Source organism: Dermacentor silvarum, chromosome 3 (genome assembly GCF_013339745.2).
Source record: "Dermacentor silvarum isolate Dsil-2018 chromosome 3, BIME_Dsil_1.4, whole genome shotgun sequence".
Lineage (NCBI taxonomy): Eukaryota > Metazoa > Arthropoda > Arachnida > Ixodida > Ixodidae > Dermacentor > Dermacentor silvarum.
This window is the reverse complement of record NC_051156.1, coordinates 174760100-174821047: the sequence shown is the minus strand read 5'-3', so window position 1 is coordinate 174821047 and position 60948 is coordinate 174760100. Positions and strand designations below refer to the sequence as shown.

The 60948-nt window shown below is 47.1% G+C and overlaps 2 protein-coding genes and 1 non-coding gene across 4 annotated transcripts; 2 read left to right on the top strand and 1 right to left on the bottom strand.

Annotated features, from left to right (window-relative positions):
- Window positions 1–731: 731 nt before the first annotated feature.
- LOC119446121 (uncharacterized) lies at window positions 732–19349 on the bottom strand. Of its 2 annotated transcripts, none has more exons than XM_049663923.1 (4): window positions 19150–19349; window positions 16272–16460; window positions 6400–6896; window positions 732–2890 (listed from the first exon to the last, which is right to left on the bottom strand). In XM_049663923.1, the coding sequence occupies exons 3-4, from the start codon at window positions 6853–6855 to the stop codon at window positions 1835–1837; spliced, it is 1512 nt and encodes a 503-aa protein (XP_049519880.1). In that variant the 5' UTR covers window positions 6856–6896; window positions 16272–16460; window positions 19150–19349; the 3' UTR covers window positions 732–1834. The 2 variants fall into 2 exon arrangements, with proteins under 2 accessions (XP_049519880.1, XP_049519879.1); XM_049663922.1 differs by having other exon boundaries at window positions 6400–7446; window positions 19150–19348.
- Trnam-cau (transfer RNA methionine (anticodon CAU)) lies at window positions 13838–13910 on the top strand. Its single transcript has one exon. It is a non-coding gene; the product is annotated as a tRNA-Met (tRNA).
- An 18754-nt stretch (window positions 19350–38103) lies between the features above and the next one.
- On the top strand, window positions 38104–49124 carry LOC125944570 (uncharacterized). Its single transcript, XM_049665066.1, has 2 exons — window positions 38104–38487; window positions 48561–49124. Exons 1-2 carry the CDS (start codon window positions 38332–38334, stop codon window positions 48717–48719), a joined length of 315 nt encoding a protein of 104 aa, XP_049521023.1. The 5' UTR covers window positions 38104–38331; the 3' UTR covers window positions 48720–49124.
- The last annotated feature ends 11824 nt before the right edge of the window (window positions 49125–60948 follow it).

Genomic DNA, 60948 nt, shown 5'->3' with positions numbered 1-60948 from the left:
CCCTGGATAACGCCCTCACGACCTGACCGCGACGTCATCTAGGGAGGCCGATGCTTACATTAATCTGCCCCTCTTTAAACTGACCCCCCTCCCCCCCCTTTTCTTTTTTGGAATGAAGGATGACCGTGGTGTCATCAACTGCGTCTCCGTTTCCTGAAACCTGTGATCTCTCGGTCTTCCCGCATGACGTCATGGCTTAGTATACGCAGGCCTTCTGTGATGCGGGTATTAACTCACAATGCTGTGGGGCCACAGGTGTCGTCAAGGAATACACATCATAAATAGTACGACACTGCTGTGAGTGTTACGTGATTCAAATCAAATTTAGGACGAAGACGGTTGATCGACGGAAGACGGAGATGCGTTTTTTTTTTCACTTCCTACGACTGCATGGCCTCAAAAATGTGACTAAACGAATTAAATGGCTCTGTGGAGAACCGATCGAACGTCATACGAAATGCTTAGAAATTTCAGTTGACTATACAAAAGAAGAAGCAGACTACTACGCATATAGTTGAAAGTGTGGGTACTGTATATTGGGGTCGGCCAATAAACTAATCACCTTTGTGAATACATCAGGCGCAACCTTACTATTATGTTCGTTTGCGTGTACAAATTGTACCGATCCATGCTGTGCACGGGCGCGTTGTGTGCATGTGCGTGCGTAAGTGTGCATGCGATCTTGACCGTCTACCTGTTCATTAAAATGACGAGACTTCACACAGAATATGCACTGGCCAGAACCACTTTATTACACACTTAAGAACAAACTATGCGGCGCTACCTTCGCATATTTTCTTTATTACCACACCACACAGGACCTCACGCTATACCGATAAAAGTTAAGTAATCGTACGGATTTGAAGGCAGTGGTTTCTACCCTTCGTCGCAAGCCATATAATCAATTGCAATTAACATATACATACGTAAGCATTGACAAGATCATGCCTTTCATTGAGCAATTGCCCACTATAAGTCGATAAAATTTTACCTCGGCCACCAGTAAACTGGCTTCAGAAGAATAACTATCACTGCCCGCCAATGCGTATAGACAAGGTTATCACTGCAACATAGAGCTCGGGTACTCTGTAACAAGTCCGTACGTTAGGCGACGAAGAAAGTAGTTACGCTGAATTTTAATTAGCTATTCAGTGCCTGGCACAATTGGCCATTACCAGAAGCATATTAGAACGCGCATCAGTGATTCTTGCCGTGTGCGATAACGCATACTAATAACATTGGCTAAAGTTGATGACCCACAACAACAGAAACCCCAGCGAGAATAGCTACGAGCTGTCTAGATTGCAAAGTATTGCAAAACATTTTGTGAACAGTCTGCGCAACGTCACCCTCTTGCCACATGGACAAAGGTGACGCTTGTATAGAATACGATCCTGACGGCCAAAGCAGCGACCATAGCATGAGGCAACCAGTAGGGAGAGAGAAGACAACGCACCCTGTAAATTTAGTTTGCATGCTCAGATCCAGCTGGTTTCGCACAAGGTATCATCACTATATGTCGCCAGCGCAGTTCAAAGCACGCGCCTCGCGCGCTCTTGACAAGTGTCGACCTCTGTATGTGACAAGCAACACCTCCGCGGTGGTCTCCAGAGTAGTCGCCAGCAACGCCAAAGGACACGACGGCCAGCCGTCAAGCCATGTCAGCATGAAAAGTTACAATTTAGTGCATAGATTCCTGGCTTCCGATGACTTCGTAAAAACGAGAGCACGCGTTCGCTGTGCCGATATCGCTTCGATTTGTAGTCGTGCAGAAGAAACGGTCAACTTGAATTTGACGGTGACCCGCTAACACGCATGTTCAAGAGTCACATCCTCAGCCGAGTAGGAAGGCAGCCAAGGCAGTCACGAGGCACAAGAGCAGTAACGTGGTCAATGACGTCGCGCGCGAAGCGGCCGCCGACGATGAAATGCGGACGTCGTATACCACGGCGGCGCCCGGAGACTCGAGCACGAGCGAATTTGGAGGCACAGCCGCCATCGCCGTCGGTGATGACGTCTGCGGCGACGGTGATGACGACGACAACGGCCACTTGCGAGTCACCAGAGGCTTTCCCGAGCGCAACATGTTGCTCTTCTTGTCGTGGTCTTCTTCATCGAAAGAAGCGGTGGTAGGCAGACAAGGAGAGGCCCACACCTGCGCCGTTATGTTGGGGCCGTTTGTCAGCGTCACATAGAAGCAGCCTCCATTGATCTGTATATTGTCCGTGTCCTGTCCCCAGGCCAACGATAAGCTTCCCACACGGGTCAGATCGACCTTGGCTTCCACAAGGTCCCACTTCTTTGGCAGCACGAGCCTGGCTCCCGGTCCGGCTAACACGACCGCCCGCTTGCCCGCCAGCGCCCTCTGTTGGCAGGAGTAGCCGACGCCCAGTGACCATTCCGGTAGCGGACCATCATCGACGTGTCGGTTGTGCTGCGCGGAGGGCGGTATGGCGGCCTTAGCGCGTTCAAAGTCCTGTTTCTGGTCGGACGGCAGGTCGTAGTACACAGCTGACAACGGCAGAAGGTTCCGTAGCTTGACCAGTGCTTTCGTGCTCCATGGGTCGCGCGGCGAAGACCAGACAGTGAGCGTCGAGCCAGGGATGACGTCCAGGAGCCACAGCAGCTGCGGTGTCGACGCGGCCAGCATGGAGGCTCGCACGGGAAACGTGACATGCGGAACGCGGTACGGACCGCAGACCAGGAGCCGCGCCATGGCCTCGACGTGGGCCCAGGTGTAAGACGTCATAGGACGCGTGGTCCAGCCGAGCGACAGGGTGGCCTGCGGGAAGCGGCTGGTGCACAGCTGCAGGAAGTGCTGGGCATCCACGTCAGGCTTGCCACCCGGTCCTTCGACGATGTCGGCGTTCAGCCACAGGTCACGCAAGTTCTGCGAAGGAAAGTGGCATTCATTTGACATTCCTCTCTTTAAAATTCATTCGATATAAAGCCCTAGAGGTGCTTTACGGTGAAGTCGTTAGGATACTCATAGACAGACTGAACTTAGGGCCTTACATTTTTGCCGAATATTGTCCCGCCCCGCAGGCGGGACAATATCGGCAATATCTAAAGATAACAGGTTATATCAGATTGGGTAGACTTGTTAATGACGTTTCTCTATAGGCAGTCTATGCACTTTCTACAGACCATGGAACGTGTTTATCATGGAACATCAGACTATATGTATACTTCAAGTCTAAACCACCCTATAGCTTCTTTACATTAATTTTACAAAACAATGTCAGCCACCCACAGTGTCTTATGGGCCACGACATCCTAATTCGGTGCTGCCCGTTGGTTTTCAGGACGCGACTGCCACTTTCTGATGAATTAAGGTACGTTTAATTTTAGTGCGACAGTAGCTAATACCTCGAATTTGGGTTTTTACGTGCATTTCATTGGGCTGACGTTGTCATGCCTTCTTCGTTAGGCCACCTCCCCAGCTTCAGCTTTCTTCCACGCCTTGGTGCGACGAAAATCATATTTTAGCGCACCGCTGCCGGGATTCAAGCTCATGCCCATGCGGCTATGCCCAGTTGGGAGATGGACGCGCTATCGAGCAGTTTTAGCGATTGGCGATTTGTGCAGAGCTTTCCGCCTCACGGCCACGCGAAGCAATGCAGCTTCTTTGCATGTATACTTCGGAGGCCTCAACGAGCACTACAGTAGCGATCGAGGGCGACGTTATGTCAATCACAAACAAGTATATGCTCTTGAATAAAGATGACACAGCAGAGACACTGTCCGTCCTTCGGTCCTCGTCTTTTGCGCTGTGCAGTCATGTCGATATTAAATCACCAACTCGCCCAAGCTTCCACTTTAGAGATGGCGGTGTTCGCTATAGAGCATGCTGCTGTCGCAACAGATTAGGTCAGAGCCAGATAAATCAATGACATCTGCTGATTTCTACCAAAGCCCTGCGCCTATGCTGGGATTCCGGCGCAATTTAACGAATCCCAGGCGGACAAATTAATCCATACCATTGCACCGTTGTGTCCGTCATAGCCCGCGGGCTGGTACTTCGTCATTTGTCATTCTCGCCGTGGTGTTATCATTGTGGTAAAATGGAGTGCTAATAATGTTATATTTTGCAACGCCCCTATAGCCGTGCGTGAGTAGGCTATTATATACAGCGGCATCGTAGCAGGTTGCGACAGGTGATCCACCAACGCGACCCGCGTCCACGCTATGTTGTACGCAGATGACAATTAGAGGCAGTCGATAGGGCGTTGTTTCAATTCTGAAACCTTACATACGTAAGCATTTCAACTCATCGGCCCTTGCTGTTTGAGACGCTCATCGTCAAGTCAAATCTTGTCCTCATAGGCAACATATGACGCAAGTGCAAATTACGGAATAGTTAAATGTGCGTTCATATCATTGCGTGTGTGCTACTTCTTTGTGGTGAAAAATTATTATGGCAAGTTTCATAGTGGTCCCACCAATTGTTTAACAATGATGAGGCGCAACAATGAACTCGGGCCGAATTGGGAAAGAAGCGCTTCTATTAGTCGGTGCGCAATAGTATTTTTTTTTTCGTATGCACGAAAAAAAAAAAAAACCGCTACATAGAAATGGCTTCAAAACAGTGAAAAATGATGCTTCTGATCGAAAAAGAGAAAATGCAGTGGTAAAGTGGGGGTTATTTTTTTTCAGTGTTTTCTGCAACGCCTGCATTAACATAGAGGTCGTGAGGAGATAGGGGGCAGAAATTAATAAGCTACAAATGTTTTTGAAATAACTACATAGACCCTTACGTTTTATACGTACGATCCTACGATAATATTCCATACACCTTGCTCAGAGTGCGTCACTGTTGTGCCAAACGTGGTTAGGTTACTTAATTGTGGCACCAAACCTGCAAGCAAGCTGCCGCTCATCGGTGTACGCATAAAATAATTGGTTGTGTTAGTTTTCCACGGGTTACGTGCGCTCGTTTTATTGTCTTCACAACGTATGTTTGAGTATAGTACATAAAACGACAGTGAGCGAGTGGTAGTGCAAGTTCGTTTTGCATATTACCGTGACAGAGCATTTATATTAATCAGTGGGGAAGAACAACGCCCTAAATGGTCTCAATAAGCCCATATACCTACATCGTTCCTGTTAAAGGTACGGGTACGCCATCAATACGATTGCCGAATTCCCAAGGCACGCTTAATAGCGCTCACAGAAATCACACAGATGGCCATGCTCAGACTTTTTTTTTTTTTTTTTTACAGACAGAATTCTACACTTTTTCTTTTTTCTGTCGATAAAAGCGCATAATGTCTGTGTGTCAGTTCGAATGTCATGGTGCTAAAGAGAATAATAATCGGGCACACAACATAACTAGTTCATACGTGAACAACTCAAGCTATAGACAGGTGGAGATTAGCGGTGCTCCAACTCTGCAAGTGCAGAGCAATAGCACTCGGCTTGAATACACGCTCGCTAAAACCACTCGACACACTCATTTTGCATGTGGCAGCCACGTGTTGCGAATCGACGGGCGGAATGGTGGAACACGAGAGTATAAGTGATCGCTGGTTCAGCGCATGTCACTTTTGGAGTGCTTCGGCAGATACATCGGCGATGCTCCTTTGCGTGGGCTCTGACGCTTTGAGATAACATTGTTATGCTATCGGTTATCCTCATCCCTGCTCTCCGTGGCGACGGGCTGCGCCGCTAAGTTGTCACCTTCTCTGAGCTTTTCACTCGGAAGAGAAAGCGTTCTTGCAGCTTAATCATGACTGCGCTCACTGATGTCTACCTGTCCACCACGTATGTAAAATCAGGAAAGAAAGAAAAAAAAAACGAAATAAATGAATAAATAAAGAAGGAAAGAAAGAAAGAAAGAGCTCGGAGAGTCACGCGGCGGGATATTTTTATATTATCAATTTATAGCGATAGTGAGCTCAATCACACACTGTCATCAACGCAGGCCTAAACCTAAACCTTTAAACACACCCGCCACGCGCGTTGCACCATGTCTCTACACGAATAGTCATAACTTATTGCCGCATCTATATGCACCTGGCCGTACGGCAAATCTAGCCCTACGACAAAAGAGAGTCATGCCGTATCACCGTACTGTTGATACGCACAAACACTGCAGAACTAAAGCACTCAAACGACTGCGCTAAATATAAAGATAAGACAACAAGGCATCGGCCACTTTCAGCTGAAATACGAAAACGCCCTCCCTCGTATTCACAGGCAATCCTACGAAACTTAATTTGTATTCAATATTATGTCATGTAATGTACTATTATGTTACATTTCCTACGCCTGGCGCTGTGTCATATGTGGGAGTCATATGCGCACTGTCAGCCATTCATTTGCCTTATCGCATGCTCTGCAAGACAAATCATCGCGTACAAATGGACTCGTCCGAATGAACTCAAAACAGAGACGCACCTCCAGGGGCGCGTTCTCCATGTCCAAGAAGGCGCTCTCCAGCACCTCGCTCGCCTTGAAGTCCAGCTTGAGCGTCACGTTGCGTGGCGTGCCGCACACGATGCGCAGGAACTCGCGCAGGCTCAGGTCCCACGAGCGCACGGGCGGGTGCGCCATCACGGCCATGCCGTCCGCCTGGCTCACGTCCGCCTCCACGTACGGCGCCGCGCGGCCGCTCAGCGCCTGCTCCAGCTTCCAGCGGCTGTTGGTGCCGTGCGACCACTCGATGAGCGACACGTCTTCTCCTCTCGCGCGGACGGCCCCGAACGCTGCCGCGACTCCGTGGGACGACGCCGCGCCGTAGAGCACCAACAGCGTCAGCGCGAAGAAGGCGAAACGAGACGACAATCCGGAAGCGATCCGAACCAGCGGTCCACCCGGTACCGCCGAAATCGTCCTCTGGGTCAGCAGCGCCATGGTTGGTGTCGTTCCTCGTCAGTCACCACAACGAGGTCGCCCTGTCGATACAAGCACGGCCGGCTTTCGTTCGATGCTCGCCCTTCGATGACGCGCGCACGGCTCACAGGAAGCGCGGGATGGGTCGGGGGCTCGCACTCGCGGTTATCGCTGCAGCAGAGGAGGCCACGCCGGCGCAAGGCCAATATGGAAGGGGAGTGGTGGCTTCGCGACGCCCTCTCGCTTGTCGACCGTCACACTACACAACGCGGCGACGCGCAGGCGCTTCTGGTCGCCGCCCCGTGATCGCGCCGTGGCGCGCAGCGGTCCGCGCTAAATTGCCGCGCTGATGCCACTTTCCGTGACCCACATACACATGTCAATTCTTGGCGCCGTCGTTGGCGCTACACGCGTGCTCGTGTATAGTGTATGTACCACGGCGCGCGCGCAGTCGTCCCACTCCAATGACGGCGCCTCGCTTCCTTTGCGCCGCCGCGCGCGCTTCGTCCTTCTTCGGTCGAAGCGCCGGATGCGTCGCAGAACGTCTTGGAGATCTATGCGCTCGCGGTGCCTTGATCGGGTTCGAAGGCGCGTCCGCTAAGGGCTAGCCGTCTGTCGATAGAAAGAGACAGAAAGTAAGGGGTGGGGAAGGGACGTGCGGATTTCCCGACTGAGGACTTCGCCTTGACCAACGGGTGGCCTGGGTGTACATGTGTGCTTTGCTGGCAGCACAGTATGCCGCACCGCAGTACTATTCCGCACTTCTGATCTAGAGCAACTGACGTAATCTGACTGTCGCGAAAGTTAGCTTGTGCTCCGTACGCCGTGTAACTTTCGGATACCACATTTAACGCAGTTATCCTAGACGGTACGTCATAACCGAAGTGTTGCCACGGGGGCTAGCGTTGAAATCCTTTAACTGCAAGAAAAAAAGCAAAGGACAGCGCGATGATTAATATTTGATGGCGCGGCAGAAACGCACGTGTGTTGCGACAGCTAAATATTTCTTGAAAGAGGATAATCGTAATCTTAGACAGGTAAATGTCAGGAAATTCCTGGATGTTGTAGCTCTGGCGGGTCTTTGCAACGAACAGATGATTTAGCGCAGATGCTGCTTGGCGAATATTGTAATAAATGTTTTCAGGCTTTACCGTCCTTGCAAGCTTTCACGAAATATGCATGTACACGTCGGATTGATCTCATTTGCACCAATCTATAACATAAACACCAAAGCGAACAGAGGAGCAATTAAAAAAATTAAAGAAAAAGTAAACCAAAAAACTAAATAAGTCTAAGTGGCAACAGAACGAAAAGTGACACACGTTTCCAACGTGTGATACGCGAGGTAGGTTTAAAGTAGACCAATCGTGTGATGTCTTAGTGAGTGATGGTATTTGACACAGGCCATCCAGCACTAATAATCAAGGGGGTTCAGAATATATTAAAAAAAAAACGGAAATATCGTCAACTAGATGGATGGATGTACACGTCCAGCAGAAATAAAAAAAACTTCGTCAGTGTGGAAGACAATTTAATGTATTCACTATTCGAGATAAAAGAATACACAAGTCACGCTTCTGGCCGGTTATCTATAGGTGTTATCCCCAATGCAGAATCTTTTTTTTTCTTTCTGCATGTGCCTTGAATGCAATGCAGCCGTACGCGCACCAGATTGTAAGTCAGAGCTCTTTCATATCAGCGTAGAGTCGTTACAACAGCCCCACCTTCAACGTGCAGACGTGTCAGCGGAAACGATGCCCAGCAAGCGACGGCGTAACAGCCGAATGGCAGTTGCAAGAGCTGCCTTCGTTAAAAAGTACCCCGCAGTGAGCCGACCACAACCTTTCTTTCTCACCGGAACTTTGCACAATTACTCTACCCTACAGCTCATCACTTGAAACAGCTCTGTTACAAATAAAGGAGCGAAGTGAGAGTGTTCTAAACGTTTTCCGGGCGTCGTTTCTTGTCTCGCTTCCGCTTCGCACCGTTACCTTATACTAACGACGTTAAACCAGCAACAGGCTTTTTGCCTTCGTGCCTACTCCGATCACTTCCAAAACGGCACGAAGAGAAAGAAATGAAGAAAAAACAAAGATGGATGTCGATGGCCAAGAAAAAAAAATATATATATATAACGTTCTTGGAGAAAGAAGTTGGAAGCGCTGTCTGCCTATACACAAGTGGAAGAGCACAAAACAAGGAGAGTTCCCGCCGACTCGCCAGGCGCGGTAAATTCCCCGTCAACGCGTGTTCGCGTCCGCTCAATGCAACAGCAGTTCCGTGCCCGCAGGTCTCTTGACGAGCACCTGGAAGGTGTCCAAGGGCGCCGGCAGCGGTTCCCTGACGTCGCAGGCGTAAAGCCGTGACGACCCGTTGCCCGAAACCACGGCTCCCAGCAGCAACCTGCCGTCCGGATGGAGCGGGCGGCTGCGGCCCACCAGTGCACCTCCGACGGTCACATCAGCGACTTCGAGCGACGACGTCGGCGACCCGGAGAGGTCGTCGCTGGCGTTGCCCTTCGCGCTTCCGCCGCCGAAGTCCACCCACTCGAAAACCACGCCTCGGGACTCGACGAGGAACTCAAATATGAGGGCCACCTGTGTATACACCGGACGAATTGACCGGTAGCCGAGAAATGCTGCGTAATTCGAGAATTAAGGCACACTAAAAATGACCTTTTGTTGCTGTGTATATTAACTGCGGAGGAATGGGAAGTTAAGCTACATCAGAGCCGGCTATCCGAACACACGTATAAGAAATTGAAGCTACCACTGTCGTATTATTATTATTATTATATTATTATTATTATTATTATTATTATTATTATTATTATTATTATTATTATTATTATTATTATTTGATTTGAAAACATATGTACACTTGACAGGAAAGGGAAAGTGAGGAGCAGGCTGGTAACTGCAACCGGAAGGGGCAAACCGCCTGCCTATCGTATATTCATTCCACACACCGCTGCAGCACACAGTCTCCAGAAATAAAAGAAGTGTCAACGAGACACACCCACAAAAAAAAAAAAAAAAATGCTATCCAGAAGACGCGTCGTATATGCACTTGCGTTATTTCCCACACACACACACACAAAAAAAAGACGAAATAAAAATTCTGAGGTGTTACGTGCCGAAACACCGATGTGGTATGAGGCACGCCGTATATAGTAGGACGCACCTCGTGCTTAGCAGCGCTACGCCATAGCCAGTACGATAATGACACATACGAATGTCATATTGTCGTAGTATTCAAAATCAATGATGTCCCGGTGAGTTGGTGCGGAACCTTCAAGGAGGAGTCTCGACTTGTATTTTCAATCTGGTTACATTTTGTGTTCACACACACACACACACACACACACACACACACACACACACACGCACACACACACACACACACACACACACACACACACACACACACACACACACACACACACACACACGCGCGCGCGCGCACGCACGCACGCACGCACGCACGCACGCACGCACAAACACACACACACACACACACACACACACACACACACACACACACACACACACACACACGCACGCACGCACGCACGCAAAAAGTGGGCGAGAAGTTTAACCATATTAGTAAATTGCACTTCTGGGCGATAACAAAACGGCCATTCGCACCGTGAGAAAAGACTTGATAAGCCAGAAATACCGCAACAAAGCGAGACAGAAACCGCGGCCACAGAGGGGATAAGACAAGCACAATCGCTAGCTTCCCGAGAAAGTTTTATTACTGAGAACGTTAAGTTATTTGTACAAGGCAGAAGTCTTGTATCGAACCCATATCACAAGGGCACCAGAAGGTGACAGTCTCCGAGCATACTGAAATAAAATAAATAAATAAATGCAAGTAACGAACCAGAATCTCCGCGTCAGCCATAACCTAGTTGTACGTGCAATGACTATATAGATACCGCAATTCTTTGGTTGGCAAAGCAATTGATGGCAAGCTTGCGCATGAGCGGTCACCCTTAGCTATTTCAGCAGCTTCGGCTATGGTTCGCCGGTCAGCGTTCTCGTGCAGAACAGCACATTTTTTTTAAACCCTGGTTTACAACCACATCTTTTACAATACGCCGCCACGTGTCCCTGCAGTCCCTCACGGATAATGTAGTTACGTCCACGGAGCCGGGCATTCTGACAACGCCCTATTTGTACTGCGTATCTGTGGCCGCACGACAGAAGTTGGAAGTTAGTGCTTGTACTATTTAGCTCTTTGGTGTCTATGACATCTATAGGACTTTGACCGTGACATGATGCTGATGTGAGCCTTTCTGCCAAATGAATGACAATTAAGTTTTGTAGCGTTAGCTACACTGGCCTAGCCAAGCCCGTTTCGCGAGGCACATCAAGAGCCGTGCTGCGCATGCGCAAGGATCAGTGATGTCACACGGCTTGCGCACCGGAGCCACCGGAGCCGGCACCTCTCGCGCACTCCGCCTCCGCCGCGCGCGACTCACCGCCGCCGGTCTGCGCATTCCAGAGGAGTGACGTCGTAGCCGTGGTAGACGCACTTAAAGTAGACGCACTGGCGCCGGCGCTCGCTCGCTGTGGAGTCGCCGTCTGACACGCGCTGGAGCCACTGCGCTTGTGACTGGCGTTTGCCAGTGTGGTATAGCCACGGAGAAGGAGAGCGCAAATGCTGCTCAACAGCGCAGCGCAAATGCTGCTCAACAGCGCAGAAGAACGGAGAAGCTTGACTCATCGGATCCCGAAGTAGTTGCCTGGCAATTAGCGGTTGAGCGTAGGAGACACCCAGGAAAGCTAAGAATAATCAGCTGAACCTTTGCTAACGCTACGTATATCCTGGCATAGCCGAGCTAAGCCACTGCAACTTTTTAAAGAATGATTTACCAAAGTAAACTCATTTAGTGTACCTTTACAAGGGACACTGAAGAGGAAAATTACTTTAGGCTTGTTTTCGCAAATTACGTATACGCCTCTACAATAGCGAAACGGCCACTCAATTACCGAGACGGGACAGTAAGTTGGGTATTATAAAGGCCAGGAAAGATGTGCGTCATTGATTTTGAGAGCCTGTACTCGTGTCTAGTGAATTACCTGTCGATATAAAAAAGGGCTATACAATGCACACTAAAAGAAACTAAAGACTGAACTTAGGCAGTTTCGAGAAAGTTTCCTGCGCCCAAATGCGAGTGATTGCTTAAGAATCTACGACGTCACCGCGACGGACGAGCACTGAGGTATCGGCGTGAATTTATAAAAACTTAATAATAATAATAATAATAATAATAATAATAATAATAATAATAATAATAATAATAATAATAATAATAATAATAATAATAAGAAGAAGAAGAAGAAGAAGAAGAAAAATAATAGTTATTTTTACTATAGGTTTTTACTAATAGTATTTTGCTATTATAGTTTGGAGGGAGGCCGCTGGCGGCGACCGATCCTGTCAGTGCCATGAGCCGCCAGTCTGCACGTGCAACACACTTAATTTTTTTTTTTTTAGTCCTTCCGTGCAGCGATTTACAACACGAAATGCGCAGCATAGCTGCCTGACCAGCGCGGTTACTAATACACGTAGAGGTACGGTAATATGAAGGGTAAGGCCTTACAAAAGAACTATAGAACCCTCACAAAACCGCCTTTTTGTTCATGGCAATGCATCAAAATACAAAATGAAGAACGAGCTCTCAGACATTTAAAAAAGGAAATCTGGTCTATATATTGTTATGCAGTAAAAAAAATAATAATAAGACGGGACACAGAAGATTTACACAAGAGCCTGCCTGGACTGTCCCGCTAAATTCGGGATGGTTGGCGGCCCTAGTATCAAGGTGTCGGGTTTGAACCTTGTCATACCTACTCGCTATGCTATACGAACAACTTCGAGTTGAGCGTTGAGGCTGCATTCGTTCTGTGAGCATCAACTGGTGTTTTTAGCACTTTTGTCAGCGCAAGCATTATATTGCACGCTTCCAGACGTTCATCTCCTCTTGTCGTCAGTATAGAAGCGTGAAAAAGAATACAGAAAGAAACAAATAAAGAAAGGCAGAAAACAAGGGGATAAAATAGCGTAAGCGAATATGCCGTTTTTACAAACCAAAGGCTCCCGAACATTAATTTGGCAAAAAATCAACAACTGCCGGAATCAACTTATTAATTAAATCCCTTGGCAGCTGCCAGCTCCAGCTGTTCAATAATGCAGTTCCGTAGTTGTACAGACGCTTTTGCAATTGCCCAGCTTGGTCATGCCCGGTGGTGTTAGCTTGTCCGCATGAGAGACAAATAGGGTGTTCTCTTACACAATTTTTAATTTAACAACTGCTTGAGCCACTCCCAGTAATGTGTACATGCGAGCGGTGGCGCTGCTGTCAGTGTTGGTGCAACCAAAAGCAATTAAGAAAAAAGAAAGAAAAGGTGGCTGCACGGCCCTTTTGAATGAGCTTGTGATCGCACTAATGAAAAAGAATGAATATTGGCACGAGCTTTGTCTGATGAGAAGATTACTTGGGCGACAAGTGTATGTATTTATTTTCTCCAAGTTTGTCCGATTATTGTTACTTATGTAGGAACAAAGCACTCGGCACAGAGTCTCCACGGACAAAATCGCGAAGAAACGACGCTACTTGCTGTGTGTGTTGGTGTAATCCAACCACCAAGCCCGGAATGAGGCCTTGTTGTGTGACCCACTCTTTTCCTTTGTAGTTCAAAGAAACGTGAGATGAGTGTAACTAACGAAATAGCACTGCTTACCTCCGCGAAAATGCGGCAACAGCCAACTGCACTTTCACTTGCTTTTGCTAGCCACTGTACTTTTGCTGCAACCTGACGCTTTCTACCTTTCGAACAGCGTATTAAGCGGTGCTTGTACGCCCTCCGTAGTAGCTCGAAAGAGGCTGAAAATGCTCACCGAAATGGCTCGCGTGATGAAAAACTAAACTCTCTCCAGCAGAAGCCAGCGTCTAAACGGTATAAATACATCTATATCGAACCGGCGAGCATCCGCCTCGGTAGCGCAGTAGGCAGCGCGTCAGTCTCATAATCTGAAGGTCGTGAGTTCGATCCTCACCCGGGGCAAGGCGGTGTATTTTTTTTTCTTTTTTAAAATGTTTTTTTTTTTTGCTTTTTCAGCTACACCAACAAAAACATTGTGCATTTCGGCACAAACCAGTCCACAGCGCCTTTGCTAATCGTAGCACGATTCAAGCATAACAACTCGATTTCAGCTTCGGTGTCAAAGTTCGTTGGTTCTACAATTATTGTAGTATCAAAAAGTCATTACCACTGCCGTTCGATGAAAACGCACAGCCGTGTTTTTTGGTCAAGCGACCGTGTTACTACGAGCCGGTTTTGTTTTAATGGGCATAGTACCCCTCGAAGTCTGTTGTACTCAAGTACAAATCATTTCTAATAACAGGGGAAAATACATTTAATAACCGCGCTGCGTTGTGCCATGACAGACTCGCTGCAGTAAAAGAGGTCAGAAAGTGATACGCCAGCACGGAGTTTTTATTAAACACCGTGCAGCATCATAACACTGCAACGAAGTTCAGAGTCTGCGTCAGCTCTTGCATGGGCTTCGAGATTGCAGCGCTACCACTAAGCGTGGCGCCACAATCTCAAAGGCCATACTTTTAGCGCGCTGCCACCTGGTAGCTCGTTCTCAGACAGGCGTAACGCGCTGCGCATCAAGCTTTTCATATGCACGGAATAAAAACTGAATTCCCTCTCTCTAATTAAATTAGTCTTGTCAAGAGCCAATCAAGCGCCAACCCCAAAACAGCCGTTAGCATCAGCTTGACAGGGCATTTTATTTATACGCATACGCAAATTATATGCATGTTTAATTTGTTTATACGAGTGAGCGGGCACCGAAAGAGACTGGTGAAGTCATGGCCACCGTTTCTTGTATGCCACCATTCTCGCTTTCTAACACCAAAAATGAAGGGAGGCTAAACTTCATTTTCCCATGTACGAAAGTGAAGAACTAAAATTTGGAGGACGCTTAAGCTTCGCCTTTAAGAGGGGAACACGATAGCGTTATCGCACTCCGTTCACATCACATTTTTCTTTCAGTGGGCTTCACTGAAACACAGAAGGTGGGAAAGACAGCTTACAAAGACCAAGCTTACACCGATCGCCTTAAAGTCGGCTTGTAATAGAACTTCATTTCTTTTTTTTTTTCTTTTTTTTTTTTTGTTCTGGTGCATGATGGCATGATCGCCAGTATCGTGCGTGCGCTCAAGAGAAAAAAAAAAAAAAAAAAACGAAAAAAAAAAAAACGAAAGGTACGTGCGGCAGTTTTGTGGATCTTTCGTATGATTCTTGTATTGTATTTCAAGAAATGATTTCTACATTCATTTTGCATGGCGTTACAGCTCACTCACATTATAGTGAACGTACGTATGTGAATAAATGAATAAAGTTGAAAGATAATGTACAATCATTCTGTGTTCTTAGTCTGACGAAAGTTGATTTTAAAGTACCACAAAAACAGACATGTTTCTGTAATGACGATGAAGTTACATATTTTTTTTTCTGAAAAAAGTACGTCGCATTCTGCTTGTTACAGTATCATAAGCATTTATCCGCAATATCGGAAAGGAAAATTTCATTACAACTGAAAATCTACGCTTCTAATATATGCAAAAATATTCTCTAAACATAGCGAAAATACCAATAGCACGGTTATTAAATAATGCATATATCGTTTTTTTTTAAAGCCAGATAACTTTTAGAATATGCATAACACAGGTTACACGTTTGTGCGAACCGGTAAGCCGTTGAAATGAACCGGTTCATTTCAGTGAGCTGAGCCGTTCTGAGCCGCTCACTGAAGTGAGCCGTTTTGCCCACCTCTAGTCGGGGTGGTTGGGGATGATTTTCTTCGCCACGAACGCCAGCATCGACGCCGGATTTTCTGCGGCACTGGGCCCTTAACGCTATCGCGTCAAAAATAGATTACTGCGTGTGATGCGCCAGTCACACGGTATTAAGCGCCACCCTTCATTTTGATACGCTGCAACAACAATTGGAGGACGCTTAAGCTTCGCCTTTAGGAGTAGAACGCGATAGCGTTATTGGGACCCGTTCGCATAGCATCGTTCGCATTCCGCAAGTAGGCTTCATTCACTGCAACACTGAACGTCGGAAAGCCAGCTTACAAAGACCAAGCCTTAAACCGATTCCCTTAACGTCGGCTTCACTTTTAGACAGAAATGCATTGCTGGGAAGACGTTTTTCCAGGGGCAATATAAGCTTTTGAAATATAACGATTTTTTTTCGCGAACTTTGGGTCCTTCGCTCATAAGCGAAACTTCTGATAAACGGAACTACATTTTATCCCTCCGAGTTCCGCTTAAGCGGAGTCTACTTTTCTTTATTTTAATTTAAATAAACTACCAATTACTACTTACTACTACTCCATTGTGCGCATACCTGTCCTCCAGGCAGCACGCAGCCCACAGCAACGACCTTGCAGGGCGAGAAGCGGCCGTCGAAGAATGCCCTCCCTACGAGGGTAGGAGTACCACCTTCCAGTCCGCCGAACACTGCGCCCTCGGTCGAGTTGCACCGGTCCTGGCACTGGTGCCAGCGCTCCACGGGGTACCCCGGCGTGTTGCGTACCTGTGATCGTCAGGTCACAACATCGGGCGCCGCTGAATGAGCCACATCTGCGGCTATGAAAGGTTTAGGCTGTCCGTGAACGTATTACAACTTATAATACTGAGTGCCAGAACACCGAGAGGCACTGGTGGTGCCATCTTGGGACGCTGTCCTCAACTAGAGATAAAAAAAAATAGTTGCAACGATCATTTTCTCCTACCTACCTGCTGGTACAAAGGCGTCGGCGTGCAACAATCATTAATATAGTCAAGAGTTCGACGAAAGCTCGTCTGGTCAGGCAGCATGTTGGGTTAATGAAAAATTGCATTGTGAACAAGGAACCTGTACAGGCTCCGAAACGTCAAAACATTTTTTTTTACTTGGTCAGTGACCGTAATTTTCATTAACCCAATCATTAATATAGGCAGAGTGAGTTCTTACTTTCCCATTTTACGAGAACTATGATGCAACATCAAAAAACGTTTCCAAGTTGTCGATATTGAAGAAAGCGCCACAAGAGCCGTAAACATTTTACCATTTTCGGATTATCGGGTTACCGCAGCCGTCATGAAGGGAGAAAAAAAAAAAAACTGAGGAGGACCTCCTACCCTGTCCGCGAGCTAGAAAATTGTGGAGCAAGTCACGTGGCATTTTTCGTTGTGGCGGCCATGCTGTCGGGGCACAATGGCGGTTTCGTTATGGTGGTGGTATGTGCTGTACACGTGCGTGCTGTTCCGTAGATCTCGTGCCGTGGTAAATGTGTCGTATGTGTAGATTTGCGCTAGTCTCCGTGTTTTGTGCGGCCGTGGTAGCTTGAGCGGGCTCTCCCGGCTGTTGTTGTGGCCAGGTGGGACTGGAAGAAGTAGAACGCGTAAAACGAGCGCGCATACGACGCTGTACACAACGTACCGCGCCACGGACTTAGGCCAATGTGGGAGCACTGCCGTCTTCGGTGCATTCATGCTAACGTGCTCTCACAGACTGTAACCGCAGTGCTTCAGAATGAATGTACGGTAAACTCCTTGCAGGTCAGTGACAGTGCACTGTTTCTGCTTTGACAGCGGACGATGCAATTGTGGCCCGCGATAGAGCCATGCGGAAGGGTGAGAAAGAAGCAGCTGCTGTGAATAACAAAGGGACGAAGGAACACATGCGCACCGCAGACGGTGCGTCGAGCGGCCAGTCGCGCGGCAATTTTGCGTGTATTCGCGGGCTTCTTTCACGCTCGGACAAACACATTTAAGTAGCACGTATTGAGCAACAGAAAGCTATATCGGGAGTTTCTCATGTTTCTCTACAAATTTCTCATTGAGATGTAATGCAGTGATTTGGGCTTGTTGGTATGACATCGTGAGGCTTATAGCGCATGAAAAAGACAAGGACGAAGGAATCTATTGCCCTTTCCCGCAAAGAGTCAGCTTACCTGCGTAATGGTGTGTAAGGTATTTTCGTAATGTATGATGATGTATGCGAAAAAGTTGTATATATGTGTGGGTCCTTTTCTCGAAATAAATATTGTTGCAAGTTAGCGCCTGTGTGTGTCACCTCTTCCTTCGTCCTTGTCTTTTTCATGCGCTATAAGCCTCACGTTTCTCATTCAGACCATTCATGTAATTGTAATGTTTGAGAAGTTGATTATTTATTCAGAATAATTATGTAATTAGGCGGATTGCAAAAAAATATTCTGAGTATCTCCAAGCGACGGCAAACAACATTACCTTGGTTCTGTCCAGCTACGTGGCATTTGCATATTTTTAAATCTTGGTGCATGATAGTTATGTATATACTGTATACAGGGTACGTGTTTCATTTTAGCTGCACCAAATTTTTAAAAATTGCCTGTGGCAGATAACACAATTATAGTCCTTGATCTAAACTACTCGATGAGGCGGCCATTACTTCCACGAGAAATCAAAAAGCCTAATTGAATAATTAACGTAAATACGCTAATTAACTTTTCAATTAATTATTTTGAGGCACATCTTTCAATCTAGCAATTATTGCCGTTGAGTGAATTCGCAAGGCGTATCCACTTGAAACGAATTCTCAGGACAGAACCAGCTTTCGAGATATTAATTTTCGAAGTGTCCGACGAAATGGCATGGGCGTTCCAGTTACTTGTGTGCTTCAGTGCATAAAACAGCGTTTTCCTCAAAAAGTTTAACTGGAACGCCCATGCATTTCGTCGGACACTTCGAAAATTCATATCTCGGAACTGATTCAGTCCTGAGAAGTCGTTCCAAGTTGATACGCCTTGCGAACTCAGCGGCTATAACTCCTCAATTGAAAGATGTGCCGCAAAATAATTAATTAAAACGTTAATTAGCGTAATCATATTAATTATTCAATTAGGCGTTTTGATTTCTCGTAGAAGTAATGGCCGCCTCATCGAGTAGTTTAGATCAAGGATTATAATTGGGCTATCAGCCACAGGCAATGTTTAAAAATTTGGTGCTGCTAAAATGAAACACCCTGTATAGTGCAACTAACGGTGGTCGGCTCCTGAACCAAGATTTTGCACTGAGGTGAACGTGGTTCGTAAGCCATGGATACCGGACCTCAAAGAGGTGCGACGTGCTGCTGACGCATTTCTGTCACATTCAACACTAAATCGCCACATAATTTTTTTTCTCTTTTTCTTTTTGTGCGTCATTCGCGTAAGAGAATCAATGAATAAAAATGAACGAACCAAGCCGTCCATCAATCCTACCTGTCTTCCCAAGCTTTCCGTCACGTTTCAGAGAGGGCGTCCCGCTGTCGTGCGCGTAGTACGTGTGCACTGTACTATGACATACACTCTGTAACAGTGTACTATGACGTCACTCTATCTGCGGAGAACGCCGCCGCATGCCTCTACTGCCCACAGCTGCTACCGACGTGTACGTTCTTCCACGTCAGCGCACCTGTGTACTTTCTAAGACTCCGGAGCACAGGATTACGAAGAATGTGGAAAAAAAAGAGAGACATTGCCCTGCCTTGGATTGGCAGCGAGCAGTGCAATCGCCGACATTTGGTCATGCCTCCTTTCTCAACTGCGAAACTAGCCTCAAAGCATTCGCTGTGGTTTTTGCGGCCCTCTCAGCAGTTTTTTTCTTCCTGGTTACATCCAGCCCGCGTATGGACGGGAAGGTCAGCCCCGCCTCTACGAAGCCGGTTTGAGGAGGATAGCTTCGACATGAGCATACGCCTTCGTTGGCTGGCGCAACTACGCGAAAGTGGTTTTAAGGGTTTCAAAACGTTTCAGCGCCAAGGTGGCGTTAAGTTTGTTTATCTGCGCGGCCTAGGAAGGAACTTCCGCAGGAAGCAAGTTGATGCTGAGTCAGGCGTGTCTGCTTAGTTTACATATATGCAGATGTTTTGAAAGCGTGAAGAGAACTAACCTCGCTTTCGTTCAGGCATTAGCAATAAAATAAATGTTTAGAAAGGAACGTAATCATAAAAACGCGTCTTCTGCCAACGCGGTCACGGTTTTCCTTTTCAACGACATGCAAATTGCACGTGTGTTAATTGTAGCTTTTCTCTCTCTCTCTTCGTGAGTATACACTGTCGAGGTGACAGGTATCGATGAGAAGAAGAATTTAAAAGCTACGGTCGTCGCGTCGTCGCGCGACTGGTGGCATTGTAATCAGTGATGGCTGCTATATAACATGGTGTGTAGCGCAAACGGGGCTCGCAATAGGACAGAAAACGCGAAGACGCGACTCTACATCGTGCTACACATTACGTAACGCAATACCGACGAGACAATCACTGCATATTCAGGCATATATCGATACACGGATATCGATACATTTCGTTTGTGTTTGGCTCCGATTGCACTAAGTATTGCTGGATGCCGCTTCGCCACTCGCCGAACCGGGCGCAGGTGAAGCCAGCGGAAGTGCGCTATCGCATGGCGGCTTGTCCCGGAAGCAGGGTGTCTGCGGCACTCAACTGGTGCGTGCGGTCAGGTGTCATTGCTGCCGTAACAATATTTCTTCGTGGATTTACTGAGTTTGAGGGGTTGTTGTTGTCTCTACGTGTCCGGTTAGATGCTTTTACGATAATTTAGTTAGTAAGGGAATGGTTACAAGTTTATATGGCTGATAAAAGCAAATCCTAAATACTTCCTTCGATCACCCCGAGAGTACGCGACATAGTCCCGGGGATTAGGGTACATCGATACCAAAACGGCGGCGCTGCTATCGCTGCACCCGATAACGGGAATCAAAGCCATCCTCCCACAACGACGTGCTAGCGGCGCCCTTTCTATGTTTTCGCTCTTGGCGCCGAATCTTTTCTTCCCGTGCCGCACCGGTCCTGGAGTTTGTACTTGGTCAATACTGGGGTCTTGCAGCACATCGCTCAGATAGATTTCGAGGGTAGATAACACGCAAGACTACGCGAGGGGCAGGTGACGCGCCCCTATAGCTCGCTAGGCCCGAAGCCATGGTGGTCGGTGCTACTGTGAGTATATACGAGACACCACAAATTTCTGGTGACCTTCCTGTGTATTCTGTCGTACGATAGTATACAGGACCATTATATCAGCAGCAGCATGTGCTGCCACCACCAGGAGCACCTACACAACGTACGAGAACGCTACCATTAAATCGTATGCTTCTGCACTAACATACTCTATTTTATGTACTATGCTCATATGGGCACGCTATACTCACTCGTTATTCGAGAAGATATGCCATGTCCAGAAATTTTGGACATTCCGAAAAATGATGTATACGAAGGCCGCACTTATTTCAACAACTTTCAGTTAGCAACTTCGAGAGAGTTTGTCTTTTTATTAACATGCGTATTTACGGCGCATAGTCGTGACGTCCTTGCATGCTGTGTTACAGCAGAAATTCGGTCAGCATTAAAATACTGCTATAATGCACAAGGAAAGTTAGGAATAAGTGCCGTAATCAAGCATCTCAGTAGAAGGGCACATACTGTAGACGTTGCTAACTAAATGTTGTTGAAATTTGGGCGGCCTTTCGAAACATCTCTTTTATAAATGCTGCCCGTTGAGTTATACGCTGGTGCATTGCAGTGAAATTCGACAAATGGCCGCGAGGGCGATGTCCAAAATTCCTGGGTATGTCCTATACAGGAGCATGCAACAACATTTATGATAAACAATCTTTCAAGAGCCTTGTTGTTGGGCGAGTATTGGGGTTATGACGGTATTAAAGTGGCACCAGTTAAAGCAGCTGCGGACTTATTATGCGATATGATTTGTGACATAACAAACCTCATGTTTTTACAGGCAAGTTTGTTAATAGCAGGAAAATTGCTGAGATAATTGTCTCGCATAAAGGTTGCGACACTGATTGCATCACTAATTATCGACGGATATTTATATTTGCCCTTTTTTATTGAAAAAAGCCTTATATTCTAGAATAACTGCAAAAGCATAACCTTATATCCATGAGTCACTATGCCTTTCAAATGGGCAATTTCAGTGAATCTGCTTTACTGGAAATACTTGATAAAATTGTTGCCAATATAGAAAATCACCATTCAATTAAACACGGCATACCTTTCTTTAAGTTACCCGTTTATGGAATCAGAGGCGTTGCGTTATAAATACTGCGTAGCTATCTGTTACACCACTCCCAATTTGTGGAAATTAACAAAATAAAATCAGATTTAGCAGGGGGTTCTATTCAGGATTTATACCTTTTCTCGATATTAGGGTTCAATTTTAGGCCCTGTAACGATTCACTATGAGGCCATGCCCTGAACACATACAACCGTGCAACACGGCGTGCCTAATGATCTGGCTTGTCAACATGAACAGACGTATCCGTCACGTGGGTCCGAGGAATGTGCGAATCCCACCGCTGCCACCAGTTTTACGTCGCCTCGTCTTCCCTGCCGGACCCTCTCCGATGGTCTACCTGGTTCGAGCTCCAAGCAAACGTTGTTGAAGGTTTATCAAACCCCGGCCCGTAACAGCCCTATACCCTTTCTCGGCGTTACATCAATGACATCGTTGCAATACCAGAAGCACTCGATATTGTAGTATATGCCGATGATACAAATGTTGTTCTCCTCTGAAGACCCTGTTCTAATTCTTCTTTTAAATAACAGGTTAAATTTCCTCTGAGTGAGGTTATCGGATTATGAAATAAAACTAAAATTAAAAAAAAATTGAAGTACGAGTATATCGATTTTGCTCCTATTAACAAGCCAGTTAAGCTTGCATCTTTTTTATCATTTCAATCGCCACCACTTGAAAGGATTTCCCAGTACAAGTTTCGCTGGAAAGGAGTGCAAGAAGAAGCTAAGACCCAACCCACCACCTTACCAAGTGAGACAACAACAACTTAAGAAGGCAAAAGTCCGAGACAGCCATTGGAATTTAAGCAGCGATGACGAATTCCCCAAGCTAGAGAACCCGTCCACAAGCTCGGGCAGTGCACCGCGACTCCATGCCGGCCGAAGCAAGTCTAGGTCTAGGTCTAGGTCTGTCGTACCATCGAGGTCCAAGTCTTGCACGAGATCCCGAACGCGCTCCGTTCAACGAGTCAACTATGCTGCTGCGGCACGGGGTTACTCTCACAACACGAGCGCTTCGGATTTCTCGACTGCAGACACCGCGGCGCTCAGGGCTCTGGAGAACATTGTTCGAAATCAGCAGAAGGCGCTGCAAAGCCTTCGCGACCAGATCCAAAGCCAAGGCGCCGTCATCGACAAGCTCACACAACTATGCCAAGAACGAGAAGAAATTATACACAAGCAGAATGACAACATCGAGAAGCTCACTCAATTATGCCAAGAACAGCAACTAACTAAACAACAAGCCAAGAACCTCACGAAACAAGAAGTTGAAGCTGTCGTGGAGAAGAAGATTGTACACGTCATCGAAACGAAACTCGAGGCTCTAATTGAATCGAAGCTCACAGTGATAGTTGAGTCCAAGCTCGAAGCAATCTTACAAGCGAAATTGCAGCCAATTCATACTCAAATCGGCAACAAGTTCACGACACTCAGCCACACCATGGACACACATACAGCCCAAATCAATGAGATGAAATCCCAGCTCACTAATTTCATAGCCCATGTCAAGAACAACTACATGAGCCACGCGGAACTTGAGGAAGGGCACGGAAGGAAGAAACGACGGCCACACAGCAAGACGCCTTCCCGTTCGAACTCTCTTGAACGGGAGCACGTTAACGCACCTGGGGCTCCTGTGGATGGCAAACTCTAACTGCAAAACTCCCATTTCGCAATCGACTTTCCGCATCTGGCACTGGAACTGTAGATCCTACAGACCCCGCTTAGCAAATCTACAAGAATATCTAAAGACAAATCAACCAGACATCATCGCCCTCCAAGAGACCAACACCAAAAAAGTTAGGCTTCCAGGATACAACACCCTCACCATAACCACAAGAACCGCCATACTTCTCAAGAAGACAATTACGGCCCAAGAACACAGGATAGAAGACACCACGATTGAGAACACTATAGTGGAAATCATACCCGACCGCAAGTCGCATCAAAGCCTCTACGTGGCTAACGTATACAGCCCACCGCGAGACCAGCTCGCGGACTACGATCACTTCATCCGCGAACTCCGAAAACGCACAAGAGGACACCGGCTCGTAGTCGTAGGGGACTTTAACGCCCCGCACACGGCCTGGGGCTATGCCACCACTACGAAGAAAGGCGCGAGAGTCCACGACGCCGCTCAGCAACACGGCCTCACGTTGTGGAACGATTCGCTCCAGGCTACGAGAGTCGGAAACAGCGTCTCAAGAGACACCAACCCCGACCTTACCTTTACGCGGGATGTGAAGAACGCGATCTGGACCTGTCTCCCAGACACTCTTGGTAGTGACCACCACATCGTCCAACTCGACATCGAGCACGCACGTCGACCGGCCAGGACTGGCACGGCAAGAATAACGGAATGGAATGGCTTCAGAACCGAGCTCGACGATCAAACTACCATATCGGACATCGACGCCTGGCTCAAACAGATCCTGGATACCGCCGAACGGTTCACAAAAATCATCCAACTTGATGACGATCACCCCGCCATAGACACTCACCTACTCCACCTCTGGGAGGCCAGAAGGGCCCTACTCAAGAGATGGAAGAGGCAGAAACTCAACACGCAACTCAAGAAAAGAATCGCCCTATTGACAGAACAGTCGCAGGAGTATGCTGAACAGCTAGCGAGACACAACTGGCGCGCCTTCTGCGATAAGCTTCAGGGCACGCTCAGTACCAAGAAAACGTGGCACCTGCTGCGCGCTCTCCTCGACGAAGGTCCCACCAAGACGCAGCAACGGCAACACATCCGTCGATTAGCACACAACTACGACGGCTCGGAGGAAGACCTACTTCGCGAACTATGCAACAAGCTCCGCGGTCCCTCCCAACCAGCGACAACCCCGCCACTCAAAGAATATGAAGGCAGACCCAACGCTGACTTGGACCGGCCCTTCACACCAGCAGAGCTCCAAGCAGCCATCTCCAAGCTCACGAGAAACACGAGCCCAGGCAAGGACAGAATAGTGAACAAGCACCTACGACAGCTGCCCCAACAGGCCTTGACGGCTCTCCTCCGGTATTACAACGAGTGCTGGGACAAAGGAGAGCTGCCGGCCGCGTGGAAGCACTCGGAAGTGCTCATGATACCAAAGCCCAACAAGCCCACAGCTCTCGAGAACCTGAGACCAATCTCTCTCACTTCGTGCGTTGGTAAGCTGTTTGAGCATATGGTCCACGACCGGCTCACATCGCACCTCGAAGACAATGGGCACTATCCAGACACTATGTTCGGCTTCCGCCAGCTTCTTTCTACGCAAGACGTCTTTCTTCTCCTAAAGGATGACCTCATTGACCACCTCAGCAAGAATAACAAGTCGTGCGTCCTTGCCATCGACGTGAAGGGCGCATTTGACAATGTCAGCCACAAAGCGATACTACAAAACCTCGAGGAGACCGCCTGCGGTTCAAAGACCTACGGCTATGTCCGTAACTTCCTCACCGGCCGGACGGCCACGGTGGGGATATCCAACTTACGCAGTAAGGAATTCAAGCTGCCGAACAGGGGAACGCCGCAAGGCTCCGTCGTGTCGCCCCTCCTATTCAACGTGGCACTCCTCAAGCTCCCCCGGCTTCTCGAAAACATCCCAGGCCTGCGTCACGCCTTCTACGCGGACGACATCACGCTCTGGACGCGAGGAACGAGCACCGGAGAGCAAGAACGTTGCCTTCAAGAAGCGGTTGATGTTATCGAGCACTACCTTGACAGCTGCGGCCTCCACTGCGCACCTGAGAAATCGGAGCTACTCGTACTCAAGGCACGCACGAGGGGTAGACCTCCCACCTACGAAGCTCCAGACCCATGCGTCACGCTCAACGGGATCCAAATACCGAAGGTCGCCTCGCTTCGAGTACTCGGCTTGCACCTCCACCGAGATGGATCAGGAGTCGCCACGCTCCCACGGCTCCAACGCACAATATCCCAACTCACACACCTCGTAAGGAGAGTAGCTAATCGACGCAGTGGTCTCAAGGAGCAAGACACCCTGAGAGTCGTTCAAGCTCTACTGACAAGCAGAATAACGTACGCAACCCCGTACCTGGCTCTCAAGAATTGCGAAGTCGACAAGCTCAATGTCATCATCCGCAAAGCTACGAAGCTCGCCATGGGTCTACCACCTGTGGCATCTACCACCCGACTTCTTAAAATGGGTGCTCATAACACCTGGCAAGAGCTGGTGGAAGCCCAGAAAACCAACCAACTCGAGAGGCTGAAGCTCACGCCGACGGGCAGATCGGTCCTTGCGCGCCTCAGCTACGCAGAACGCTACATCTCCGACGCGGACCGCAAGGTCAAGATACCGCCATGCTTAAGAGAATCCCTGAGCATCGGCAAACTACCGCGCAACATGCATCCCGAGCATCATCGGGGACGCCGGCTCGCTCGAGTCGACGCCATCCGAAGACGCCACAAGCACGATCCAGATGCTCGCTACGTAGATGCGTCCAAATACCCGGGAAAAACCGCTTACGCCCTGAGTGTGGTTGACTCGAGAGGCCAAGAACTGGCATCCGCCACAGTCAGGGTGCGGAACTCGGAGACAGCGGAAGAAGCGGCGATCGCCCTCGCCACCACCACGAGCACGAACGCGGTCGCAGTCTTCACGGACTCCCAATCCGCAGTGCGCAATTACACGAGAGGCCGAATATCAGTGGAAGCAGTCAAAATTCTGCAGAAAAGAAGCACTCCGCTCCCTTACACCTGCGTCACGTGGGTACCAGGGCACGAGGGGCTCGAGGGAAACGAAGCGGCACACGCTGCGGCCCGCGACCACGTCAACCGGGCCTCTTTCGACGCCTCGCGAGACCCCCGACCGCCTGGTGACGCAACGGAAACGGAGACAATACCCCCCACGTATAAAGCCATCCTCCAACACTACCGATTGGGACGCAGGGTGTACCCGCCACCTCATCCAAAACTGACGAAAGAGGAAAGCACCGCATTCCGAAGACTGCAGAGCAATACGTACACACATGGGATCCTTATGCATCGCATCCACCCGACACTACACACATACAACTGCCCGATCTGCGCCGTGCCAGACACTCTGGCGCATTTGCTACTAGAGTGCCCGTGGCGCCCCGAAGACGCCGTTACTAAACATACAACGTCTGAAGACGTGAACCTCCTCGCCGAGACGTGGGAGGCCAAGATCTCCACCCCGGCCCTGGACGAACAACGACGTCTTGTCGCCAGAGCCCGGGATGCTATCGCGGCCAGAGGATTCCTGGAATGAGGGACCCTCCCACCTAGAGTTATCCACAGCTCAAACGCTCGGGAACACCGTCTCGAAAATTAAAGTTTATATCATCATCATCTCCTCTGAAGACCCTGTTCTAATTCTTCTTTTAAATAACAGGTTAAATTTCCTCTGAGTGAGGTTATCGGATTATGAAATAAAACTAAAATTAAAAAAAATTGAAGTACGAGTATATTGATTTTGCTCCTATTAACAAGCCAGTTAAGCTTGCATCTTCTTTATCATTTCAATCGCCACCACTTGAAAGGGTTTCCCAGTACAAGTTCCTGGGTGCACTCTTACATGAAAATCTATGGTGGACGCATCAAGTAAGTTGTATTAAACGTAACATAGCACAATTATTCCGTATGCCGAATAAATATCCCATGTCGTTACCTTTAAAACTTAAGCGTCAGCTGTACTTTTCCAATATTCATTCTAGACTCTACTATTGTCTACTTGTTTGGGGCGTCACTTCTAAAGCTAACAGGGAAACTCCATTCCGAATGCAGAAAAAGTGTATTCGTATTGTTCATGACCTATCGTTGTAGGAACGTACTTCTGAGTACTTTCAACATGACGGTATTTTGAAAGTCAGCAGTCTTTATAAGCAGAAAAAGCATTTTCATCCGAAAAAGCATTTTCGCAATTCAGAAGTAATTGCGAGAATTTTTTTCTTATACGCAAATACAACTAATTACACATTAAGATCTAGGAACATTGTCAACGTACAAATGATAACAAACTACGGCAATCAGCGATTACAGTGACAGCTTCATTTTTTAACTCACTTAATGATGAACACGCTTTATTTCATGTTATGAAACACTCGTTAACTCTTTCAATATTCAGAAAAAAAAAGCCAACACTGTATTTTCTCGACAATTACCCTAATTTTTCTGATTGCTTTCCTGCAGGTCAACTAATGTGCAATTCTAGTATTGTAAGACTTCTTGCTTTCATTTCACTTCGCCTTTTTTCCCGAAAAAGTGTGGCTGTAATTTTGTTACAAGATATACTGTTATCTTAATTTATTGCTCATTTATTTCTTTATTTGTATGACATGTACTTAGTGCTGTATTAATTTATTGTATGTCAAATTGTGCCGTTAATATATAAATATATATGTGTGTGCATAGATTATTGTAGGTATATATATATATATATATATATATTATTACGATAACATCGAAAGATGTTGAAGAGACGAGCCGCCGCGCGAAAGACGACGAAGTGTGTCTGTGCTCTTGGTGCGAGCGATTGTGGGCCTGGCCCTCTGGCTTCTGTGTAAATAGCCTGTAAATAGCCTCTTTCGTCTGTGTCCTTTCACACGTAACATTCTGGTGGAGGTTAGCGATCCCCGTCCTCACCACGGAACTCCGAAGTGGTCGGTACATCGAGCTTGTCACCATGCCCCCCGGTGACGAGACCGCCTCTGCAACGGCTTCGGCTCGCCCGACTACGCCTATCGTCACGGTTGCCCAACATCGCGACCCTGGTGTGTTCTCTGGCCTGGAGGGACAGGATGTTGACGAGTGGATCAAGCTCTATGAACACGCCAGTGCTAATAACAGGTGGGACCCAACCATTATGCTCGCCAATGTCATCTTTTATCTCGGCGGCACCCCACGCGTGTGGCACCAAACGCATGACGACGAGTTCACCAGTTGGGACACTTTCAAAGAACAGCTTCGGGAACTGTTCGGCGACCCTCTTGGGCGCAAGGTTGCCGCGAGGAAGGCTCTTGCGTCTCGTGTGCAGACCTCTACAGAGCCGTATGTTTCATACATCCTCGACGTCTTGGCTCTATGCCGCAAAGCTGACGATAATATGTCCGAAGCAGATAAAGTGGCCCATGTGCTTAAAGGCATTGCCGACGACGCTTTCAATTTGCTTGTTTTCGGCAACGTCTCGACTGTCGACGCCATCATAAAAGAATGCCGTCGCCTTGAACACGCTAAGAGCCGCCGTATCACACCCCACATCACGCGGCTACCCAACACTGCTGCTACGTCAACATGTGAGGGTCGACCGCGTCAGGCCACCACCTGTGACGACGTAACCCGAATTGTTCGTCGCGAGCTCGAGGCTGCCTGTTCCTCAGCTTTCTCCACGACGCCTCCTGATCCGCCAGCTACCACGATTGCGATGATTCAGGCCGTCGTCAGACAGGAATTTGAAAACATGGGTCTGAACTCCGTGTGTTCAACGTCTCAACCTAGCGTTCCCCAGTTCTCTAGTGGCCCTCCTCGCCCTCGGCAGTCCCTTTCTGCCACATCTCGCCGCAACCCGTCCGAATGGCGTACCGCTGATGACAGGCCGATCTGCTTCCACTGCTGTCGCATCGGCCACGTCGCTCGTCACTGCCGCAACCGATGGCCACCTCCTCCTCGGACATACGCCACCGCTTATCCCCGCACCTTCGGACCTTCTGTTCCCTATGCCTCCCGCCATGAACCCACTGTCGCTGATGCCCCTGCTCCGAACCGTCGCTACAGCCGCTCGCCCTCACCTCGACGCCACCAGTCTCGTTCGCCCCAACCCCGTCGATTTTCGTCGCCGCCTATCACCTCCCGGATGCCGCCGGAAAACTAGACACTGCAGCTTCTGGAGGTGAAGCTGCGTTGTCGACCCTGCCCTCAAATCCTCTGCTCACGTTGCCTACGAACCAAAACCTTCTTGACGTTGACGTCGACGGCTATCCTGTCACTGCACTGATCGATACAGGGGCCCATATTTCCATTATGAATGCTGCCTTCCGACGTCGACTCAGAAAGCTCCTCACCCCAGCGTCGGCACGCGTCGTCCGCGTCGCGGATGGCGGTACTGTCCCTATCGTCGGCATGTGTACGGCACGTGTCAGCATCGCTGGCCGCCACACTCCTGTCCTCTTCACCGTGCTTGCTCATTGCCCCCACGACCTAATTCTCGGACTCGATTTTCTTTCTGCACATTCTGCTCTTATTGACTGCTCTGCCAGCACCCTTCGCCTTGAGTTGCCGATTCTCGCAGAACCTCCTGATGAACCCCAGTGCCGCTTACGCCCCAAAGGCTTTATTCGCCTACCACCAAAGTCAATAGCCTATATTGAACTGTTGTCTTCCCCACCTGTTCCTGATGGCGAGTACCTCGTCACTCCTCTGCCCGACATTCCACTACAGTATGACGTCACCGTGCCTCACAGTATTCTTACCATTACTAATAAGTGCACTCGCATGCCTATCTTCAACTTTGGATTGGCAAAACAAATTCTCCCGCAAGGTATTTGCCTTGCCAACGTTGACTGCCTCGGCGACCATCATCAAGTGGCAGCTTTATCAGCCGATGGTTCTTCCGAGCTTGGCGTGCCCCTCGCGCCAGCCTCGGGCGCCGATCCCAACATAAAGAAAATGGTTGCGGCGGACCTGTCCTCTACTCAGGCTGAAGACCTTTCCAAAGTGTTATCGGCCTACAGAGATATTTTCGACTTCGACGATCGCCCTTTAGGCCAGACGCTCGCGGTCAAGCATCGGATTCCTACTGGCGATGCTACGCCTATTCACCGACGACCATATCGCGTTTCTGCGTCGGAACGCCGAGTAATTCAAAATGAAGTGACCAAAATGCTAGATAAAGACATCATTGAGCCTTCTTCGAGTCCCTGGGCGTCACCTGTGGTGTTGGTTAAGAAGAAGGACGGCACGTGGCGCTTCTGTGTAGACTACCGCCATTTGAACAAAATTACTAAGAAGGACGTCTACCCGCTCCCACGAATCGACGACGCCCTTGACTGCCTTCACGGTTCCAGCTATTTCTCTTCTATTGATCTTCGCTCTGGATACTGGCAGATTGCTGTCGACGACATGGACAGAGAAAAAACCGCGTTCGTAACACCTGATGGCCTATACCAATTTAAAGTAATGCCGTTTGGATTATGCAATGCCCCGGCCACCTTTGAGCGTATGATGGACTCCTTGCTCCAAGGTTTTAAATGGTCCACGTGTCTCTGTTACCTCGACGACGTCATCGTCTTCTCGCCAACGTTCGACTCTCACCTTGAGCGTCTAACAGCTATACTTGATGTATTTCGAAAGGCGAAGCTGCAACTCAACTCGTCCAAATGTCGTTTTGGCCGCCGCCAAATTACTGTTCTGGGCCATCTCGTCGACGCTTCCGGAGTGCAGCCTGATCCCGACAAAACTCGCGCCGTCCGAGACTTTCCGGTACCGAAGACAGCCGCAGACGTTCGCAGTTTTGTTGGGCTATGCTCGTACTTTCGTCGTTTTGTTCAGGATTTCGCGGCAATTGCTAGACCCCTCACTAATCTTTTGAAGAAAGGCGTACAATTTTCGTGGGGTACTTCAGAAGCCACCGCCTTCTCTCGTCTCGTCACTCTTCTCACCTCACCGCCCATTCTCGCCCACTTCGACCCTGATGCCCCTACAGAATTGCGTACCGATGCCAGCGGTCATGGTGTAGGTGCCGTCTTAGCCCAGCGTCAGCGTGGCCAGGATCGCGTTATTGCTTACGCAAGCCGCCTCCTATCACCATCGGAGCGCAACTATTCCATTACGGAAAGAGAATGCCTTGCTGTTGTCTGGGCAGTTGCGAAATTCCGCCCTTACCTTTACGGTCGCCCTTTCTCTGTCGTCACTGACCATCATGCTCTCTGCTGGCTCTCATCGCTCAAAGATCCTACAGGCCGGCTTGGTCGATGGGCTTTGAGGCTACAAGAATTTTCATATTCCGTGGTGTACAAGTCTGGCCGCCTGCACCAAGACGCTGACAGCTTGTCGCGTTACCCTGTTGACGACTCTGACTCCTCCAATACTGACAGTGCTGCTTCCGTTTTCTCAGTATCCGAGCTCCTTCATTTCGCCGACGAGCAACGTCGTGATGCCTACACCAGAGCACTCATCGACCGTTTGGAACACTCTCCGGCCGATACTACTCTATGCCTCTTCGTACTCCGCGACGGTACTCTATACCGTCGTAACCTTCATCCGGACGGCTCCGAGTTCCTACTTGTAGTCCCTAAACACCTCCGCTCAACCGTTCTAGAAGAGCTTCACGACGCCCCAACGGCAGGACACCTCGGCGTCTCTCGAACCTATGACCGAGTACGTCGCCGTTTTTTCTGGCCGGGCCTTGCCCGTTCCGTACGGCGTTACGTCGCTGCTTGTGAACTTTGCCAACGACGCAAGAAGCCTTCCCAGCTCCCCGCTGGTTACCTGCAGCCACTCGACATCCCTGCCGAGCCCTTTCATCGTGTTGGCTTAGACCTTCTCGGCCCCTTTCCGGAATCTACATCAGGAAACAAGTGGATAGCCGTCGCTGCGGACTACGCGACCCGCTACGCCGTAACACGCGCTCTTCCGACCAGTTGCGCTACTGACGTCGCGGACTTCCTCCTCTACGATATCATTTTGATGCATGGTGCTCCGCGTCAAATGCTCACCGACCGTGGCCGTACGTTCTTGTCCAAAGTCATTGACGACATCATGCGTGCCTGCTCAATACAGCACAAAATTACCACCTCCTACCACCCTCAAACGAACGGCCTCACTGAGCGTTTGAACCGCACGCTTACAGACATGCTATCGAAGTACGTTTCCGCCGACCACCGTGACTGGGACCTCGCTCTACCTTACATTACCTTTGCATACAACTCTTCCCATCTCGAAACTGCTGGCTTTTCCCCGTTTTACCTATTGTATGGCCGAGAACCGACGCTACCACTAGACACTGTGCTCCCGTTCCCCACAGCTTCAACTAGCGATTATGCCTGTGATGCAATCGCCCGTGCTGACCATGCTCGCCAACTTGCGCGTGCTCGTCTGCAAGTGTCTCAAGAAAAACAGAAACAACGCTACGACCTCCGTCACCGTGATGTGCATTTTGCGCCCGGCACCCTCGTGTTGCTTTGGTCACCATCGCGTAAAGTTGGCCTTTGTGAAAAACTGCTCTCCTGTTACACAGGCCCATATCGCGTGCTCCGCCAAGTGACCGATGTCACCTACGAAATCGTTCTAGCCACGCCCACTACGTCCTCCGCTGTGACCACCAGTGATATTGTCCACGTCGCCCGGCTCAAACCCTACACCTCTCCAAGCACCTTGGATATTTAACAGCACCGTGACGGCGCTTTTGCCGCCGGGGGGGTAGTATTACGATAACATCGAAAGATGTTGAAGAGACGAGCCGCCGCGCGAAAGACGACGAAGTGTGTCTGTGCTCTTGGTGCGAGCGATTGTGGGCCTGGCCCTCTGGCTTCTGTGTAAATAGCCTGTAAATAGCCTCTTTCGTCTGTGTCCTTTCACACGTAACAATATATATATATATATATTACTTCTTTCATTACTTTTTTTTCACTGTTGTCTGATAGGCTTGTGGCGCCAGAAAGCCTAGTCAGGCGTGCAGTCTCTCGCGTTTAGCTCCGACCCCATGACAATTAAATTATTGTCGAAAAATTCGCAATAAACTTCAGTATTGGGTGAAAGAAGGGGTTATGTTTACGAGTGTTAAAATAAAGGGCGAGGGCATGGACAGCCGCCAGTCAGCGGACTCGGAACGCTGCGCTCACCAGCAGCTCGTAGTGCGGGAACAAGCGAACCCGCTGGTTGTCGATGACGATCAGCTTGGACGACTCGGAGACGCGCACGACGCCCGCGAGCAGCGAGCTGCGGCCGAAGCCAGGGCTGCGGCCGTAGTAGAACTCCTCCGCGCGGTGCCGGCGACCCGGGCCCGACGCGGGCGCGGTGTTGGCCGTCAGGCGCACCGCGTTCGACGGCCAAGGATGGCCGGCCTGGTGTGCAGTCCACGAGAACGTCACCCCCGCCGAGTGAGCCTGCGCCACCGGCCAGAGTGCGCATCGCAAGTGGTCGTAACGCGCCGAGGAAGCCATTAACTCGAATGCACCACGTGACTACGCGCCCTCACGCACGAGACAGCTGCACCAACAGACGGTCTCAGAGGGGAAGCATGCAGATAACTTCAGGCTCGCGGCTCAGGGCAGTGCGATTCCACGATGTTGATGCACATTAATCGGCGAGAGCTGCTGGTGCATCGTGGAAAGAACACGGGTGATGCTGTCGCCGCTCGGCCACCTAACATGTGAGGTTGCGTATAGCGACAAGCTTCCCACACCCTGTGCAACCTACTCGGCATAGGATGACAACCCACACGACATCTAGGGAACTGCACATCGAGCGACTCCTTGCCGAGCACGAAAGAACACCAGCAGTCGGAAACAAGCATAACAGTGCCTCTGGAGAAAAGGCCATCACGTAATCTGTGCACTGCAGACCATTTCCATGCAGGCATGCGCGTAAGTGGGGCAGCAACTATGCTTTCTGTGGTGTTATCGTGAACTGAAATCTGGTTTAATACGGCCGCGCTCTTCGTGGTTCGCGCCTGTCACCTGAATGCGAAGAAGAAAAAAAATATGGCGTGGTTGTCTGACATCGGCAATAAACTTCAAGACGCTTTTCATTCTGGTCAAATATGTCAAACAGATTGTTCAATGATTATGGAAGGATAACGCGAGACGAATAGACGCATTCCAGCAATAAAACAGCTTTTACGAATATGCGTGTGCGTGTGTTCTTTTATAACTTTTTCTTTTATACGGTGTAGTCGAACACGATGGAATCACAACCTCGTTGGCTGTTAGCAGCCCAAATAAGAGGCAAAGCGAAAAACTGCTATGCAACGTGGCTCCCACGTCTAGCCGAATATTGACCAATACCGCGAGCAAGACGACCAACACATGCAAATAGATAACGAAATAAAAAAAGAAATAGTAGAATTTATTCATTGTGATGCGGTAAATTAGCGGCATAAATCTTTAGAGAAAAGATGTTTGAAACAAATATTGACTTTCAAGAGTACTGACTAGTGCTAGATTGTCTGACGGAGTGGCTCCTTTTCCAAATATACAATTATCGCTTGCCATTGTGGTAATATTAAAGATGAGCGAGTTTATCATTGCTTACTTCAGACACTACTTATAGAACCTACAAATAGCCAAATCGGGTAGTGTTGCACACACCATGTGCTGTTGACAGTAGACGCCATGCACAGCACCCCCCCCCCCCCCCAAAAAAAAAAAAAAAGTCCACGTGCCAATTTATTTCTCGTTGGGCTCAGCCATCAGTGGCTGGAATCTTCCCACAGAAACTGCAAGTTGCGAAAGTAATAGTGTTGCACAATGGGGGTGATAAACATACCCTTAACAATTACAGGCCTAAATCTATCTTACCCGTAATATCAAACGGTTTAGAAAAACTGATTCACAAACGCATGACTTGTTTCCTCAAATAAGAACCATATCATCACGTCTTCCCCATCCGGGTTCGTGAAAGGTCGCTCAATTGAGCATGCTCTCTTAGAGCAGAAGGAACTTATACTGGATGCTTTTGAACGTGAACTACAAACATGAGTTATCTTCGTAGAATACTCGAAGGCTTTGGATACCATAAATCATGTTGCATTGTTAAAGAAAAGCAATCATTATGGCTTTCGAGGTGTTTTTCTACAAATGATTGAATCTTACTTAATGTACCGTCAGCAGATGGTTGTCACCAACAGTCACGCCTCGAATTTACAATAACTTTCAGCAGGAGTGCCCCGGGTAGTATTCTGGGACCCTGCTGTTTTGCAATTATATCAATGACTTGTAACTATTGACAATTTCTTAATTATATAATATATGCTTATGACACGACGCTACTTCTTACTGCACAAGATCATAAAAACTTAATAAGCGACGGCAATCAGGTGCTGATGAAGTTATCGTCCGGGACACATGTAAACTCTTTAGCAATAAACAGTTCCAAAACGAAAGCTGTTTGGTTTAGGCCATGAAATAAAAAGATTGCCTCCCACGTACCGTTAAAACTTGACCATTCAGAAATCCAGATAGTAACATGTTTGAAATGCCGAGGAGAAACTTTCTAACAACACATGTCATGGACTGCGCATGTTGAAAAATTGCTTTCCAGTACATCCTGGATTACCGGCATTCTGTCGAAAGTGCATTTTTCATCACCAAAAATTGTCAAACTTTTCATCTATAAGTCGTTGTTTTTATCTCATATAAACTACTGGTCATTTTGTTTGGGGCACGACGACGTTGACAAACATCCGTACATTACATATATTACAAATTACATATAATAGAGAAAAATGCTATTATAATAGCATTTTTCAAATAGCATAGTGGCATTGCCAATGTTCCTTGTGGCAGTCACACTCCCACTTTTTCATGAAAGGAATCTAGTTACTCCACCAGACTATTATCGCATAATTCTTTAGAACCGGTTCCACGCCGGCTTAGAAGTGATACATTTATAAGCATCGTTTCCAGACTGAAGTACAGGACATTTGCTTAAACACTCGCCTCGTTCAAGCGTGGGATATTGGGCGCGCACGCGCATTAATTACGGCAAAGAAGTGCTACGATTTCTTTTGCCGTTTTATTTGAATCAACTAACAATCTGAAAACATCGATTACGGCCTTACATCGCTTTTTGTACGTTGTTAAACTCACGCTTGATGTACTATTTTGTTTGTGCCCCTGTAGGACTTTTTTTCGTCACTTTACCTCCCCCTCCCCTCTCTTCCGAGCGTAGGATAGCAAACCAGACCTTGCCCTCTGGTTAACCTCCCTAGCTTTGTCCTTTTCTTCAGTCTCTCTCTCTTTAGCACATTTATTGTGCTATTGTTAAACTAATATTTGTTGGAGTATTTTGTTTACACCGGGCGATTCGGTCCATATCATTTGCATTCTTCATGTGTCCTAGCCTTTGTGCTGATGTTGCGTTTATTGCGATATAGTGTATTCGTCGCCTGCCTGTAATGTTAGACAACATGCAATTATCTTTGTATTTGATCTGTGCTCAAGTATGTCTGAGATTATTGTTTGGTTTATTATGCGCAATTTCTTATTTTGCTTGCGTTAAATGCATACTTGCATTGCTGTATTTGCCTGTCCCTGCCAACTGTACTGGGTCGTGGTCCTAGTAAAGCCCGTGTAGCGGCTTTTCGACCGAGGCCCTCATCATCCCGAATGTTTGAATAAAGTTGGATTTCGTTTGACCCCTTAAAGCGGTAATCATCACGCAGTGGTCTACTTAAAGATGACGTTGTTAGCCTATACTCCGTTTCATACATCATGTGGAACGCTGTGGAGGCTAGAGATACTTTTTGCAGTGGCTGCGTTCGCCCTTAGAAATAGTTCAGTGTTTATTGACCGATTTTTGTGAAAATGTTCTTTATATGATCTCAGTTCTGAACGGAAATATGAATTTACCCTTACAAACAAACAAACAAACAAACAAACAAACAAACAAACAAACAAACAAACAAACAAACAAACAAACAAACAAACAAACAAACAAACAAACAAACAAACAAACAAACAAACAAACAAACAAACAAACAAACCATGCAATCATACGGCTGCCAACGCGTTGTTTTAGATCAACTTGCTTTTCCTTGTTCTTTGATTTTGCAGCCTGTCGCGGCAGCCTCACGTGCAAGCTCGCGCGAGCAAACGCCGCTGGCCCGCAGGGACGCATAGACGGAACGCGCGGAGTGATACATATTGGTGAACGTACTTTTTGCGCAGCCTCCACAGTTGCACCTGAAGTATGAAACGGAGTATAGGAGTTGCGGAACACGTACAAACCATTCGACAGTTTTAGCAGAGCGTTGCTTACGCTCTGCTCCGCTAACATTTCACGCACACCGCTGGGTGCATGAACAGCGTCGATTTCGCTTATTTGACAAGCGCGTCTTTCAGAGACGCCGGCCACGCGCTCTCAAAGCAATAAAGTAGCCAGCAGACGCTCCCTAACGCTCCGCTCAAACGGCTTTCTAGCGGAGCGGGGGCAGCGTTCTTCGTTCCGCTGCCGATATGAGCGTTGCGCGCACGCGCGTTAGCGTTCCCGCTAGCGTTCCGCTGCGCGGCTGCGCGCCAATCGTTAGGATACGACGGCCTGAGCGGAGCGTACCCTGAACGTTCTGCTAAATCTGTATGTTATAACCTTATCTAGGAGGGTTATCATCAGCGCGGAAAGCGGCACGTTGCGCCAAACCCTGCTTCGTTTACGGCGGCCGCTAGTAAAATGTCTGAAAAGAGAGAGGGATGCGACGGCAGTGTTGCAGCCACATCGCCTGCCTCTACAACAGCCAACGAAAGTGGAAGTGTGCAACCAGTCCGCGATTTACCAGAATCGCGATTACTGTTCGAGACCACGACCAGCAGTTCAACTCTTCCAAAGGTATGTCCCTCACAGTGATCTACTACTTCTGCAGTTGATTGCGTTGTAGTGTGCGGTGTGATTGCATTGTATTTTGCGGCAAGCGGCCACTACTGCGCTTCCTGCGAAGTACTGTACAACACGCCTGTAACTATCGCAGTGCCGTAACCATCCTATTCACGCAGTTAATAGAAGGGGAGCTGGGCAGGCGTACGGGGTTCTGAGACAACCGGGCAACACCACGGTCTGCCGTTCAACTTGTTGATCTGTTACAGCGACACGTACTTCGATGTCAGCTGCTCCCGCAGTTCATGACGTCGGGAAGTACATGCAATGTGCATCTAGCTTCCAGGCAGTGGTTCCTACAAAGCATTGTACAACATGATGAAATGCCTGTTCCTATGCAGCAGAGTTAAGCCTCCCCGTGCTGCTTGCAATACAATAAGCTTTCGAAGTTGGTCAGAAACTCAAAAACGCTATCGTCTTCATCAATAATATCTAGGTTGCACTGACCCAACACCAATAAATGAATTAATCAAAACAGTCAATCAATAATAAATCAGCCAATCAATCAATTTTTATTGCTTCTGATACATATAATGACCTGCTATTTTGTACAGGCCGGACCACAGAACCCTTCAAAGTGCTGAGACCGGGGTCCGCTTTTTAACATAACTGATTACAAGTGAATTACAATACATTTGTTATTACAATACCTTTGTTACAAATGCGTGGAAAACGTTTTTTTTTTCGTTAACATGGTAATATGGTTAGTTAAGTGGATGAACGCGAACAAGTTGCTTATATAAATAAAATGATGTGGATGATGTCATGCAATACCGTCAAGTGTTACAGTTTCACGACAATTATAAGAAAATGAATATAATTCATAGGTATAGGGTATGCATAATGATACAGTTGATAGAACGCCGTGAATATGTCACTTTTTGATATGTTAACGTTACTTACGGGCATAAAACAGCGTTATGTAATAAAGGCTTGTAAGCAAGTAGTAAAACACGATAATTCATACAAACTGTTATGAGTTGTGTGTATAGCAATCCATAAGCATATAAAACTGAGTCTGTCTTTTGTATATTAAGAACATGTAAAGCTGTGTTCTGTGCTACTTTAAGGGGTTTCAGCATTGCCTGGTAGGCTAATACGTATACTGCTATAGCATATGTAATGTGTGAATGTATGAAAGAATAATACAATGTTAACAATGTCTTTAACGGGATAATGTAGCGTAACCTGTAAAGAACAAGTATTTTCCTCTAAATCTTAAGTGCTGTTTCGGGAACATGTGTGTGCCATGAGAGCTGTGCGTCTAAGTGGACACTGAGAAATTTGCATTACCGACTTTTTCTAGTGGTGTGTTATTCATTACAAGCGTGTTATTATGCCCCTAATGAGTATATTTAGCGGCAAAGATAACATAGTTACGTTTAGCGGTGTTAGCGAGAAGCGTATTTGCGTGAAGCCAGAATGATAATTTGTCGCATAGTTAATTTTTGTTTCTCGGTGCTATAATTATGTTAGTATCGTCTGCGTAAAGGATACATTCTTCAGATATAAGGGATGGTAGATCATTACTGTAAGTTAAGAACGAAAATGGTGCTGGAATTGATCCTTGCGGTACACCACTATTCATTGTACATCGTGATGATGACACACCGTTTACAAGCACATATTGCTTTCTATTAGTTATACAATTAGATAAGAGCGTTAGCATTCTCCCGCGTAAACCGTAGTGTCCTAATTTGGTTAGCAATATGTCATGGTTAAGCAGCATATTGAACGCTTTCGTGAGGTCAACGAAAATACCTTTGTAAGTAATTTATTTTGTGTATTTAATTTTGTTCTTTCTACAATATTAAGTATGGGATGTTCTGTTGATTTTCCCGTCATTTAGCCATATTGCTCAGGTGTGTATAAACTCTTTCTCAGAAATATTATTGGGCCTACGATGCCATGCCCTTTCGACAACTTTGGCGAACGCTGACAGAATGGGCATTGGTCGGTAATTCGCGAGTTTAGTCTTGCTACCTTCTTTAAAGATTGGAATTATTTTAGCACGCTTTAATTTCGAAGGAAACCAACCTATTTCAAAAATATTATTGGTAACACGTGTTAAGGGTCGTGTTAAAAGTGTAGATAAGTTCTTTATAAGCTCAACTGACATGCCGTCGTCACCTATTGACTTCGTGTTTTTCAGTCCAAGAAAAAATTCTTGTATCTCGTCATCGGTTGCATGATGAAGGAAAAATGAATTCAGATATTTCACGCTATAGGAAGACAAGTGAACGTGTTGTTGCAAGCAACTGTGTTGTTGGTAGTACCTACATTAGCGAAGGGATCATTAAAAGCATTGCTTATAGCAGTATCATTAGTTATAAAGTTAACATCATCAAGCATTCCTGGTACATGGCTATCCGTATCCGTATTGAGGGCCTCATCAATAACTTTCCACGTTGCGTTACTGTCATTATTTGATTGTGTTAGTTTTGATTTGTAGTAGTTATGTTTCGTAATTTCCAAGAATTTTATACGGTGGTTGTTGTAACGCTTATACCTAGCTTCGAGGTTAACGTTGTGCGGTTGTCGTATAACTTTTTATGCATGCTATTCTTATGATTGGAGCATAAAATACCAGTAGTTATCCATGGTTTGCATTTGTAATCAGTTCTGGTAACTGTGATAGTGGTCTCTCCAAACTTCATTTGACGCCGTAATATGTTTATAAATGCATTGTATTTATCCTCGGTTGATCATGTACAATACTTTTCTTGTCAATTTTCGAATGCTAAAGAGTGGAAAATCTTCTTGTAAATCGTGCGTGTGATCTTAGATTTTGTTGTTTGATTAGTCGGATTTGATATTGCAAAAACTGGCAAATGATGAGTAATGTCACATGAGATGATGCCTGTTATAAACATTGGTGTTGAATGACTATAGTTATGATGTGGTCAAGTATACTTTGTCGCGTGCTTGTTATACGAGTGGCAGATGTTATTAGTTGCAACAGGCCTCCGCGGGCAAGTAAATAAGTACAAAAATAAAAATAAAAATATCGACGTCAGTATTGATTATCCTCCAGTAAAATTGCATGAGTGGTAGGGTTAACGTAGGTCTCGAGTAGCTTTCAAGTTCTTGCAAAAAATGTTCCGTTTTGTTATGCGCTGACCTGCATGTGACGCCTAAAGGTTTTTTTTTTCGTCTTGTGTGGTAGCAAGCCTTTCGTGCTACAACCTGGTCGAATTTCAATGAGGTTCAAGGTTTCTCACAAGTCTGACGTAATGCCAATGTCGTGTCTGACAGGATAAGATATTGATGCATTGATATAAAGTTCTACGCCTCCATAAGACGGTGCAGTGCGCACCTGATCTGACAACGAGTTCAATCTGTTTGTCATTTCTAGTTGGTAGCCTGGTATAGGATAAGGAGTGTCAGAGCAGTTATTGAACCAAGTTTCAGATAGAGCAATCACATGAATGCGTGCTTCAGAGCTGCGTTCAAGTGAAGCAGTTCGTCGAAGTGCTTCTGCAGGCTGCGAATGTTTAGATGAAGTATTGACATATGAGATGATGTCTTCATTTGTTGATTAAATTGCTGAACTTCAAGCAGTTCAAGAGCCATGACGCTTCGCAGAGTGCTTGCTTCTGTAGTGAAATTATTCAGGGACCACTTATTGCTCTCGTAAGAAAAAGCGCAAGTCGTTACTCGTTCGTAGTTTGTGCACATGGCGCGCTGCATTCTTTCTGGCTTTGATCACGCACTGTTCAGTCCACATGAACTGCCACTGATATTTTATTTTTCAATTTTATTGCTTCAGAGAACAGTGATTTATTTTTTGGCTTAGGTGATCATTGGAGAACACTTGTGTGTGCTCCTCGCACATTGAAGGCTTTTAAACTTTCCCACCATTTCATTGCATTGGCACAGCCAAAAAGAGCGAGGAATCCTCAAAATCTTCAAATGGACATCACAAGGACCACAACAGTGCTCATTTTTAATTACTATGGTTTAACAACTAGTCGTTGTCAACATGGTGTTTTGGAGCGTGAAACTGCGGAATTATTTTTAATTTCTTTATTATGGTGCCATAATAAGACGTCATGAAAATGGTAAAGTGGTGTCGCGAAACATCTGAGGCGCCATTTTATCGCGTATATAGCAATTATACGGAACCTGCACAGGTATAGGTTACGGCGATGCGTTGCTGAGCATGAGGTCAGCGGGTTCGCTTCCTGCCCGCGGCCTGGGGTGCGCGTTAAACAACCTTAGTTGCCTAAATATATTTGGGTAACCCTCCATCACAGCTTATCTCCTAACATGTTGTGCAGTTTCGCGACAGTAAACTTCACAATTAAAAATTTGGAGGACGCATAAGCGTCGCCTTTAAGACAGGAACGCGATAGCATTCAAAGATCCGTGGCTGCTTATCAGGTTTCCCGGCAACCTGCAGCTTTCTTTTTATTGCGATAGCAATTATATGGACACTTCAACCGGATTTCTGCCGTCGGCGTCGCCGTCGCCGTGAGGTTCCGTATAGATTCCAAGGGCGATAAAATCGTCGCCGCGCACCGTATGCGCGAGCGAAAGCGCGCGGGGGACGCGCGCTATCACGGAGGGCGAACTCCCCCGCGCGCTAATCACGGAGAGCGAACGCACGGATGGAAAGGCAAACGCGACCGTCGCACGAAAAGCGGTGGGGGTATGGGAGGGAGGGAGGCGGGGCGGCGCTGTGCTCCGGCACCAAAGGCGTATCTTGCCACTCAATCTCCCACGCGAAAGCAAGAAACGGGCAGAGGGGGGGGGAGGGGGCAGCTTCTCCTCTGCCAACAACGTCTCCTCTGCCCTTTGCCCCGCGGTGCCGGTCGCTCGCACTGTCTCTTATCTCCACACGGTTCTGACCTTTGTATGCGCTGTGCATTCGCCGCTCAGTTTCCGTTGAAGCGATAGACCCAGCGAACCTGCGCTTGCTGCCAGTGTTTTGACAGTCGTTGGCTGCGGTCATTCGGTGTGATCTATTCATGTTTGCTTGTGCGCGCTCACACCACGATTGTTAATTCAGTTAGTAAGCCAATGTGTCCAAGTCTATGCAGCCGATAAAACTACTATCCCTACTCCGAATAGCTCTCTACTAATTTGCTATCGCAATCGATGCTTCGTCTTTCGGGCGAAACTGCGACATTTTTTTCTGCAACTTCGCCTATCCGCACGCGGCTGCCGAGGAGGCGAGCGCCATCTGGATAGTATTTTTTGAAAAGAGTAAACCGCGGCGCTCAGCTCTATGCGTGGTAAAAATGCTGGAAATGGGGCTTGTACTTGAGTTTCCGCGTAAGAGAATTATGTTTTCTTTTATATTCATATTGCAATCCGACGCTATCACGTCTGTAGGTTGTGGTCATGTCGTACCTTGCGATTTTTCTGACGCATTTTTCTTTGAGAAATTCTATTAGTTCACCAGCGCCTCTGCGCCACGCGGAGCGCCTGTGTGGTCGGGAATATTTTCTTGGCCGCCGACGCCAAGACCGACACCGACGCCGGGTTTTCTGCGACACGGGGCCTTTAACGCTATCGCGTTAAAAATGTACTGAGGTGGGCTCCAAGAATGTCACAAATTTGAGCTTCTCCAATAGCCCGAGCGGCGGCGCTGGCGTCGGTTTCAATGGAACGTGGGTGCGACGGCGCAGCTGCCTAGTGCCCGCCCTGTGCCCGATCATATTAGTTGGAGTTGCTGAGCTGCGTTGTTTTTTTCTGTGGACGTCGTCGCGTGGTTTTTTTTTTCCTTCAGTGTTTTTTTCGCACATAACCTGCACGAGATTAGTATGCCTTGCAGTAACTGAGCCATGCCGCGGCATCGACAAAACCACTGTTACGCGCCTGGGTGCCAAACAGGCTATGTTTATGTGAAGGATGGGCCGAAGTTGTCCTTGTTTGGCGTCCCGAAGGATAAAAATAGGCGGAAAGAGTGGGAAAAGAACCTCCATAGAACCTCCCCTGGACGACACGAGCGCAGTATGCGAGCTCCATTACGAGCCACGTTTTGTGCTCAACTCCAACGTAGTTCCTGATCACTGTGAATTGTTTTTCTTTTTATGGTCTAGTTTAGGTTAGTTAGTGAAGGAAACTGCGAAGAAGGTACACTGGCCTCAAGTTGACTCTCTCGAAGCATCAGGTGACAGAAACGAGTGCAGTCAAACTGCTGCTAGCGCTACTGCCACAGAGGCCACACAAACGTGGTACCCCAGCATTGCACAGGCCTGCGGGTTTCAAACGAGCATAACCAGCACGTGGCCAGAAGCGACTCGAGGCTCACTTACCACATTGCAGGCTATGTTGCGCGGAAGTGTATTGTCCTTTCCAGCACAAAATGTCAAGAATGCATAAAGCTGCTCACTATGACGCCACCAGGCGAAAGTTTTCAACTTGCCCGGCTAACAAACTTCTGTGACCAAGGAGGCCTCCTTTATCCCTCCAGTCAGCTGTACGGCTTTGTGAAAATTCTAGAGGATCTTTTCACAGAAGGCTTCTCTCAGAGTGAGCTACACTCTGACAGCGTTATGGATATGCTGGAAGTTGTTAAGAGTAAGCTTTCCCTCGAAGTTGGCTGCAATGAGCACGCTCTTAGCCTCACAGCTAAAATAATTAGTTTTTACATTGTCACACGTCTGCATTCTTATGTGAAATTAAAGGAATTAACTGTGACAAGGCAGGAAAGCGGCAGAGGGCCAAGCAGCTGAAGTTGAACCATTGCACATGAGTTGAAGTGCATGAAACAATGGCTTGCTGTACTTCTTGCAAATAAAATCTTTGTGTCAGCAACAGCCCTGTTCATTTCATTTTGCTTACCCTTATATAACTGTACATGAGCATAGGCCGGAGCCTTTGTCAAGTGAACTAGTTTTCACTTTTTGTTCAGGCCTCCCTCCATTTCTTTATGGAAAAAACAAACCTGATTTGATTTAACAAATGTGTGCCGGCGTAATGATGGTTAATAACAAACGCAGAAGGCTACTGTGAAGCATGGAACAACTAAAGTGGAACAATGAAATATTTAAGCCATGTATACATATTCATTTTGGCTAAGCAAAGGCACAAACCTGGTTAGCATGCCTGATTTTTTTTTTTTTTTTAGCCAAGCTGGGAAGTATGCATGCACTGTTTTCTGTCTGACAAAATTTTACATTAGGTCGACACGGCATGAAACCGTTTTCAAATTCTTTTTTACGATTGCCCGATAATTCGAAAAATTCGAAGGCCCCTTCTGCATAAGCAACATCCGTCAGCGACGAGCTCTTTGCACAAAAGGTCTAAGAGTTAGGATAGGCAGCAAATTGCCCAAGAGTTGCCGTCTTCCTTTTCCACAAGGTTCTAATATGGCAAATATGATGTGGCCTAAACAAATATAGTGCTTGCTAAAGATATGTAAAGACTGTCAAGTACGCCAAAACTAAAAACAAATAAGAGTGTGAACTGCTTCGAACTGAACCGCCAGAAACGCAAGGAAAATCAAAGCTTCTGCAAGCAAAGCTTCCATTGAAGTTGCCAGTGGCGCCACCTCTTGGATGCGACGCTGACTGCGTCAGAGGAGCGGCTGAGTAAGCCCACTGCCCCCTTCTAGTACACTGTAACGGAGGTGGAAAGCGCATGCGTGACCCGCACGCGCCATGTTGGAAGTAGTGTGATCTGCTGCGGGCAGTGAACACGAGAAAGAGTGAATCGAAAATCCTAGAAGTCTGATGCCTGCATGAGGGTTGTTTTTCTGCGCGCCCAGTGTTTCCGGTCACGTATGATAACTTTCGCAGGCGTGCTACAGATTAAATTAAGTTAGCGACACAATAAAACATTCTATCTGGCGGACTTGTGCAGATGAGAGAAAAGTAACCAATTTGAATTACTTACTGCCGTCAAAAATGTAATTTGTTACAGTGACCAGTTCCTGCCTTGCGAAAGTAACAGATCAATTTTTAAAGATAATCATCACGTTTATGTTACTTTACTCCGCACTTTTATTGTTATATCATCAAATACAGTAAGAAAAAAATTGGCTGCGGCTTAGCTCAGCTAACCCTGGATATGCCAAGCGAGAGCTTGGTTTAGCCTGGTTAAGTCTTGGTTTCACTTGGTGAGCCTTTGATTCAGCTGCAATTATTATAGTTAGGTACACACTTATCGATATAAGCCAGGTATAAATTATAAGCCGACAAGTGTAAGCGTTTTGCGAGCCGAACGGCTAGCTCTTCCTCAGTCTCCGACGCTAGCTTCGCGCGCTTGCATGGCATTCCGGACCCTCTCCAGTGAAGCAGTTCACCGGGCGAAAGACGCGTGTCAAGACGCCGGCGTGGTCAGACGCCGGTAAGACGCCGAGGGGTGGTCAGACCATAGAGAAAGAAACGCTGCCAGCTGCGGCGGTTGCTAGGCAACGGCTCTGCTCGCGGTGCTGCCGCCGCCCACCGCGAAACGGCTGAGAATGTGGCCAGTGTAGCTTTCGCTACAAAAGAGCTGACCTGGTTTTAAATGCGAAGCATTTCTTGGCGAACATTTGCTACTTTGACAGTATCTATCTATCTATCCGTCCGTCCGTCCGCCTACAACTTTCTGCTCTCATGGTCGTTTCGTTAACTTGGTATGTACCAAAATAGGCATACTATGACAAGAGTATATGACAAACATAAATGGTATGTCATGACATGAATGTCATGACATGCGTGTCATGTAGGTCATGAAATAGCCGCCTACGTCTTGGTGCTCGCATGGTCGTTTCGTTAACTTGGTAGGTACCGATATTGGTATAGTATAACAGGAGTGTATAGCGACCATAGGTCGTGACAACGACCCAGCGAGAAATATTAAGACTTAAAAACCACTGAAATGGGTTCTGACGTGGGCACTAACTGAACGAAACACTAAATTACGATGGTAGAAATCATAGTCATGAGCATGACTCAGCAAAAATGACCATGATTCAGCGAAAAAATATTAACACTCAAAATCCAGTGAAATGGGTTCTGACGTGGGTATACTAAGGGAAGGAAACAGTACACTATACTGGTCTAATTCATAGTTATGAGCATGACTCAGCAAAAATGACAATGACTCAGCGAAAAAAGATTAACGCTCAAAAGCCACTGAAATGGGTTCTGACGTGGGTACTAAGTCAAGGAAACACTAAAGGATGCTGGTAGAAGTCATAGTCATGAGCCTAACTAAGGCTTTCGCCCTAAGGTCTCTTAGGTGTAGCTAAAGGGACTCCTGAGGACTCATGACATGAATGTCATGACATGCGTGTCATGTAGGTCATGAAAGAGCCGCCTAGGTCATGGTCGTTTCGTTAACACGGTAGGTTCCCCGCACACTGCTTCGCATAACATCGATTGCCACAGAGCGTGGGAACTGCCGGCTTTTTTTTTTTTTTCAGTGCATCTTCTGCAGTTTTTCACCCGTTGTTGATTCTCCCTACAATTCGCCTGCTAAAATTTCGTTCCTTATCTTCTCTCGTTTTATTGCGGAGACATCAGCCGCGACAATGTAAACTTGCTTGATGTGCGTGCAGCAGTGATGGGTGGTGTTTTAATGTACGAACACTTTGCTCGCAAGATTGTGTTTACTTCGGTGCCGCGATGATCGCGTCTGCGTCCTCTATGAGGCGCTGCACTCCAGTGTTGCTGGCGCTCATCGAAGGCGCTGTAAGTCGAAAGAAAACTCGAAACAATGGCCCTTACCTTACTTTATGGATCAAGGACCTGATGGGGGGCATCGCTATCAGGCAATGGCACCGCCCGTTCAATTCGTAGGCAAATGACTAAAGTGTGAAGGGTGCTGAGGTGGAGCACCTCAGCACCCTTCACACTTTAGTCATTTAGACTTACACCGGTGAATTGCAAGGGACGCCAGACGATGTTCACGTTGCTTGAAAAGAAACGTAACTGGTTACGCGTAATTAGTTACAGAAACAAGTTATTAAGTTACAAGTCATAGATCTATTACAAAAGTACGATTAAATGGGACTGATTATATACGAGTCATTCATTACATTGACTTTAGGTATGTAAACTTTCGCGTTGCCAATTTTTGACTGCTTACAGGTGTCCGACGCAGACATCGCCTTCGATTACGTGGACAAGATGTTGAAGGAAGACTTGCATGATCGGCTTCGCTCCTTCCACAGACCATCTGCTACGAGTGAGGAGAGGTTGGCCGACTTCTTCAGGATCTGGCGCATAAAGATGATCATGGCCATGTGACGCCACAGAAGGGGAATGACTCGAGCCTGTTATCACATACGTGTTTATTGACAAGGCCTCCGTCCGGCAAGCAACAACTGTTGTCGCCATATGAAATGCGCGCTCTGCCCGATCAACCCTGGCCACGGGACTTCTTTTATTATAATGATTGCATCTGTAAACCGGCAATTTCGCCGAAATAGGGTGAATTGCATTTCAGGGAAATAGTTCATGTTTTCAAAAATCACGTTCTGGTGCTTAGTTCCTGAAAGTTTTCATTGTTCCTTTATATTTATTCCAGAAAGAACTGGCGGTATTTTATTATATATGTATAGTCGTTACATTCATGCGTGTGGTGTACACTGCAAGTGGGTCCTTTGAATTGTATGATAAATGTGTCAGTGTGCCTTGCCAAATTGTTTTTAATAAAGCCTTCATCCTCATCAACCTATGGTTTATTCCTCACCGGCGCTGCCACATTTCTATGACAAGCGCTGTCTCTTGTGTGCAGGCATTCAAGCTTCGCTAAAGCGCTTTAGTGCTTGTCCGTGCGCGTACCGTAACATGTGTGGCAGTTTTTCGCACAATATATTTTGGCTAGAAGGGCGGAAATCTCTGCTCGTGCATTCCACGTCATATATAATGGCCGCTGCAATGCAGTACGGTACAATAAGGGTTCCAATTGTCATTTAAGCTCTAATTATTCTTTGAATTTTACAATAAGTATATAGAATAATATTTACTGGGCAGTTGCCTGTTAAAAGGTAAGTTGAACTAGCAGGAAATCATGAGCAGCGGCAGCACGTCACGCAGTAGCCAGGGGGCGATAGTGTTCCTTGGGGTGCTTTGCTACAAAATAATTATCGGATAGGCTGTATTAGGAGCGAAGTAGCAGTGGGGTACGTGAAACATCTTGTGCGTGCTGCAGACAACGCATGAACACTAGGGCATAGAAACGACGTGATCGAATACACAAGTTACATTTATTGACGCATTAGAAAACTCGCACGCCTTTACTAATGCAATAGCTAGTGGGAGGTATACGGTCTAACTTTATAACTACGGTCTACTACGGTCTAACTTTATAACTGTGCTCGCTTCCTACTCGTAGTGGGCCCGTTTGTTATTTAGAGGCTGTTTGGGGAACTATACGGTAAAGAATGTACCCCCCCCCCCTCCCTTCTCTCCCATAGTAGTGGTGCCCCACTCTGCCCTGCGCCGCTCGAACCCGCCACACTCGTAGATGTTTGGGGCTCCTGCACTTGCCTCAATCTCCTGTGCTTGTGTTCCATATGGAGTCGGGCACTTTCGCCATGTTCAAAGGGGTTGGATATATACCTGCCTTGCCGCTCGAGTCTCTCCACGCATTTGTGGACCACACGTGTCGAACGCAGTCTGACATTTTCTTCCTTTTTGAAAGCCTTTCTGCTTTTCAATGATTACAACCGATTTTAGAGGACCTAGTTTTTTTATAGTGCAACGAAAAGCTCACCGCCGGTAGTGTTTACACCTGCAGCGGTTACTTCATAAAGCCGCCCACCGTTCGGCTTTCACATGAGTGAGTGCAACTGTGGTTAAACACCAGCATTTTGACCTTTCCAATCACTTTCGTAAAAAAAAAAAATCTGGTACAGAAAGTTCTCGCACAGACCTTTCCTATTTTTGCACCCCGTTTTCCCCGAAGATGCCCCCAAGTACACGCCGATAGTTCAGCCAAACCAACTCATCGGAAACGCAGGCGAAGACATCGCCACTATTTTGATCCGAATATATATATATATATATATATATATATATATATATATACCATAAAAAAGTGTGCTGAATATCAATACCAATAAAAAGACCAGGAACCGAATACACTTATAGACGGTCACGGGGTTGACCTTTTATTGGTTGGATGGTCGGTAAAAAATCTTATTGTATATCTCTCACGCATCTTCATGTTTTGCCGCGCGGGGCGCCAAAGGTCATTTTTCGCGACTTCTACTGGATAATTAAAAATATAAATTCACGTTTAACGAGAAAACCGTGGCTCGTTTGAACCTGTACGATAGGCAATGTTTTCATCAGCGGGGTTATTTCGACTCATGTTCTGAACGGTTGTCTGTCCCTTTAAGAGGAAAATTGGATGTCCCCTTTAAAATCGGGCGGCGACAAATAGTCACCATGGCACCGTTGTCATCCAGCTTCCTTGAGATTTTGCCGGTCTCGACTTTACATTATTTCTCTTCAATGAAAAAATGTCTATTTCTTTAGCCCCGTGATCCTTGAGTGGCGCCCTCTCGGTTGTGACGTAAGTGGGGGGACTAAGCCGCCGCGCCGCGCGTGCGCTCGCTACGTGACGGCAACTTAAAACTGTCGGCCGATGCGCTCTGCTCGGGTATTTGAAAGGCGAGTCGGCAGGTTCGTAGAACAGCATATACGGAATGTTCCAGGACACTATTTCCAGCGAAATCGAGGGGAGTCACAGTCGTCACCACGTTTAGGGTGGGTTGCTCCTGGCGTCGTCTGCCCAGTCATCAATGCCCACACGTGTGTATACGGCGGTGGTTTTGGTGGTTTCTCGTCATTGCACTTCCGTTGTCGTGGTGCACTCATAATGATATGTCGGCCCTTTTTTTTTTGACGATAAAATGCAGCATTTGGCCACCTACTGCGTCTGCGCTGTAATACTTGGTTTGACTTGCAGCACGTGCTGCGTGTTCGGTCACCTGCTTCGTTGGCCACAGACATTCCAATTCAATTTGGTTACTGCCCAGCGCGTTTAGCATATCACGAAAGAGGTTTGATGCCATTCTCAGCCAACTACGTGGTCGCTATGGCGCGTTAATGCATGCCTTTAGCGGTATTGCAACAAAATGCGATCTGGAACGTCTGATAAACGGGTGGACAATATTAGTGGGTAGAACCAAGTGTGCTGCAGTGCTGACCTTCGTAAGAACATTTTAAGCGAAGCTTTATAGGCTCACAAGTGTCGGCGGTGGTGGTGGTGTCACGCTGAAAAGTGGGCCGACCCTGGCGATAGTTGAGAAAGGGTCCAAGCTCAATAGCACATACCCCTGTCATGAGGGCCGATGCTGATGGTAGTGCAGAAATGGTCCAAGCTCAATGGCAGATATCAGGGACAAGAAAGAAACGAAAGACGGAAAGAAAGAGAGAAAAAAAGAAAGAAATCAGGTGTGGCACACACCCGCATTGGATATGCTACACGCGTGATCGCGGATCACTTGACACGCGGATCACGTGACACGCACGCGACCAATCAGGTTTGTTTGGTGTGTCGCGAGGAGGGACAGGGAAGGAAAACAGGTTTGGGCGCGCTCCTCCGGGCTTCCCTCGCCTGAAATCAGTTTCGGCGAACAGATGGGAATGCCACGCGTGGTGCGTTCTGCAAAGAAGCAAGCTGCGTTTGATTAACGCCGGCGAGAACTCGTTCGGGAAAGGGCTCGTCGTCGACGTGCCGATTCTAGCGTGAGGGCTTCCGTAGCCGGGGCTCGCCGTCAGCGACGAGCAGAGTATCCCGAGGCGAAGGCTTCCGAACCTTACCCTGACGAAGGTCAGATACACACACGACAAGCTTCGCTTACCCCCATTTTCTCGACAGTGGTAGATCATGGTTCTCGGGAAGACCAGTATGTAGGAGCTGCAAAACTTGAAGAGCGCCGATTGCGATATAGTCAATTTCTGGGCTTGGGTGGCACGAAGCGCTTGGCGCTGAACCTGAGTAGCATTATGTATAAATGGCTGCTATAACTAATGACATATAGCTGTGGTTGTAGCCAAACTGTTAAAATGACTCGTACGTCTGACACCTTCAGATCCCGCAACTGAATACTAGTGACAGGGGTTTGGACCAGGTTGGCATCGCAGTGGTTCTGCCATGCGCCTGTAAGATAAACTAGGTGAGAATCTCAACCAACAGCCACGCACACCTCGACGAGAGATTCGGGGCGACGTTGCGCAGGAGCACCTCAGGAGTAGTGAAGTTACCCTAGGTGTCGGTGGGTGGCGACACCGCGCACTCCGAGCCAACAGCCACGCACGCCTAAGCGAGAGATTCGAGGCGGCATAGCGCAGGAGCACCGCAAGGGTAACGACATTACCCCCCGGTGTCGGTGAGTGGCGACACCGCGCACTCCGAGCCTGCAGCTCTGCGAGTGTTTTTTTTTTTTTTTTTTTTTTTTTTTTTTTTTTTTACAGCGAAGCTGTCTATGGGCTGGGTTCCAGGAGAACGCGTCCGTGTACACCGGATATAGGTAACAATCTTGTGACGTCTCGTTTTGTTGCGTCTCGTTCACTTAGTGTATAACAAAATTGGCATGGAAGGGCACGAATGTATGACTAACAGGACTGACATGCCATGACATCATTAATATCACATGCTCGTCAGTTACGTCGCGATTAGCAATAATGAAATCACGTGTGGCGCATCCCCGGATTGGATATGCGGGTATGAGCCAGGGACAAAAATGAAAGAAAGAAAGAGAGAAGGAAGGAAGGTAAGCAAGAAATCACGTGTGGCTCATACGCGCTTTGGATATGTGGGTATGAGCCGCCGAGAACATGGAGCGGGAGAGATGTCGTCGGCGTCGCAGGTGTACTTGGCCAACACTACAGTGTACTAGAAGAGTAGCCAACACCATCTAGATGAGAGAATCTAGATGGTGTTGACTTGGCGCGGCAAACGCATTACTTGGCCATAGCGCCGGGCGAAAACAAGAGACGGGTGTCCTTGCTATTTGATGAACATTCCGAAGACGCCCAATATAGTGAATAATGATAATATAAAAATTCACTATAGCAATATTCACTACAGCAGACCAACCATAGTCACAGCTTCGCTGCCTTCCATCTTCACAGTAGTGGAAATGCTCAGATCTTTATTTAAGCTTGATTACTTTCAGCGTGACACAGCTAGCCCCTTCATGTTATTCGGTTCGGCGTAAACTTTTCTTTCTTTGCTCCTGCCATGGGTAGCGAGCACGTTGGACTGGCAAGGTTCGTCCATTGATGAGAATTAGTGCTAGCGCGTAATAAAAAAATGAAGAACGCTTAAGCTTCGCCTTTAAGAATGGAACGCGATAGCGTTAGCGGGCTCTGTTCGCCTCACAGTCTTCTTTATGAGTAGGCTTCACTGCAACACACAACGTGGGAAAGCCAGCTTACAAAGACCAAGCTTACGCTGGTCCCCTAAAAGTCGGATTCACTTTTAAACACAAATGCATTGCTGGGAAGATAATTTCACAGGAGCAATTTAAGCCATCTTATATCAAAATGTGAAGGCCCTAGGACCTTTTTATTACTTTATTAATTGTTTGCTGTTGCCCCCAGCGCGCGCGTGTCAAAAATTTAGAAAGGCTCGGTTTTCAACATTCCCTTAATGTTGCCTATAACCAAAGTGCAGCCAAACACCATCACAGTTGGAGGACGCTTAAGCTTCGAATTTAAGAGTCGAAAGCCATAGCATTTAAAGATCTATGGCTGGTTACCCGGATTTTTTCTGGTACATTCAAATTACAATCCGACGCTATCACGCCTGTAGGTTGTGGTAAAGTCGTACTTTACAATTTTTCTGACGCATTTTACTTTGAGAAATTCTATTTTTATTCACTAACGCCTTGCGCCACGCGGGGGGCCTGTGTGGTCGGGGTGGTTCGGGACGATGTGGTTCGGCATGATTATTTCCGCCAACGATGCCGGCGCTTACGCCGACACCAACGCCGGATTTTCTGCGACACGGGGCCCATAACGCTCTCGCGTTAAATAAGCGAGAAGCCTTGCTTAGACCAGTATTTTCAAAATATTTTGTTTTGTAAAACCATCATACGTATTTAGAACTAAAACAAGGATATTGAGAAGATTACGTCTGCTGGTACTTGACCGGACAAGTAACTGGACCACGAGACACAAACACACAAAGGCACAAGAAAACGTCCAGAGGCTGTCGGGCATTTTCATTCTTCTTATAACAAAATATTTTTATAACGCTGATAAAATGATGTTTTCTGAGTCGTTCTTCCGGTAGTCTGAAACTGCGTTGAACATAAATAGTCTTATGCTAATCTAAGAAAAAATATTCTCGCTTCAGAACTTCGTAATGAGATTTCTTTGCAAGAAAATGGTGTAAAGCATGCTTGACGATTGCGAAACATGATAGACCGCGGTGCAACTAATGTTCGAGATCAACCGCTTGTCAGTAATATTATATTTTTCTTTTCAGAAAATGTTTGGGATATGCAACACCAAGCGACTTGAATCATGTAGGAAATCTAAAATTTATGTTCAGCTACAGTGCCGCTCAGTCGACGCGAAATTTTACGAATAAATCCCGCGATCACGCTTCATTACCAAATGTGCGCAGACTCTCATTTACTCGCTCGGCGCGATGCTTTATGACAGAGTCACGAGTTTTAAGAGATTCCCTGCCCGCGAGGACTGTGGTTATAGGAAAATAAATTTTTACATTAAAAAATTATATTCCGGGGTTTTACGTGCCAAAACCATGATATGAGATGGGCCGAAGTGGAAGACTGCGGAATAATCTTGATCCCCTCGGTTTGTTTAACGCGCATGTAAATCTAACTTTACACGAGCATTATTGCATTTCTCCGCCATTGAAATACGCCGGGGTCGAATGAAAGACATCGAACTTTGCAGTTCAACGCCATAGCCAATGCGCTAACACATTGGGTTGTTACATAGAAGCTACAATAAACATATAACGTTTGTTGTCCTCCTAATGCTGGCATTTATAAATATAACGCTACCAAAAAATACAGATGGTAATAGGACAGCGCCGTGCTAAGCGAACACGCAGTCAGAGCGCGAGCAAACGCATGCAAATGAAGCCAGTTTTGCCGGAGCGTAGCAGACGACAAAGGCGAGTCCCCCTCGTCTGACGTCACCGGAGCGCCGCTCACAGCGCCGCATCGGTCGCGCACGAGGCTAATATTGCAAAGTTATCTATGCCTCTAGCAACCCCGGCTGCCTATATCCTATATTATTTTTTCCCACCAATACTCTGTGCGTTCATGGGCACTTGTTAGCGCGGTTTGCCAACCGCCCTGTGCACGTTTTCTCCTCATATGCACGTGCAACTTCAGTCGTTTATTAATGCGAAACCATTATGTCTCATGAGCCAGAAAAGCCGGCGTTGTGCGCAAGGAGTGGTCACAAAATTATCATCATCATATTGACGTCATCGGCGTCTTGTAGGACGTCAGTAGTAAGACAGAAGTAAGGTGGAGTAAAGTGAATTAAGGTGAAGTAGTCAGCCGTACTACACAGTGCGTGCAGATAAAATAGGCCACTAAAGTTGCCGCAACAAGTATACCATACAGTCGGATATACCATACAGTCCCTCCAGAAAGAAAGCAGGCCATGAAGGTGGATTGAGGTTGGTACAAGCTAGAGAAAGATGGATTAAATTAGATTGAGACTGGTACAAATTAGAGCCAAATGAATTAAAGTGGAATAAGTTTGGTAAAGATTAGAGCATGGTGGATTAAATTAGATTAAGGTGGTATAAAGTAAAACAATGTTGAGGTGTAATAAGGTTCGTACAAATTAGACCAAGGTGGATTAAGAGTGGAATAAAGGGGTTTAAGATGGATGAAGGTTGGTTCAAATTAGGGCAATCTCAATTAAAGTGGATTGAGGTTGGTACAAATTAGAGCAAGACGGATTGGGTAGATTAAGGTTGATACTGATAGGAGCATGGTGGATTAAGGCTGTATAAAGTCGACCGAAGTTGAAAAATGTGTATGAAGGTTGGTACAAATTAGAGCAAGGTGGATTAAGACTGGAATAAAGGGGATTAAGATGAATTAAGGATGGTATAAATTAGAGCAAAGCGGATTAAAGTTGGTAAAAATTGGAGGTATGTGGATTAAGCTGGATAAAGGTTGGCACAAATAATAGCGAGGTCGAATAAAGGGGATTGAGGTTGGTACAAATTAGAGCAAGCTTAAAGGTTTAAGATAGCGTGGTCAAGTCATACTGCTTTCCCATTCAAATCACGTAAAGTTACTTAAGTGAATCAATTTTTTTGCAACGTATCTACATTTCTCGTCTCCGTAGCAACTGCTTTATGCGGCAACGGCACGTTGCCGTCACACCCGTTCTCGTTTAAGAAGAGCGTGCGCTGGGCGCGGTCGAATTTTTCTGGCTTCAGTAAAACGCGTTACGCGAACCCCCTTCCTCCCTATTTCCGCCCCCGAGCTTCTGGAATGCGGAAGTCACCTATGGTCGTCTAACAGCGACATTGTCAAGTGCCCTGTTCAAGAGAAACCCATGCATTTCCGCACTCCCGTTGATAGGAAAGGCAGCGAAAGAATGTAAAGCCGAAATCATCAGTTTGGCATTTCAACTTTGCTTTCTTCTCTCGCCCCGCCCTTTAGGAGGTCCTCTCCGCCTGCCTGACACTGTGTGGAACTTCTATACAGACAAGAATTGAAAGGTCCGGGCGTTAGCTAGCTACTTGGCCGCCTGTTTGGTACTGCCAGACGAGCATTGCAAACCAAGTAAGTGTTGACCGGCTTCACCATTTCCTTTCACACTTGTTGACGAGTACTTTGTGTTTTTCCACGATCTGGCATGCTAACTTGACAGGACAACAATAGGCGAAGTAATTCATGGACCGATAACATCCGTCAGTATTCTTCATTTCCCGAAGGGCGCGTGGCGAGACGCACCCACAGATGGGCAATCCAGGGTACGTTCACCCCAGGCGTTAACCCGCCTATGTCAAGGCGCATTTCTGGAAACAGAGGTTAGGTCCTGGGAAGTTTCAACGGAATCTTTTTTAATTTTATAAGCTACTTGGCCGCCTGTTTGGTGCTGCCAGACGAGCGTTGCAAACCAAGTAAGTGTTGACCGGCTTCACCATTCCCTTTCACACTTGTTGACGAGTGCTTTGTGTTTTTCCACGGCCTGTCATGCTAACTTGACAGGACAACAATAGGCGAAGTAACTCATGGACCGATAACATACGTCAGCATTCTTCATTTCCCGAAGGGCGCGTGGCGAGACGCACCCACAGATGGGCAAGCCAGGGTACGTTCACCCCAGGCGTTAACCCGCCTATGTCAAGGCGCATTTCTGGAAACAGAGGTTAGGTCTTGCGAAGTTTCAACGAAATGCTTTTTTAATTTTATAAGCTACTTGGCCGCCTGTTTGGTGCTGCCAGACTAGCATTGCAAACCAAGTAAGTGTTGACCGGCTTCACCATTCCCTTTCACACTTGTTGACGAGTAGTTTGTGTTTTTCCACGACCTGTCATGCTAATTTGACAGGACAACAATAGGCGAAGTAACTCATGGACCGATAACATACGTCAGCATTCTTCATTTCCCGAAGGGCGCGTGGCGAGACGCACCCACAGATGGGAAATCCTGGGTGCGTTCACCCCAGGCGTTAACCCTTTCTGGAAACAGAGGTTAGGTCCTGCAAAGTTTCAACGGAATCCTTTTCAATTTTATAAGCTACTTGGCCGCCTGTTTGGTGCTGCCAGACTAGCATTGCAAACCAAGTAAGTGTTGACCGGCTTCACCATTCTCTTTCACACTTGTTGACGTGTACTTTGTGTTTTTCCACGACCTGTCATGCTAACTTGACAGGACAACAATAGGCGAAGTACCTCATGGACCGATAACATACGTCGGTATTCTTCACTTCCCGAAGGGCGCGTGGCGAGACGCACCCACAGATGGGCAATCCTTGGTACGTTCACCCCAGGCGTTAACCCGCCTATGTCAAGGCGCATTTCTGGAAACAGAGGTTAGGTCCTGCGAAGTTTCAACGGAATCCTTTTTAATTTTATAAGCAACTGTAAGAAGTATTGCCAGGAATTACAGCGAAAGTGCGACGCTTGAACTATTCCCAACCTTCTTTAACCCCTTTATCCGGCTTTATGACGCGAATCAATTTGATTGACAGTTTTTGAACATGTTGTTAAGCATTTCCGGCGGAATTCGTTTACTAGCAATGTAATGTACCGTCTGAAAGCATGACTCAACCTCAACTATTCAGAACTTATGGAACATTGGGGAGTCTTGAAAAATGAAACTTCGACTGAAGCTACTGTCCAAAGTAACCTCCAGTGCTGCTAGCGCTGCCTCAATAAAACGACGCAAAACTTGCACTTTGGTTGAGTGCGAAACGTTATTCTTAAATGACGGCAGCAGTACAACTATAAAAATTGGGCCCCTCGGTTCCGTTTCTTCTCGTTTACAAATATTACATATAACACATATTACAGTACCTTCTACCAAATACATAAAAAAGATCACCAACCCTTCCCCTGTCGAGAAGAGGGGGGTAATCGAAGCTTGTCGTGTGTGTATCTGACCTTCGTGGTGATTTTCTCTGTTTCTTTCTCTCTTGCTTTTTTGGCCCTGGTATGTGTCATTGGTCTTGGACCCTTTCTGCACTATCGCCAGGATCGGCCCACTTTTCAGCGTGCCACTATCGCCCCCACCATGGCCGCCGACACTTGTGAGCCTATAAAGCTTGGCTTAAAGATTATGCGAGTTCACACGGGATTGCGGAAAGTAGGATCAGAAAACATCCACGATACATGGCTTTTCAAAGAGAAATCATAATGCCAGTGCCTCATGACCTCCTACGCGCCGCGGTAGTTCAGTGGCTACGGCGTTCATGCTGATGGGATCGAGGTCACGTGTTCGATTCCTGACCGTACTTCAATCGAGGTGAAATGCCCCCATTGAAGTTACAGATTGCTTCCTTAAGTTTAGAGATTTTTTTTTCATTTCTAAAGAAACATGAGATGTAAAGTCTACGCGTAAAAAAAAAAGGAAACGCGAAAAATGAGGCTTATTGGGAACGATATTTCATACATGCAATAAAGTTCACAATAAGATTCCCTGATAGCTGAGTAGCTTGTAAATGATTATTTGGAGCACCCTGACGAAAGAAGGAAAGAGAACGCTACCACACACACATACAGTGTTGCGTTCGCTTCAATAAAGAAGCGAGAAGCTACAACACCGATGATCACTTTAAAGGGAAGCAAACATGCCGAGACTGGCGAAATAATAAATCGGAACAAATTCGTACATAGTTTCCGCACAAGCTAGTCAAGCTCTTGCTCAATGACTGGGAACTATTGCGTTTACGTTATTTGTCTCGTGAGTTCGCTCCTGCAGTAACTGAAACCCGCACGCAACAACCGCCGCTGTTTTACATGCTTCACAAATCATTCTCAGAGGAGCTCTCACATCCATGTTTTTTGTTAGCGTTAGTTCATTTAGTGTCTCTGTCCCTTATATATTTGAAAGAAAGGAATATTCGACGTTTTCGAACAGCTGAATTCATGAATCGAATAGTAGTCAGTATTTATTTCGTATTCGACCCGCCGTGGTTGCTTAGTGACTTCGGCGTTGCGCTGCTAACCACGACTTCGCGGCATCAAATCCCGACAGCGGCGGCAGCATTTCTATGGAGGCGAAATGCAAGAACGCCCGTGTACGGTGCATTGGGTGGACGTTAAAGAACCCCACGTGGTAACAATTATTCCGGAATCGCCCCCTATACAGCATGCTTCATATTCAGAACGTGGTTTTGGTACGCAGGACGGCAGAATTGAAATGAATGAATTGGTATTCGAAATTTATTATATAGTTGCGCACCGTCGATAATGAAGCGAGAAAAAATGAGCGCGTTGCGGCAATAAGCCGATTTTCGCAATCGTGCGCGTGTGTTTTATTTAGTTTTATATACCACGTGGTCGGACAGGTTATCAGCCCGTAACGAGGCAAAGCCAGAAACATGCTAACCACGCGGCATTTCTTTAGGCTGCACTTTACGGAAAACAATTTTTTTTAGGTTGAACATGATGAATCCGGTTGACGTGTGCAGTGACATACGAGGACGAGAATGAACGATGGCTGCCAACAGCGAAGTTTATTTTCTGATTCGCTCAGGCATACATTACACGCCAGCGCTCATCTGTGCATCGGCAAGTCATCAATGTCTTCGTTCTTTATGGAACATAAATATTTACACATGCCTGGAAAGATGTATACGCGTTCATCACTTGAAACATATTGCTGGGCAGTTTTTTGTCTTTCCAGGTTTTTAAAAAGTGCTTTAATTTTTATTTGGTGTCATCGCTCAAGAGGTTGTATTGATTCGTGCCTTTTGTTATTATTATTATTATTATTATTGTCACTTTGATGACTTACTTCGTTAAAGCATAGGTACAATGGATGCAAGAATTGTAGTAACT

What these genes read in the sequence shown, in the direction of transcription:
- LOC119446121 (XM_049663923.1), bottom strand. Translation starts at nt 6,855, where the DNA reads ATGGCGCTGCTGACCCAGAGGACGATTTCGGCGGTACCGGGTGGACCG. An exon ending in TGGAGAACGCGCCCCTGGAG is followed by an intron (nt 2,891 to 6,399) that starts GTGCGTCTCTGT and finishes TTTCCTTCGCAG; the next exon opens with AACTTGCGTGACCTGTGGCT.
- LOC125944570 (XM_049665066.1), top strand. Translation starts at nt 38,332, where the DNA reads ATGTCTGAAAAGAGAGAGGGATGCGACGGCAGTGTTGCAGCCACATCG. An exon ending in GCAGTTCAACTCTTCCAAAG is followed by an intron (nt 38,488 to 48,560) that starts GTATGTCCCTCA and finishes GACTGCTTACAG; the next exon opens with GTGTCCGACGCAGACATCGC.